The sequence below is a fragment of the Mustela erminea genome, chromosome 18 (assembly GCF_009829155.1).
Source record: "Mustela erminea isolate mMusErm1 chromosome 18, mMusErm1.Pri, whole genome shotgun sequence".
NCBI classification, from domain to species: domain Eukaryota; kingdom Metazoa; phylum Chordata; class Mammalia; order Carnivora; family Mustelidae; genus Mustela; species Mustela erminea.
In genome coordinates this window covers 4,736,655-4,807,927 of record NC_045631.1, presented here as the reverse complement: position 1 = coordinate 4,807,927, position 71,273 = coordinate 4,736,655, and the positions used below count along the sequence as shown (strand labels likewise).

The following is a 71,273-nucleotide window of genomic DNA, read 5'->3' as shown; positions in this document are numbered from 1 at the left end:
GGAGGGACACGCCTGAGTGGCTCCGCCGGTTGAGCGTCCCACTCTTAATTTCAGTCAGTTCAGATCCTGATCTCAGGGTCGTGAGATCGAGTCCTGTGTCCGGCTCCCTGCTCAGCGGGGATCCTGCTTGAGATTCTGTCTCCCTCTGCCCCTGCCCCTGCTCGCACCCTCTCTCTGTCTCTCTCTATAAAATAAATAAATAAAATATTTTTAAAAATGGGACAGGATTGGACACTTGTCTTGTGACTTTTGTAGATAGAAATGTGCACACACGTGTGCGTGTTTAAGAAAACGTTAATCATTCCTACGCCTTTTACCGTTCTGCGGTTGTGTTTTCTTTCATTTCGAGGCATATCATGAACTTCTCTCTACCCACGGCTTTGTTGTTTGGTCGTCCAGTGAATGCACGGTCTGGAAATGGGTGCCACGAATCATCTACGGTGGGACGTTTTGTTTCAAGTTTTTCTCTGTGGGCTGAACATCTGTCTTCTGTCACGGATCTGATATGCCGTTGCTGCCCCGTCCCATGTTCCCATAGATAACGGGGGCTTGTTCTAGACCCCGTTCTGGCGCGTTCATCTCTGCAGCTACTACACACTGAATAGCATTGTGCTATTTATCATAACTCTGGTACGTATCTCTTACCCCTCCGAGCCCCTGATTCTTATTTTAAAATTTCCGGGCTGTTCTCTGCATTTTCTACTTCAGATGCAATTTTTTGTTTGAGAAATTCTATGAAAAAGTCCTGTGACCTCTTACGGATGGGTTAGCTTGTACAGAATCAACGTATTAACAGTCTGGGACTACCCACCGGGAACGTGCCCCTGTTCATTCTTGTCTTCTTTTTTGTCCTTCTGGACCATTACATAGCTTTGCTTCGTATCAAAAACCTGACTTTTTCTAATCAATCCGTCCTAGAGTCTATATACTATATAGTATACAAAAGGAGCACTTTTGAATTTTTTGAATGTTGCTTTTTTGTCCTTTTTTTTTCTCCCTCTTGAGGTATTTGTCCTTTTCTTATTGGTCCAAGCATTAATTAAGCTTTCTCGGGTCTCGAGCAGTAATCACCTTTGGTGATGGGGTAAGTAGGCAGGCAGCACAAGAACAGCCAAAGGGTTAGGTCTTATGGAGGAAAGGGAATTGACAGAGAATGCAAACATCAAGGTAACTCAGAGGGTCCAAGTTATCGGAACACTCGGAGTGTCCTTCCGTCAGCCCTAGGTTCTGGTCCTTGTGGTCCCACACACCGCTGCTGGGGTCCAGGACTCTGATATCACAGTCTTTCTCTGCCCCAGGCATTTGCTAACACAGAAATAGCACTTCCTCCTTTTTCCTTCTGCCCTCAGTATCAACTCCTACATTTCTCTACGTGTTTTGGATGCATACTCTCAAAGAGAGAGAGGGCCAAGTGCTTTGTTTAATCAGGAGTGTCCCTGTCGGGGACATTAGATCCAACACTGAACTGTTATCCATCCTGCGGATCAGCTGCCCCAAAGCAATCAGCTATGACCCTCGTACAGGGTTCGCGGCGCAGAGGAGAACTCGTACAGCACACACTTATCCTCGGGACATCTTCCCAAAGTGCAGATCCTGCCTCCGTAGGTTGGAGATGGGGCCTGAGGTCCCATCATTCTTGCCAGTTCCCAAGCACACCTGCTATGCGGGTCCGCAGACCACACTTTGAGTAGCAAGGGCTTAGAGCAGGGTTTCCCAATGTCAGCAACGTTGACTTTGGGGGCCAGAGAATTCTTTGTTATAGGGAGCTGTCCTCTGCTTCGAGGATGACTAGCAGCATCCTTGGCCTCTACCCACAAGCGGCCAGTGGTGCCTCTACCCCACGTTGTAACAACTAAACTATCTGCTGGGGTTGCCAGATATCATCTGGGGAGCAACCCTTGGCAGAGAGCAAAATGGCCTGGAGGTCGAGACACCATCGAGAGGGGCCTCGGGTGTGACGGACATTCTGAAGTGAGGGCCAAGTGTCCAGCAGGCAACTTGCTTGGCCTGTCTGGAGCGATGTCAGAGAACTCTTCCCACATGGAATGTTTTTAGCTCCTGCTTATCATATACATTTCAAATACGTCCCCCTTTTTGACGATCTACCTTCCGCTTAAATAGTGCTTTCATCCAAAGGTTATTTCCTTTCCGAAGGCAAGAATAGGATCTCTGCCTAATACGATTGATTACTTTTTACCGACAGAACAATCAGCTGTTTGGGAAGGTCAAGCAGACCAGTGACCACTAACAGGGAAAAAACCCGGGATTCTTGCCATTGTCTTTATTCAAATGATTGAAAACCACATCCCTTGCAGTAGCCTGATTACAGAACAGTTTTGAATGTGGGAGAGGGGAACTCTAAGATTCGTATTTTATTTTATTTATTTTTAAAAGATTTATTTATTTATTTAAGAGAGAAAGAGAGGGCGGGGGGGGCCACAGAGGGAGAGGGAGAGAGAGAAACCCAGGGGGGGCCACGGAGAGAGAGAAACCCAAGTAGTGTCCTCACTCAGCACAGGGCCCGACTCGGGGCTTGATCCCACGACCCTGAGATCAGATCTGAGCTGAAACCAAGAGTCGGACAGCGCCACCCAGGTGCCCCCTATGTCTCCTATTTTAAATCACACGACGTGATGATCACTTGCTTCACCGACACAGATGAGTTTCTAGAATTCTGTCTCATTGTCCGTAAGATGATACCTTTCCCTATTCCTCTCCCAGAGGGGTTGGGACGATCAAATAAGCAAGTACTGCCTTAACTTGCGTTTTCCATTTAAATTCGTGAAAATGAAAGAAAATTAAGACCTCAGCACTTCGGCCACATCAGTCACCTTTCAAGGACTCCTAACCACGTGTGGCCGGTGGTGGTGTGGGACATTGAACCTAGAGGACATATCCGTTCTCAGCGGCGGGAGCTCTACCGACAGCTCTGCTTCCAAGGATAAAGCCTGGTACCCATATAAACAAGTTATGTTGCGATGACTGTAACCGGAAGTTGGAATTCTCATACACTCACAAGGAGGGGTCCCCAGCCACGCGCCAACAAGCCTCAGAGTACGGGCTGCATCTAAGATGTCACGAGAGCAATGAAAACATAATTAAACCCTTGAAAAAAATAGGAGCAGGGTCAAAACATCACGCGTGCATTGCTTTCGGCAAACATCAAGGTCCGGACCACAAGAGCAGCTTCGTGGCCCTTGTAATTACAAAGAGTGAGCCTTACTTTCCTAGGATGACTAGTTCAGACTCGCCACGTATAAACTTAAGCGTGTTATCGTCTGGATTCTAATATCCTTTACTCGTGTTCTGCGAGGCAAGGACTCCGATCCGTGAGCGGGGGAGAGTGGGGGGTAGCTCTAGGACGGCTGTCGCAGCTGGTCCCCTGCTCAGAGATGCCTGCCTGGCAGGCTCTGCTGGTACAAGGAAGGGACGGTCATGAATAACACATAGCCCCCGAGCACTTAAAAACAGCAGCCGGCAGTAACAGCAACGGGAACGGCATGTGTCATGTGTCAAGGCTCACGCTAAATGCGTTCTGTACCTTCCTGCTTTCACTCTTGCCAAAATACCAGTGAAGTCCGCATTCGGCATTCTTCCAGTGTTACAGATGCAGAGACTGGGCTCCGAGAGCTTAAATCAGTTGCCTGAGGTCACCCGTCGCTGTGTGTCAGACTCAGAGACAAAACTTAATTAAGTATGCCTAATTCCAAAGCCCGTACTCCTCATGGCTCATACCCCTTGTCCCGGATCAGGATGGCTCCAAATGGAGGAAGAAATTCCACTTGTTCCTTTAGGGAAAGAATGTTTGGGCCCTGGTCTGACCCTCTCCCCGGTTCTTCCCAAACTTGGCCCCGTCCTAAACAGCAAGGGCCTCACTCAGCGTGTGGACACCCCAACCTGTTCCTCCAACTGTCTCTTCTACTCCCCGTAAAAGACCCCATTCAGGCTCTGGAAGGTGGCTCAAGGCTGCTTGTTGTGGAATTCTGGGATCCCGAATACGGAGAGTATGTCTAGGAGCAGGGAGCACGGGCCCTTGACCCCATAGACTTCTTCCTCACTGCGGAGGGGCACGGCTGCAAGAGGGTCAAGGAAGAATCATCCAAAGACTCATTACTCAAAGTGGGGTCCCAGGACCAGCATCACCAAGGTCCCCGGGAAGCTGCTAGACATGCAAATTCTTGGAACCCACCCCAGACCTAGACCTAGAGCGAGACAAACACCGGTGGTCCCTCGCCACCTGTGTCTCAGCAAGCTCTCCAGTGATCCCAATGCTCACTACGGCTCAAGAACCACTGATCTGGGACACAGGTCTTGCTACACGAGGGTGGTCCATGGGGCAGCTGCATCAGCAGCACCTGGGAGCTCATTAGAAATGCACATTCTAGGCCTCACTACAGACCCTCATCGGAATCAATGAGGGCAGAACCCAGCCATAGGGTCGGGTGTCCTCTCCCCGTGATTTTTATGCACAGAAGTTTGCCTAGAACTGCTGTCATGTAGGGGGTCCTTCCCCTTTCTTCCTTGCTTCCCTGTTGTATTATTATTAGCAAGGGCCATGTCTACCCTAAATAACAGAAACCAAACATATCGGTTTAAAGAGGGAAAGGGGATTTCATAGATTATGCTAGTGAACAGTCCGTGAATAGACCTGGCACCACTGGCTGGGTAGCAAGTGGGAGTCTGGGGACCAAACCCACCCCCCACCAGGGCCTGTTTTCAGAGTTTAATTGGAAACAGCCACACCTATCCATTTACAGGTTGCCTAGGGCTGTCTGCGTACCTCAAGCCAGACGCACTGGTTGTGACGCCAACATTTAGGCCCCCAAAGCCTAAGATACAGAAAAAGCCTGCTGAACCTTGCTTTCAAGCATGGAGCTCAGCACCAGGACCCTTCCTGCCCAGAGAGAGGGTGGACACTCAGCCTGTGGGCTCAGTAGCCTCTTAGATCTTGTTCACTCAAGGGCCATCAAGCCCCAGGAATTTTAGTAGTCAACCACATTCTTGAGTATCATACATTTTACACAGACATACACACACACACACACACACACACTCACACACACAAGTGTGTGCATGCATAAATACATATATTGCATATGTATCTACATATAAATATAAAATATTCCTTTGTGCTCATTCAAAAAACCTTTTGGTGTAGATTTATACAGCAACATATGAAGCCCTTTACCTACCACCGCTGGGGTGTAGATTTCTAATTGGGGTGTGTGGCACAATAAGAAATGCATATTTGGTCTTTGATCATAGTTTCTGGCACACAGCTCCTCAAACTCCTGATAGCTCTGGAGGGTGAGAGTGCCTTTTTATGTCATCAAGACAGCTGATGGTTAAGAACCCTCAGAGAGGGGCACCCGGGTGGCTCAGTTGGTTGGGCGTCTGCCTTCAGCTCAGGTCATGACCTCAGGGTCCTGGGATCAAGTTCCAAGTCGGGCTCTTTGCTTGGAGGGGAGCCTGCTTCTCACTCTCCCTCTGCACCTCCCTCTGCCCATGCTCTCTCTCTCTCTTGCTCATTCTCTCTCTCAAATAAATAAATAAAATCTTAAAAAAAAAAAAAAAGAACCTCCAGATTGCTTCAGGACAGAAGAAGGGCTGGAGGTTGGGTTTAATTGCCAATGCTGGATGGTTGAATGCATCCTATCTATGTCACAGAGCTTCCTAGAAACCCTGACACAAAGCATTTCAGTGTGCTTCTGGATTGGTGAACACACTGAGGTTTGGGGAGGGTAGTGGGCCCAGAGGGAGCATGGCACCTCTGCCGTCCCCCAACCCACATGCCCACACCTTGCCCTGGGCCTCTCTTCCAACCTGCTATTCTTGAACAGCAACCTGTGTAATAAACCGATAAACGAAAGTAGAGTGTTTCCAGTCTAACAAATTTTGATCCCAAAGAGGGTGTCACGGGAACCCACCATTTATAACTGGTTGGTCAGAGGTATGAGAGGCTCCAGAGCCGTGACTGGTGTCTGAGGTGGGGAAAGTCTAGGGGGACTGGGCTCCTGAATCTATGGAATCTTACACTAACTCTAGGTACTCAGCGTCAGAATTGAATTGAATTGTCGGACACGCAGTTGGGGTGTCCAGAGAACTAGAGAATGGGCCATTGGTGTCAGAAAACATCTCAGAGGGTGCCTCAAAGGTTAACTTTAATCTGCATGATCCCAGGGGTAATTTATATACTGATTTATGTCCCACAGTTAATTCAGAAGAGTTTTGAGCTAAGTCATGGGGTGCTGTAGGGGTAGCTGAGGGATTTGTGGGCATGGTCTGGAGTTGTCAGCATTGCCATCCTGTACTATCTTGCGTGGCGGATTTGTGGACACTGGGGGGCAAGCTATGAGCATATCACTAAGCTGCATTAATTCTGCTAAAGCTACTCCAAGAGCTGGGGGTGAGGGGGGAAATGTGAGATCATAAGCCACGCCCACAGCAGAACCACAGCTAATAACAGCAGTCATAGAGAAGGCTTTGAATTTCTGCAGCATTCTAGAATAATCTCGCCTGGATTTCAAGAAGCAAGGACACCCAAGGACATTTTAGGACTTCCAGAGGAACTGGCTATCTCCATGTGTGGACGCTCCTGATCTTACATCATATTAAACTATGCCCACCCTGAACATAAGTCACATATAATGATGTAACTGTCAAGTTGTATTTTAGTAAACTCCTTGAATTTAATGTTACCTTGGCAAAGATTTAATTAATCTTTTCCTTCTGTGTTTTGGAGATTTTTTTTTTTTTTAATTCCAATGATTTCTGTAAGCCCTGGTGAACTTTGCAGGGCCCTGACCCCGGGGAAGGCCCTGGGCATGCATCTAAAATTCCGAGTCCACCCATCTGGACTGGATGAAAAGAGACTGCACAAAAGCCGCCAGCTTGGCAAATGCCGGTTCAGATTCCAAGATTGTGTCCTCTATGATACTGGGGGTGGGGGGTGGGGAACAGCGCAGCATAGCTGTTTCATTTCATACTTATTCTTAGGACAGGGGTCCGGGATGCTACAAACACTGGCTGAAATTGTGTGATCCATTTTGAGAACCTCACCAGGGAGGACAGCTTGAGTCAAACAGGCCCACAGAGAAATTAGTGGGAAAGGACAAGTGAATGTCAATTAAAATCAGCGATTGGCTTTGCAGGACAGGAGGAGACTCTATGGGATACACAGGAAATGCCCCTCCTTTGGGGGCATAATCCACTGCAAGAGTCCTCCTCAAAGACCTTGGTGAGATTCTCAGCAAAACAAATGACCTCATTAATTAAATGGGTTAATACTCTCCCCATGCTTTCCCTAATTGCTACACTGACTTTCAGGAGAAGCATTTTCAAGGCAAATTGAGCACCCAGAGCCTCCCGGAGTCAATGTCACAATAAGCCCCATATGCTCTGAAAGCGATTTACGAAGGTAACTATAGAGGCTGCAGATGCCCAGCTCGCCTCCACCTCCCGAGGGTCTCCTGTGTGAACCCAAGCCCTAAGTGCCCCACCCAACTGGCTTTGTCTTCCAGCCCAGCCAGAAACCCAAGAAGATCCTCCATCATCATCTCCCTACAGAAGGCATTTTCTTCCAATATGAAGACACGCTCTGTTTCCCTTTTATTCGTTGAATACATATTACTGGAATACCTTTGTTCCTGCTCTAAGCACAAGAGATAAAGCCGGAAACATAACAGACCAAGATCACAGCTCCGTGGGGCTTACATTCCATTTGGTGAGTTTCTATGACAACCTCGTTGGAGTGTTGTTGGTTTGTATGAGAAAGGGTCCTTTTTCTGTCCTATGCTGCCCACCATTTACTCCTGTTGAACCGGAGGACAGGGACCTTTTTCTCATTCGGATTTATTTTTCCGATGCCCAGGTCAGTAGCTGGCACACAGAAGTCGCCTCAGTTAGGAACAGTGTCTGGCTATATGTAACAGGGACTCATTCCCACATTTCCAAGTATTATTAAATCAAATAATGAGTCCTTCCCCCCCCACCATGATTTAGTCCAGAAGTAGGAAGTATAGGGATACCATAGTGAATCCACAATGTCATTCGTGTCTGAGTTCCTTTTGCACCTGTTCCCATCCCTTTAAGACTTCCTTGTTGCCTTCAGATGGCCACTAGACCGATGACAGTCATGCTCACGGTCCAGACCGTCAGAAAGAAGAAGGGGAAAGGTAAATGAGTCAAGCGTGCCCATCCTTGAAGAAGATGGGAAACAATTCATCATGGCGTGAGGACATGCAGGTGACCATAAGGAGGGGCTCACATGTCGAGGAAATGAGGTCTCCCACCAAGAACTAGCATTAACTTCCCTGGTCCTTTAGAGTGAGGAGTGGAGGCACTTTGGAAGCATATCCTCCAGCCTCGGGCCAGCCTTCAGGTGACTTGCTGACACCTTGCCACAACTTAGTCATTGCCCTGGTCAACATGTTGGCCATGACATCATGAGTAGCCCTGAGCCAGAGACGTCCAGCTAAACTGTTGCCAAATTCTTGACTCACGGAAACTTTGGGAGATAATAACTTTTTGTGGTGCCGCTCTGCTAAGCTTGGGCCTGATTTGTTACACAGCAGTTGGTAACTAATACAGAGGGAGACAATGAAATACAGATTTTGGTCAGCTCTGTGGTAGAGACTGCTGATTTTCCACCAAAGTCTACTCGAACATGGGGCCAGATGACATGTACCTTTGTCTCTTGCAGTCAGATGCAGCCATGTGCTATCCAGTGGAATATAAAAGGAGGTAATATATGTATACCGTTCTAGGTCTGGCCAACAAGCCTGCACAAGCTTTTCCAAACATTTTCCCCTTCCAAACTGACTATTCTCCTCCTGGAGACAATAATGACATGGCCCAGAAAGACAGCACGGCCACAGTTTGGAAGGAGCCTGGGTCCCTGAGTAACCACGTGGAAAAATGTTGCCTTGACAAGCTAAGTCACTGTCAAATATTTTGAGAGCATGAAATAAGCTTCGATTACATTGAGCCACTGAACTTTGGAAACTAGCTCTTATCCCAGTCCAGGCTATTCTACCAAATACAGAAAAATTTCTGCCCAAAGGCAATTGCAATTGTTACAAAGGAAGAAGGGTGAGTGGGTAGACCCTAGAAGTCTTTGCTACACGGGTATTCTGGAGACAATGTCCCTAATGGATGAATATATGGAATGTCTACTTGCCTGTGGGCAGAGGGAGGTCTGCACCTGAGGCTGCTTAAGCTACACAGAAGTAGAGAGACAGCACCATTGCCCGATCCCAGAGTCCCTAAACCCTCATCCCCACTACTGGGAACCCCTTGCTGGAAATAGAGGACACCCTGTGTCCTTCAACAAGATATCTGGGACCAGACGTGTCAAAGATATTGTGGGGCAACTCTTGACCTCATTGGACTTGGAATCCTCTTTCACCAGCTTCGTTTGAGGGTTTCCACTAGGTTGGAACCCTGACTTTGAGATCACTATCTTGGGAAAGGAAAGAGGGTACTGGACCTTTAGGGACCCACACTCACCCCGTTATCACTCCCAGAGGTGCCAAACACTGAAGTACACTTAGTCTATCTCTACCCTGGAGTATTCCCCCAAACCTGTCAAAAATCCTACAATCTACCCTTGCTTGAACCTACCTCTTCCCCAGGCTTACCTAGGAATATCTCCTACCTTCCCCTCCCAAGAACATTGCTACCACTGTACTGTTATGCTGAAACCCACACAGGGCTATCCAAGGAAGCCCATCTTTCTGACACGTCCTTCACTCATCCATGGAAGCTAGCATTTGTCAAGACTCTGTTATAGCTTTATCACAGCCTAGAAGGTGCGGCCAGGTCTGAACCAGCTCGAAATTCCAGCCTCATCATGAGTCACTGTCCCTATTTCTCTGCTCTCCCGCTAACTACCTTCCAAATGAGTCAGGCTCCTCCAGGTTAGGTCTTGGCCTATGATGTCCCCTCAGTCTGCAGGTCTCTATTAAAATGTTCCAGGTTCAGGGGAGCTTCCTTGATCCCTTAAAGTAGGACTTTTTAGTCTTTATCACAATGAAGTAATTACTGGTGTAACAACCTATCCCATGCCTACCACTCTTCTGAATGTTCACAGGGAGAAGGGGCTCCATGTCTTTCTGGTCTATCATGCAGGAGAGCCTGGACTAGATAGAGCAGGTAGTGAAGAAGCACCCTTTGAATGAATTCATGTGCTCCAGGTGAGGGAAGTGGGGACAGGATCTCTCACCACCCGTGTCCTTGAGGAGATAAACTGGCTATGGGAGGAGGAACACACGGAGACAATTAGTGCAATAAAGCATAACATTGGATGAAATACACATTCTTAGGTTGGGCTTAAAGGGAAAACAGCATTACATCTAAGATTTAACAACCCCATCTTCAGGAAGCCTTTCCTGTAGGCCACTCAGATGCAAGGGAAGTTCCCTTGTTCAGTATAATTATGTACTCCCCCCCCCCATCCTAGTCTATACTTAGAGAGACAGCAGGGATCTAATGAAGGTGCTTTATAAATTTTTGGTGATAGAACCTGCTTGTACAATCTACCAGTCCTGTTTGTTTCTGGTGGTGGAATCTGCAAGAAATCATGGTGCAGTTCCTTGTTTGAGGAAAAATCAGCAAAGAGAGACCGCTATGTGGTATTTAGAAAGATCATTGTCCTGAGAGAAGGAGTTAATAGAATATTTTGGTGGTGGTGGTGTTTGGTGGTTCAGTGAAGCCTGCCCCTTTCCTATCCTCCAGGGCTCCGGGACAGGATGGGCACATTTCTTTCCCCTGAAAATTGCAGAAATGCCCTTTTGAGTGGATTAAATAATAAGGATACAGATAATCTCGTTCAAGAAGCCCACAGGTCAATGGCTCGGGGCCAGCGTGATCTGCCACTCACTCCACTTCCCTGCACGGCTCTGGGCTCTGCCTGACACCGAGTGTCACTTCATCCCCGGCCAAACTCCTCTGTCGTCCCTGACTGGTCCTCCCACTCATGGCGCTTTGGAGGCTCCCCAAGGTCTAAGACCTTTCCATGGCTGAGGGCCTGGCCCACAGCTTTTTCAAAAGAGCTTAACACTGTTCCCTTCTGAACAAATATAATGCTGTGTTGATCTCAGAGTAACAAGAATCAGGAGTTACTGGAATATTCCCCTCTGCTGATGTGACCCATCCCATGTGGTGTGTTACTGCTGTTCTCCGCTAGAACCCACCTTGGCTGATGTTCTTGGGCCCTGCTACCAAAAAGCCAGGAGGTGCACAGACAAGAGTAAAAGGACATGCCACACAAGTGACAGAGTCAAGAAAGAAACCTCAAAAGAGAAAATCTTCTCCACCACCCCCCACTATGTGCATTACCCCATCGTCCCACACCCAACCGTGGGAATGGATTCCCCGAATGGAGAGGCAGAGGTTCACTGGTGTCCTCCGGCTACCATAACCAGGTACCATGACTGGGGGGCTTAAACAATAGAAGTTCACTTTCTCCCAGCTCTGAAGGATGCAGTCCAAGATCAAGGTGTTGCCAGGAGTGGTTTCTTCTGGAAACTTCTCTCCTTGACTAGCAGATGGCCACCTTCTCTCCGTGTCCTCACATGGTCTTTCCCCCGTGTGCAGGCGCTTCTGGGTCTCTTCCTCTTCTCACGAGTCCTACTGAGTTGGGTTCCCACCCTTAGGACCAAATTTAACCCTCACCACCTTAATGGCTCTATCTCTGATGCAATCACATTGGAGGTTAGGGGTTCAACCTATGAATTTGGGGTTGGGGGAGCGGGGCAAGGAGATGCAATTCAGCCCATAACAGGGGATAAGGGGAGAAAATATAGATGTGATTTCCAGAGACAGGGACCCTGCACCCCATTGCCTGGCATGAGGCCCATACTGAGGAAGACCTCAGCCCTATTTGGGAGGAAATACAGCAGGAGAGACTGAAGTCTGTCCACCACATGGAGCTCCAGGAAAGATGCAGGATGGAGACCGGATGCTCACGAGAGACAGCCATTCATCGATCCAGAGAAATACCACCTCAGATGGCTGTTGGGCAATTTTTGGCCCCTGTCCCCAAGCACTGGGGAAGCAAGAGGATTTCTGAGGACTCAAGAGTCAAGAAGTAGAGGTGAGTTTTCACATCCAACAAGGCCATGAAGGTTAAAGCAGCAGAGGCTTAGCAGTGCCTAGCTCAGAAGCAGCGTCTAGAGATGACTTGAAGATCAGATGCCCCTTTCCAGGCTCTGGCATCCCACAAACTCAGAACTACACCCCAAAAAGTAGAAAGCAAAATTGGATCTACCCATACTAAGTTTCTGTCCCTCAGGCACAATGGTGGCTCAAGACAGAAGTCACGTTGTTATTTAAAAACAAAGGAGAGGCTGGTGATGGTTCTGGCTTCCATGGGTGGATGGAGGTCCAAGCCCACATTAGTGGATTAGGTGCAGGATGAAGATGGCCCTCCGTGCCCTGCTGAGGGAGGTGCACATTAGCTGGTGGTCGATGGAAAACAGTGCAGGGCAGGTCCATCATCCATGACCTCCTTGCTCGAGAGAAGGAGAAGATTGGCTACACACTGGGAGAAAATACTTGCAAATCACATATCCCCTAATGAAGGACTTGTATCCAGAGTGTATCAAGACATCTCAAAACTCAACAGCGGGAAGCCAGACGACCCAATTTAGAAACGGGCAAAGGACATCAGCGGGTACTTCACCGGTGAGGGCATAAGGATGACAAACAAGCATAGGAAGAGAAATTCAGCATCATTCGTCAGGAGGGGGTGTGGAATAGAGATGAGATAACACTACACATCTGTTTGGTTGGCTAAAGTAAAAGGGGAAAAAAAAAAACACCCTGGCAATGTCAAGCTGATGAGCATGCAGAGAAATGGGAGCTCTCATACATTGCTGGTGGGAATCCAAATGGTGTGACTCCCCTGGAAAACCGCCTAGCATCTATAACTTTAATTGTGCATTTACACTATGACCCAGAAGGCCCATTCCTGGAGAAAGGAAAACTTACGTTAACCAAAAAACCAACCAACCAAACAAACAAAACAAAAAACTAGAAACGAGTGTTTCTAGCAGCTATAGTGGAAACTGTCAAACACGGAAACAACTCAGACAACCTTTGCAGGTGGATGGGTGAACAGTTGGACCCATTGGACCAAAGCGATCCTCCTTGGCCCTAAGAGGGACAAAGCAGAAAAAACAACAGCCCCAGTGAAAGCTGAAGTCATGACGCTGAAGGAAAGAAGCCAGTCCCAGAGGTTTCCACGGTGCACGACTACATTTACCTGCCATTGTTGGGAAAGACAAGTTTGCAGAGACGAGCAACGCATCAACAACTGCCAGCGGAAAGAGAGGTGCTACCCAGGGATAGCCTGCAGGAACACCTTGGGATCTTTATCCTGATTACAGTGGTGCTTACCCGAAACCCTCCATGTGTTAAAAGTCATAAACGTGTATGCCCGCCGGAAGAAAAGAGCCAGTCTTATCGTGGAATCCTGTAGTGCAGGTATCCCTGGGAAGGGTTTAACCTTCTGTGTCAGCCCAGCTGTGCTCAAGGAAAGTGTTCTGAGTCAGAAAAAGAAATAATTAAGTGGTTCCCCGCCTGAAAATCCTCTGCTCTCTCTCTCAGATTTGGAGTAGGGATCGGTACCGTGCACGTGCCCTGGGGTGGTGGAGCTTTCTGGTGGTGGCGGCATGCAGAGGACTGAGGGAGACTAGGACAAAGGTAGGCATGGCCAGACAGCAGCCAAGAGCGAAGGTACACAAAGGACTGGCCGACTCAGGAGCCCCTCTCTCCAAATAGCCAACAGCGAGGGGACCCCTGAAAGAGGAGGGCAAGGACCAGACCCTCCCATTGCCTGGATATGGGTTATCTGTTGACCGTTGTCTACACCTATCTACCTGTCTGTCTCTCCTACTGGACTGTCAGGCCCCTGAGGGCTGGGCCAGAATCTTACACACCTTTGAGTCACCAATATGCCTAGCCTGGCACATAGCAGCTAGTTAAAGCCGTTTGTTGAATTTAAAAGGAAAGAAGGAAGGAAGGGGGGAAGGAAGAAAGGAGATAAAGGAACAAATACATCTGATTCTTCCTGTGGGGATGAGGTCAGAAGAGGGAGCCAGCTAAGACGGGGAGCCCCTTGGGCAGGCTGTTATACACGCCCCTGTCAGACTTGGTCAAGATGCCATCCCAATCCCCCAAGGCACAGGAAGGTACCACTATTTTAGCAGAGAAACCAGGATGCAGTATAAATATTAACAGAAGTATTGCTTAAACATACCAGATATCATTTGTTTGATATCCTTTCCAGCTCCAAAATTCCATAATAATAGTATTACGAATGGAATACTCTGTTAAATAACGTACTATAAGATTTTGACTGGATTCCTGGCGTTCACAGCAGAATGCTGGAGAACTCATAGAAGAAGGACCTGAAACGTGGACGCTGTGCCATGGTCTGTCCCCTCTGTCTCCCAATCCATGCCACAGTCACCAGCTTTGCCTCCTGAATCAGGATCCTCTCCAGCACGACCTTCTCCACCGACAACTGCCACACCCCACATCCTCCACCAGAACCTACATCCCCTCCATCATTCTTATCTCTGACTCCTGTAGTGTATGTGCTTCAAGACTCATCTTAGCCATCTTCCCCTTCAAGAAGCCTCTCCCCCCGTCTCAGTTACCACCCCAGACCAGTCTGTGCTAAGAGGAGCTCCCAATGTGTTCTCAAAGCACAGCACAGACTCTCCTGCATCGAAGGGTTTCTCCTTCTGGATCAGAACTGTTGGCCGAGTTGCCTGTCTTTTGCACAGTGCACCGAGGCAGTCTCTTTATTTGCAGGGCCCAGCCTGATATATGCCTGGCATCTAAGAAACACACGGTAAGTATTTGATGACGTGATGAATACATGAATCTTCTAAATTATTCAATTGGGGCGCCTGGGTGGCTCAGTGGGTTAAGCCGCTGCCTTCGGCTCAGGTCATGATCTCAGGGTCCTGGGATCGAGTCCCGCATCGGGCTCTCTGCTCAGCAGGGAGCCTGCTTCCTCCTCTCTCTCTGCCTGCCTCTCTGCCTACTGTGATCTCTCTATGTCAAATAAATAAATAAAATCTTTTAAAAAAAAAATAAATAAATTATTCAAGAGCCAGCAAGCCTGAACCCTCTGACATGTTGTGATGGTGATGACTATTTTTGTGAAGCCGCTTTTATCAGCAAGCGTCGGGAAGCCGATCTCCAGCTTCAGGTCCCGGGTTAAACGCAGACCACTGACAGATTGCCAGGGACCAAGGAGAGCCAAGAAGTCCTTGAACTTCGGACAGCGACACTACCTAGGCTCGCCACTAGATGGCAGCCGCACTCAAGAAGCAAGTGGCTTCTGGCCTCTGACCACGCCCCCGCCCCAGGTCTGCCCCCCCCCCCCCCCCCGGGGCAGATGACCACAGGCCTTGGAGCCACTGGGACTGGACCTCCTGGTGGCTCTTGATGCCACTGATCCATCTCCCTGAAGATATGTCTTCCTCCTTGGCTCCACTCCCACTGGCTTCGGGTCCCCACCCCCCAGACCCTACCTCACATTATAAAATTCCCGCTGCGGAGGCCGTGCCCGATTTCCCGCACAGAACCTGGCGGGGCTGCTGCGTTAACAGGTGCAGACAAAGAAAAGGCGGTAGTGTCTCCTTGGGTGTACCCCCCCCCCCCGCCCAGCCCCCACCACCAACTTCCCCCAGGAAGTAAGGACGTCTTGAGAACTGTTACACAGGAGGAAACGGATAGGTAGACACAAGGGAAAAGTATGAGAAGAGACAAGAAGCAAGAGAGAAGCTGAGATGGGAGTAGCTGGAGGAGAAGGCCTGAGTCTCAGCCCCAGGCTCTGGACCGGCACCTGACCTGGCAGGAGGGACCAGGAGACAGCTTTACATAACTGAGTCGCTCAAGAGGACAGAGGGGCCAGACCAGGAGAGACTCGGGGCCATCGAGTCCCATCTCCTTGGCCATGGTGCCCTTGATGGGAAAGGCGGCAAAGACGGGCCGGGGAGTTGGGGCCGGTGGAAGGGGGCGGCTCTTCCCGGGCGTGCCTGACTTTGAGTAGTTGCTTTGCATGATTTTCCCGGGCCCCGGAAAGCAAAAGGCCTCTCGACTGTCTTAGAAAGAGCTGAGGGTCCCGCAGAGCATGGGGGCAGGGGGGCCCTGGGTGGGGGGGCAGGGGGTCCCTCGCCTGGTATCTATATCACCCCACAGGCAAGGTCTGGGTCAGAAACATCACTGCTGTACAAACTTACTCTCCCAAAGTGATGGTGTTTTGGTTTATTTTCTCCTTTTTTGGTTGTTGGGTTTTCTTAAGCTAGGAAGCCGCCATGAAAGGTTCTTAAGATACGGCAAAAAGACACTGAAGCAAAGAGCGTGAAAGATGGGTGTCAACACAGACACCCCTTTACTAGACTTGTGGCCCCGCAGCCCATCGTGGGACCAGCCCCAGGAGTGGCTCCCACGGAGTGGCTCCACGGAGATGGGCAGAAGGAACATTCCAGAAGAGGACAGCCTGTGTGCAGAGGCACAGAGGCTCCAAATGCCTTTATCAGGGTAGCCAGCTCTTCCTGCTTGGCTTGGCACTGGCTTGGTTGAGCCCCAGGAGTCCCGCGCTGTGTCCCAGAGACCCCTCCGTTCCGGGCAGACCTGGGTGGTCAGTCACCCCATTAGTCATATCCTGGAACACGGGACTAGCAGGCAAGGGGGAGCAGAGATGAACTGCAGCGGCTGGCAGCTCCAGGATGGAGGTTGGAGGGCTAAGAGCCGTCCCCCAGGCAACGCTGGACTTTCACTCTGCCCCTTCTGCTGCCCAAATCTCTCAGTAGCCCTTCCTCCTGGGGCGGCTGGAATCAGCTGCCCAGGGACCATGCTGGCTTCCCACCCCCCCTCTTCTGTCCCACGAGGGCCGAGCTTGAACACAGCGCAGCTTCCACCCCAGACATTTTCCCCTGGACCCAATCCCCCCATCTGCATATATGGTAACCTATGTACATTGCTTCTATGTGTACCTACATACACACATGCGTGTACATATATGTGTATCCCACACACGCATACACTCTGTATATCACAGAGCAGTCCTTGCTGTGTCTGTTTGCTTATTCAACCCCCACACAAGCTTTCCAAGGTCCTAGTGATCACGTCCACTCGCCAAGTGGAGAAGTCAAGGCTCAGAGAAGTCCTTTGTGCAAAGCCAAGTACCAGGATAGCAGCACGCCTCACAGAGCTACGTCTGAGGGCTCCATGGGGCAGTCAGTGGATTATGACACAGGCCAAGAACGTGGACTAGCGCGGACGTGGACAAAGTCCTCTGCAAGGGCCGGTCTCCCCCACGGCCATGCCGACGCCACCTGCACCTGCCACACCCCGCGGCCCGCAGAGCAAGCATGGGAGCCTGAACAGAGGGGAAAACAGGACTGATTTGATTATGTGCATGGCAGGGTAATTCACTCCAGGGTTTCTTCCCGGATTGGAGAGCGCAGACGCAGAGGCGGTGACGGCAAAGCAGAACGTCCTGGAAAGCCTCCGCTGGGGCTCCCATGGACACCCTCCCCCGTCCCCCCGAGCAGAGAGCGCGCGCCGTTCCCGCCACCCCTCCTGCCATCTCTCCCGGTCAGATTCTCCAGACTCTTCGCAGTCTGGGAAGTTCCCATTCGTTCGTAGTTCAGAGATCCACAGAGATGGAAGATTCCCTTGCCTGTTTTGGTCTTCCACATCCCTGGGAGTCTCCCTGATAGACCACGGAGGAAGCCCCCCCGCTCCGTGGACTGGGACCAGTGGCAAGGACTGTCCCCCACGCCGTGGCCAGTCTGGCTGGCAGGGTTCCAGGCAGTTTTGTTGGCTTCCGGGTACCCCTTGGGGCACCTTGGGGCCAGACAACCCCAATGTCTTACAAGCAGCTTGTGAGAGAGGTAGAGACCCTTCCCCACCGGATGGTCCATTCCAGTGGGCCATCATTCCATTCTCATTATAGTCAGACACAAAGCCACAGGGGCATAACAGGGGAAGCCAGGCAGGGCAAGGGTGAACATCTGCCTCCTGTCCAGAGACACCTGGGCGTGGGGTGGGGCAGGCCCCCGCTGTGCTCCTGCCCTTTTGTCACCCGAGATGCCCACCCACAGGCTCCGGGAAGTTCCCAGAGGCACCCCCACCACCTCAGAACAGAGGACGTTAAGTAAGCCTCCACCTGCTCTCTCCATCCACCCAGAAGGACCACGGCCCCTGGATCTCATTGTCATGGCCTGCGCTGGACAGAGCCTGCAGAGCCTCTGGGAAAGCCAGCCTTTGGCCATCCATCTCCAGCACCACCATCACTCACTCCACCAACCCACAAAGCCCAGCGTGCCTGATGTCTGAGCCGGGGCCAGGAGAATCAGCCCTGCCAAGACACCAGCCTAATGCAGGTCTCCACTCAAACTCGGTGACAGACTGCAGAGAAGCCTCATTAATTTTTCACAAGGTTTATCCAACAGTGGCGGAGCCGAGCTGAGACAAAGCCACATCACGATAGTGCCTGTGCCAGCAGCCCGCAAAGGGTTAACCCATTAGCCCACATCCTGGTGAGCTCATCCCCACTGGAGCCCGCGCAGTGGCTGGGATCAGAGGCACATCAGCTCCTCCATGGGGCCAGGGAGGCTTTCTCTGGCTGGGATGCAGAACTTGAACAGAAACTCGTTGCCGGGTTCCGCCTCCCATGCAAGCTGCGTGTGGTCCCCAGGTTCGCCATCCTGTCCCCTGGGACACTGAGGACAGTAAGTAAGGAGGGGATCGGTCCCCTCTGCCCTCCCACTTCCCTGGAGAAACGGGCTGATTTTTAACTTTGCTTCGCGGCGTGCTGAGTCTCGAACTGGAATTGGAACGCGAATATGCCGGACCGAGCCTCGGGATGGGGAGAACCGGCCACCAGCAGGCTGGAGGGCACTGCCCAGGGAGAACGGTGACAGCTCAGTGGCAGGGGAGGAGGGGGCTGCCCTGCTGAGGGCCCGGTAGAGGGGAAGCTGTATGCAGACGGGGGCTTCAGCCCTAGGTGTAGACCATCTAGACTTCACCCTTGGCCACTGGGAGGGGTGGGAAGGGCCGGGCAGGGACCTCAGTCTCAAACCTGGGCAGAGGTAGGAACAAAAAGACTAGACAGCAAAGCACCAGGCAGCCCTCCCGTTCCCAGTGTTGCATGGGCGGCGGCAGGGGTGGGGGTGGGGGGTGGGGACTCACACCCAGAATGTCCTCCTGGGAATCCCGGATCAGACCTCAGCGTCTGCTGCTCCCGGCAGCAGGCAGGCGTGGCAGGTGCCGAGGGCAGGTGCCAGGGAAACAAGGGACAGCGGGCTGGCTGGGGCAGGCTTCATCTCAGCAAGGGGAAACGGGGCAGGCACGGAGCTCGGGCTGAAACACGTAGGGCAGACCAATCGTCTGTGGAAAAGCAGGCGCCATCACCTGAGCTGGGCAGGGTCTGGGTGCTAGCTGGGTGATGGGAAGAGGGGGGTGCATGGCACGGTCTGGGTGGAGCGTGGCCTCTGGGGAACTTCCCTTCCTAGAAGTGCCGTGAGCGGGTGACAGACGGGGTGGCCGAGTGGCAGTGGCAGTGGCAGCGTATTCAGAAATGCTCTGGCCTCTGCTTTATCAGCTCAGGCACTGGGCCCCACTCACCTTATCAGAGGAATGGGGTCACCCGCTGCATGTCTTGTTCAAGGGAGGGCAGTGTCTGGAACCGGTGGCCGCGTGGGGTGGTAAGGGGACAACTCCAGGGGAGAGAGAGAGAGAGAGAGAGAGCAAGACCTTCCAGGGCTCGGGAATGTCATAAAAAACCCGTGCACGAGGGTCTTTCTCAGAAATAACCCATCGTGTTATTTCCGATGCTTGTATTGCCAGCCCTCCGTCCCCGAGGCTCCCACGGGATGACCTGGCTCTCTAGGCCCAGCCTCCTGCAAGGCAGTGTGAGGCCCCTCCCGTCCCCGAGTTCTGCTTTGGGTCCCTTGCAATTCCCAGAATAGCCCACCTCCTATCAGGGAGGAGACACTTGGGAACCGACAGATAACTCTAGGCCCCAGCACGGAGGGGTCTGTTGTGGAGCTTGCTGGAGAGCGCAGAGGCTGCCTGCCCAGCTTAAACTGAAATCGAATCTCTCATAACAACAAATATTTTGGGTGTATGTCCTGTGTATGCAGTCGTTGGCACATTCCTGCACCAAAAAAAAAAAAGCATTTGTTGCAATTTCCCTGGGCACCCTGTCATTTTATTGGTTACGTCTCGAACCTGCTAACAGTGACCAAGTTTGGCACATTCGGAGAACGCCACCAGCAAAGCCCCATAGGAGCGCCGATGTGAAGATGAGCAGGAAGTTGGTGGGGGGAGGGCAGGGAACACAGCACCGGGGAGAGGCGGGTGCCACGCCGGAGAAAGCCCCGTGCTGTGTATGACAGGCCAGGGTTTGGGGCCAGGCAGCTCTGGACCTCAGTTTCCTTATCTGTAAAATGGGAGTGAGGACAACAGGGGCCACCAGCAGGAAGAGGGGTGCTCTGGGCGAAGAAAGTGGCCCTAAGTGGTGTATTTCAGACGCCGGAGGGGAAGCGTTTGGTCTTTATCGTCTTGGACCCTCACTGCCGCCCCGGCACCTTGCATAATCCACACGCACGGGGCCCCAAACCATTTCTACACTGGGGTATGAATATGTGATAGCGTGAGAAAATGCCCAGGTCTTCTGGCAGCTTCTCTCCCCTGGCGTCTGAGACATCTCCTCGCCTGATTTGTCAGAGACGCCACTGAGCAAGCCACGACGGGCAGGGAGGGAGGAAACACGCGTCCCCCTGAGCTCCTCTGCAGAGCAGGAGACTGGCTTTCTTGTACCCTGGGTGCGGAGGCTGGCGCACAGGAGTGGTTTGGAAAGTGGGGCCGTGCTGGTGAGCACTGTTTGCTGAGCACTACGTAGCCCCCCCCGGGGCGTGGGGGCGGAATGCAAGGTCAGGAGCCAAGCTCTGAAATGACGCGCTGTAGGCAGCGTCTCCAAATAAGGGTGCGAAGGCAAACACGCGGCCGGTGAGCGGACCAGCACTAACAAGATTAAGGGACGGTCCTGGGGGTCTGTCCCTTCTGGAGGGGATCATTCGGGCCACCAGACCCAGTCTTTGCTCCGTCCAGCCCCACCTCCCATCCCCCAGCTTGCGGGACGTCTGTGTTTACCTTCACAGGGCGGGAGGTTTCCAGAGACGAGGCGGGCAAGGTGAAATTCCTGTCTCTCTCCATCGCTCACCTGCATTTCCTGTCCCCATCCCAGTTTCTCCCCAAAACTCCTTCTCCTTCTCTTCCTTCCCAAACTTCCTCCTCATCTCGGAATCAGCTCCACGGTCTTTCCCGGGTGACTCCCTCACTTTGCCAATCTCCCTGTGACAACACGTCCACCCTGTCCTGGGGTCACTTCGCCCCGGCCCGCACCTCTGATTTTCCAGGTAACGTGGAAAATCTGCCCACGCCCTGACGACGGATCCCCATGATCCACTAGCGACATCCTGCCTTTCTGGTGGGAGCCGTCTTTCCGCCAGCTCTTCACCCAACCCACCAATCATTAGGGTTTTTTCAGTCACTTTCCTGTGGCATATAGTTTGCACACAGGGAAATGCACAAGTCTTAGCGGGCTGTATGGACAGACAGACAATCCCCCCTCCCATGTAACCCACAGCAAAAATACCACGATGGAACACTTCCATGCACCCCAGAGAAAGCCCTTAGTTCTGTCCCATAATTCCCTTCCCTACAAAACTGTTTCGAGTTCTGTCCCCTTAGATTACTTCTTAGAAGCTTCTAGGAGGCCCTATAAATGGAAATAGATAATACCGTTACTCTGATACATTCACCTGGTGTGTCTGGGAGACCTCCAGGCTGTGTGTCCATGTATACATGTGGCCATGTATCCTCTTACGTCGTTCAGTCCTTTTCATGGCTTTAGTATTCTGTTGCGTGAATCTACAATCTGTCGCTGGGTGAGTTTCTGGCCTGGGCTGTTATCAGGAGAGCTGCTAGATGCATATTCTTAAATAAGCCACTAGTGGACACAGGCTTTCATGTCTCCAGGACAAATAAGTAGCTAGGAGCGCGACTCCGGGGACGAAGGGTGGGCACGTGCTTAATTTTGTAAGAAACTACCAAGCCTGTTCCCAAAATGTTTGTGCCATTTTATATTCTGCCAGTAGTGTATGGGTCACCATTTGTCTTGTGAGATTTTTTTTTTTTTTTAAGATTTTATTTATTTGAGAGAGAGAGAGAGCATGAGGCGGGTAGGAGGGGCCGAAGGAGAAGGAGAAGCGGACGCCCCGCTGAGCAGGGAGCCTGACACGAGACGCAATCTCAGGACCCTGAGATCATGACCTGAGCCGAAGGCAGACATTTCACCGACTGACCACCCAGGCGCCCTGTTTTGTGAGATTTGTAAACATTGCGCATTCTAGTGGGCGTCCAACTACGTTTCCTTGTGGTCTTGATTTGCATCTCCCTGTTGAGTATCCCTGTCAAGCATCTTGTCCGTGCTTTCATCTTCCTTTGGGATGGTCTGTCTAAGCCTCTTGCGCATTTTAAAAAATTAGGCTGGCGAATGGTTTTACCCATCAGATGTAGTTCTTCCTGTGTTCCAGATACAAATCCTTTGACAAATACCTATTTTTGCAAAATCTTTTCTCCCAGCCTGTAGTTTGCCTGTTCATCTCTTCTTAGGAGACTTTAATGAGCCAGGAGTTTCCAATGAAGACGAAATCTTACTTAATTGTTTTTGTTTGCACGTTTGCTTACTGCCTACTCTGTCCTGAGGGAGTTCGCCTGCCTGTGGGTCACAACGGTATTTCTCTCTATTTCCTCCTAAAATCATCCTCGTTCTCGCTTTTATGTCCAGGTTATGCCTGTGATCCGTCTGAATTAATTCTTGGGTGGATGCCGTGAGGCGGGGGTCAGGTTTCACTTTTTTCCAATAGAACATCAGTCGCCCCATCGACACTTGTCAAAAGGACTTTCTTTTCCCCCATGGAATTGCTTCGTCAAAAGGCAGCTGTCCTTGGTGTCTAGCCTGGTTTTGGGAGACAGTGGTCTGATTTCCTAAAAGTTAGACTTATACATAGCAGTCTGGCTTCCTGGGCTGGTTCCTGCAGACTGGGGTGTGTGTGTGTGTGTGTGTGTGTGTGTGTGTGTGTGTGTCCGAGTTCTGTTTTTTTAAGTAGTCTCCACTCCCCACATGGGGCTCGAACCTTCAACCTGGGGTTCATCAGCCACTAGCTGAGCCCGCCAGGTGCCCTTCAGAGTTCTGGCTTTAGACATGGTCTGGCCATTGTCTGTATATTCCGTTTCCCATTATTAGAAGCATTTGCAGACGTACATAGAAGTCGAGATCGTAATCACAGTGAACGTCCGTGTTTCCACCACCCGGCTTTACTGTCACTGAGCATCGTGTCAACCTGCCTCTGGCCGGAGTCGGAGGTTTTCATGTGAATCACAGCTTCACGGCATTTCTTCCCTGTATGTTGTTTCAAGCCTTAGCTCCGTGTCGTGAAGACATTTTCTTTGGTGTCCCCGGGATCGTTATCATTCCAAATACAAATGTTAAATTCTTGGTGTCATCTAATCCCCAATCCAAATTCTGACTTCCTTAAAATTATGCCCAGGTGTCTTTGTCCAGTCGGTCTGTTCTAGTCAGAATCCAGAAAAAGGGACGGTGTTGCGTTTAGTTAGACCTTTCAATTACCTTTGTTTACACATTTGATTGCCGTTTAACCTCCACCCAGAAAGGCAGTCATCCGGCGAGTCTCCGGCTCGAACGGGACACGCCCATGGAAGCGGCTGTAGCAGATCGAGAAACAGAACGTTAGAGCCCCCCAGAAGTGTCCAACGTGTCCCCACCCACGCCCCCACCAAAGGCAACTGCTCTCCTCATTGAAAGAGCACAGATTTTGAATTTGATGTAAATGGAATCTCATTTTATGTAAATGGAGGTTTTATGTAAATGGCAGTTTGCCTGGCCGCTCGCGGTCGGTGTCCTGTTTGGACATCGGTGCCCGTTCAGGCTCAGGGCTGTCCCCCTTTCCTTCTCGTGGCTGTGGGGTCCCAGACCAGGGCGCCATCTTGGCCTGCCCAACCCCAGCTGTGAGCTACAGTCTCCGTCCACTCAGTCCGCCTCCGGACCCTCCAAACGTGGCCTCTGGGAGAGAGGGATTCATCTCTCTCTTCTCAAATGGCTGCCCCGAGGGCTGAGCCCCTATTCAAATCTTGGGGAGTCCAGGAGGCCCGACCTCCGGCTTTCCTTCCTTCCTTCCGCCTTCTCCCCCACAGGCCCAGCCCCCGGGCCTCAGTACCTGTCCACCACTGAGGTGTCCGGGACGTTAAAAAGAGTCGGGTGTGTTCGGTTTCGCTGTAACAGATTCCCACAGATGCAGTCACTGAAGACAAAGAAGTTTATTCTCTTATGGTTTGGGAAGGCAGAGTCCAAAAATTGAGGAATCCTTAGAGCTGGTTCCTTCTAGAAGCTCTGAGGGAGAACCGGGCCGTGCCGCCCTCCTAGCTTCTGGCAGCGGCTGGAAATCCTCGGCTCTCCTTGGCTCGTAGGGGCATCGGTTCAGCCTCTGTCTCCATCTTCAGCAGGGTTTCCCCTCTGTATGTCATATTCTCCTCTCCTTTCTCTTATAAGGACACGGTCATTGGACCGGTCTACTTGAGGATGACCTGGGCTGGAGACCCCTGCCTTCCTTCTACTTGCCAACGCCTCTATCCGAATAAGGTCACATTCTGACGTGCGGGGTGGACCAGTCAACCCACTGCTGGGAGTGAGGGAGCCTCTGAGATGTACGGATCAAGCCCCCAGGAACTTAATCCAAACCTGGAAATTGTTCTCACCGGGCTGGCTCAGTTCCCCAGATGTCCCCTGGTCCCTCACGCAGCTACAGCAGGGGGCCAGGCCCTTGGAGAGCCTGCCAAGGACCAGAAGGGAGGCCCCCCATGAAGGATGAGTCAGCTTGGCCTTGGCCCTCGGGCAGCTGCAAGCTAGGCAGGAAGGACAAGCTGGTGTGGAGCTGCGGTCCACACCAGATTGATTTCCCCCTCCCCCACCACACACAGGGGACATCTGGCAATTGCCGGAGACATTTTTTGATTATCATGACCGGAGGAGGTGGTGGTGTTACTGGCATCTGGTGGGCAAAGGTCAAAGCCATTAACACACTCTCCTACAATGCACAGGACAGCCTCCCTACAACAGAATGACCCCGCCCCAATAGTACTGCTGCTGAGAAACCCTGATACTGAAAAAAATAGAGAATATTTTAGGACTTGAATAAAGTGTTATATAACTCGTAGCACCCTGACTTGGGGATTGTCAGGCAGCCCAGAGTCTCAGAATTGAGGTCTGGGTCACCACCGGTGGACTGATCTAAGAGGATTTTAGAAGTCCCTTACCCCAAATTCCTCATTTTACAGATGAGAAAACAGGGACAAAAATAACAACAATAATAATAATATTTATTATTATTATTGTATTATTTATATATAATATACAATATTATATATTAATAATGTTGTAATATGTTATATTATAATATTAATAATATATATTATTAATATTTGTATTATAATATTATCATTATCATCATCATCATCATCATCATCATCATGGCCCTGTCTGGAACACCTATGTTACACAAGGCTGCAGTGCTTATGGAATGTGACGGTCCTCACAGTCCAGTGGGGCAGATGTTGTATTCTCTTATTTTCGTTGGGGGCTAGTAAGCCTCCGGTGTTCACAGAGCGGCCCAGGGCCCCACAGCTCAGGTAAACTCGCTTCACGCTGCGGTCCCTCTGATGTCAGGAACTTAGATCTTCCCGTCATCACACACAGACACCGCAGATAAGCCCGCGGACTTGCCGGCTTCACGAAGGAGTGATTTTTCTCGGAAGCCCTGCCTGTCCCGTGACTGTGCCAAGACCCACATCGCCTCCTAAGTAAGTCAACTAAATGAAAGGTTCCCGTTCATTGGAGATTTCATGAGCCATGACAGTTTAGATAGACAGATGAGAGACAGACAGACGTCTACATCAGGTGACCAACTTCTGCCTTGCCAGGGACAGATACTAACAAAACTGACCATCTTCTTCCCATCACGGTCATTTCATAAAATCAGGAATATTTCAAAGCCAAAAAAGAAAAAAGAAAGACAGACAGACAGACCAGTGTCTCAGAATGAGATTGTCCTTTAAATTGAGTCGTTGAAAAACTGAGTATGAAAAACCGACCACCGTGCTCGTGTTTCTCTATCGCACAGGGAATCCCTGTAGAACTACTTCCTGACATGCCTCCATATTCCGTGAGAAGTTACACGTCGGGCGGGCGGGTGAAGCCCCAGAGTGAAAAATTCAGAGTCTCCTTGTTGAAGGGCGCTCAGGCCACATTCAGACCAGCGCGATCTGGTGTGCAGAGCTTTTAAGTCCAAAGACCTTGGTGTGAACCCCAGCACAGCTACATGGGACATTCGGCGAGGCCCTGGCCATGCTCCTCACTCTCACGGTGCCTGTCTTTGCCCTTAGAAAATGGGAATAGACAAGTGACTTCCCTGCAGGGCCAAAGAGCATGTGCTTGGTGCTTCCACCCCGTGAGCTCCCCAACCTCCCCCCACCCCCGCCTCCAGATGTGCTTGGTGCTGTGAGCTCCCCGCCCCACTCCAGGACCCCTGGCCATGACCCGTGCCTCCAGCAGCATAGCTCCTGCAGGGGAGGCAGAGGACACCTCCCACCCAGACAGGACCTCTCGTGGGAACAGGTCCTTCTCCGTCCAAGCCACCTCCGACAAGACTGAGAATCTCTGAATTCCTACTTCTCCCTGCCAACACCCCCAGCATCGCAAGACAACAAGTCCTTCTGCCCTGGGTCTCCACTGCCAAGTGGTAGAAAGGGCCACCCAGAGGTTGCGGGGTGGGGGGGGGGGGGGGTGCTGGGCGGGGATCCTACTGGAGATGTCAGAACATCCACAGAAAACACTAGGTGGCAAAAACCAGTGTAAGTCCCCCACCCCCAGGACCTCACATTAGGCTCCGTGATCCCTCCTTTGCCGCCAGCTCACAGTAGCAGTAGGGCGGGCAAGGGGAGAGATCACTTTACAAAGGGCCTTTGGCTTATGCAAATGGGCCACAGGATCCCAGGGGCAGCAGCAGACACCTGTGTCCCTGTACTCACAAAAGCCCATCGGTTTTTCGAAGTCTTTGGAAGCCGAGACCCAAATATCTTCTCTCTAGATGAGTGTCCAGGAGCATGAGTATTCACCTTCTGAAGGCACGGCCCTGTTACGATTCCCATTTCCTCCATGTCAAAGGGGACGGGTCTGTAACTGCTTGTTCTGGAAAGGGGCGGCGGGGGGGGGGGCATTACGGCTGGAGGAAGTGGTTCAAGCCTGAGCTGTTGCGGGGTGGAGGAGGGCGGGAGTGAGCGATCAAGTTTAGAATGAACATGGTGGGAAATGTTGGGGGAGAAACCATTCACTCCGGGACCCAGCTTTCCATGGGAGAGCCTTGGAAAAGAAGAACCAGCAGGTTCCAGGGTGCTCCGGGAGCCATCTCCTCCATCCCAGGCTACCCTTCACCCAGGGGCCAGACTTGCACCCTCCTCTCCATATTTGGGTCTGACTCACTCCATTTGGGGCATTGGGGGAGCCCACTGTGACTGGGATGAGTTGCCCCCCTTCCCCGATACACTTCTGGCTCTTGGAAAGCAATCTGATTTGGGTGGGGCCCGAAGAGAGACGGTCAGAGGAAGAGCCTCGGGGTTCCTGGAGGACGGAAGGACCAGAAGCCGAGGACACAAGGCAGTTCATGAGAGGAGGGAGACAGAGCAGAGGCTGGAGAGAGTGTTGCTTGAGGATAGTCATTCTGGGCAGGCAGGCAGGGTCCTGCAGAGAACAGTGGGAGAGTCTGTGGCCTGGGGACACAGGAGGAGAGTGTGGCCAGCAGGGTCCCAGAGCTTAACCCAGGGAGGCACCAGCCTCCGCCAGGAAGAACCCGTCCAAACAGTGTTGTAAAAAATGCTGAATTCATGCTCGGGACCACCGGGAGGGAGGAGGCAGAAAGGATAGTCCGTTGTTCGTTCACTTGCTCGCTCACTGAAAGGCAGGCAGCATCTCTGGGGTGCACCAGGCCAGACCTTCTGGAGACAAGTCAAGGATGATGCCTCGGGCCCGGGAGTCGGTGAGGACCTCTGCGAAGCGGACCGGGGCTTCTCTACAGCCTCGCCTTCCTCCCACATGCAGAAAGTACCAGGGGAAGAGAGGGCTCTGGTGACTGAGAGGTACACGGACGGGCTCAGATGAGAAGTCGGAGGAGGTCACCGGCTAGAATCCGTACCTTTACAGGCCTGAGATTGACCTGATGTCATCGCCACGGAGGACGGGGCAAGGGGGCACTTAGATATTCAAAGGTCACACTCTGAACCTGGGGCATGCCCCTGGCTGAAAAGCACATAAAATCCTGGGCTGGGCTGAAGGATGTCCTCCACACGGTAAGGAAGAGAGCAAGAACAGAACGGGTTCAAATCCAGCCTCTGGCAGCTGGACATGGGTAGTACTGTTATCCCCATTTTATAGATAAGAAAGCTGAGGCATAGAGACGTTAAGTAACTCATTCAAGTCATACAGCTAGAAAGTCGTTGAGTCTGAAAATAAGGTGCTATTCGCAAAAACACAGCTTTTGCTTTTTTTTTAAAGAGGTGCCCCTGTTCCCTGTTTTAAATACTAAAAGCAGTTGATTTGAATGCTATAATATTTATCTCTCACAAGAAAAAACAAAGAAACGTGCCAGTGAGTGGTTTCTTAGTTATGTGGATCTCATCTGACTTTCTGTTTGGCTTCAGCACAAAACCCAGTGTCGCCCTCCACTGAGAGCCAGACCAGAGACGGATGCTGAGAACAGGAAGGGCGTGTGGGGACTCCTTGGGCTTCACCCTTGTTTCTAAGTGTTGCGGGTACCAGGTGCCCAGTCCCGTGGAGCCATGACGATGGAGGCTCTCCCCAAGGCCCCGGAGGTCGATGAGAAGTCTCCAGAGTCCAAGGACCTGCTGCCCAGCCAGACGGCCAGCTCCCTGTGCATCAGCTCCAGAAGCGAGTCGGTGTGGACCGCCACCCCCCGGAGTAAGTGGGAAATCTACCGCAAACCCATCATTATCATGTCGGTGGGCGGCGCCATCCTCCTCTTCGGTGTGGTCATCACCTGCTTGGCCTACACCCTGAAGCTGGGTGTCAACAGCCTTAAGGTCCTTAAGATGATAGGGCCTGCTTTCCTGTCTCTGGGACTCATGATGCTGGTGTGCGGGCTGGTGTGGGTGCCCATCATCAAGAAGAAACAGAAGCAGAAACAGAAGTCAGTTTTCTTCCAGACTCTCAAGTCCTTCTTCCTGAATCGCTGATGGTGGCCTCACTTTCTCTTCTCCTCGTCACCCTGCTGCCTCGCCCGGGAGGAGATCTGCAACGTCCAACATTCCCCATCTTCTTGGTGGAGGTGGTGGTGGTGGAGGGGGTTTAGCCATAAGACAGACAGGCAAAGCCTTTTCCTGGCCCTCTGGGAAAGAGCTCAGGGCTCCACATGCAGCTGGGGAGCGCTGCAGGCTCCATCTCATTTCGTCTTTCTCATATTGCTATGCCTCCCTTGACGCTGGCCACAGCCGTCCCCTTTCGTGGCTCATTCCCCACTCCTGCATCTAGGTGCCACTCATCGAACTCTCTCTGCCAAGTGCTATGCATGCTGGGAAATTCCTGGGGCGAAGTTGTGTCCCAAGGTGAACCTCATGTTTACACACATCAGAGTGTCCGAGCTAGACTCCCCGTCTACATCCTTCTAGAACCCAAACTGAACCATGGAGGCCCTTCACAGAAGAGAGGGAAGACTGGCTTCTGGCTCCCTGGGGTGGCCAGCCCCAGCTCCCTCGGTGGGCAAGATACTGATCTGCATCTCGAGGGACAAGTCAACAGTGTGAAACATTCCAAAGAGGGAACAGTGGAGGGTGTCCGGGGAGAAACCCTTTCCAAGAAGGCGCATCCCCCACTGGAGAAAGCTCTGGGAGTCAACCAGCGGGGGACATTTAACTCCGAGTTACACAGTATTTATGCCAGAGACCATCGGGGTGGGCTGGGGTGCCAGAGTTTGACCTTCTAACATCTTCTCGTTGACTGTTCTCCCCTCTGAACTTGACAATTAGCCATGGACAAGTGCATGTTGCCCTAACTTCTTCCTGCCCCCTACCTGCACCTCCACCCCCAATTCTAGAGCAGCAAGAGGAAGACTGCAGCGGGTTCTGCAAGAGTTTTCTCTCTTCACCTGCATGGAGAACCAAAGCCAAGATCGCATGCCACATTTGAATGGTCTGTGGGTTCCCAGAGATAGGATTTGTTTCGGAAAACCTTATCTGCTTCCCTCATCCCTACCCATCAAACAGCAAACATTGATGGGGGGCCTGACTCGGGGCCAGGCCCTGGGAGGGAAACGGGCCAAACAAGGTCTGTGCTCTCGTCTTTTTTCCAAAGTGAGACATAAAGGCCGAGGGGCCATTGGACGACCCGCTGAGCGCTCTATGGGGGAAAGGCAGCCGGTGTGGAAACGCAGCGGGACATCTCACCCAGACTGGGGAGAGGACAGAGGGGTTGCCAGAGACCGTGTCCTCTGAACTGAGAAACAGAAGGAAAGATAAGAGCTAGCAAAGGGGATAAAGGTGGAAGGATTTGGGGCAGCAGGAATTGCCATACAGAAGTTTGGGGGGGGGCACGTAACACAATTAGGAAACTGCATAACGACTTCCCCTCTCCTTCCTGCTTCCCACTTGCCAGAGTGCAGCCTCTCCCTGTCTCTGGGGACCACACTGAGGTCATGGACTGGAAGGGAGTTTCCAGGGGACTCCCCCCACAAGCAGAGAGCACCCATGGGGTAAGTGCTCCCAGAACCTGGCGCTTCCAGTAGCAACCAGAGGCTCTGGGGTGACAGACCCAGAGGCTGCCCTAGGCCATGCCAGAGGCCCAGTGGAGTGCACTGATAGATAATGAGGTGTGAACGGAGGGCATCCTGCTCTAGAATCACCCTGGGCTTGAGCTGCCTTCCTTCCCTGGTGCTTCTGGGCCCGCCTCCCCTGTCACCATGGCAACCTCTCGTTCTCTCTAACAAGCCACCAGGAATCTCCATCCTTCCTGGTGGTTCCCTATGCAGAGTCAGAACCTCACCTAGTTCCCTCTGCATCATGGGAAATTCCATGGAGGCAGGTACCTATGACAGGACACACCCCCGACCCATCCCCTCTAAGAAGCCAGCGTTTGGGGGAACCTGTGGCTTTTGAACTTCACACAAAATGACCATGTCTGTCATCCAAACAGTTGTAGCCGGGTCTTCGAGCTAAACTGTCTCCCGTGCAAAGGTGGTCAAGACCAATCCAGGGGGTGGGTGTTGCAAGGCCTTCGTCACTAACTGTAGCTCTGATGCCTCAAGAGGTTGGGCTTATAGATCATTCCCCTTTCCCTGACATGAACACTGATTCCTTATTGGTCCTATAATATCACTCTTACATTCCTGGTGCTTTCTGGGACGGGAGCAAACCGGGTGGGCTCCCAGCGAGCTCCCTGGGAACGCATGACCCCTGGGTCTCATGTCATCTGCCCACAAGTTTGTGGTCCAAGCGCAGCTGTGGTAGAAGGGCCCATGGATATCTTGCTGGAAGGAAGTTTGGGGACAGACATGACTCTAGAAGGTACCCAAGGTCTAGATTCCCCTTGTGGTTTCCACCAACGCTTGCCCATACACCCTGCCCCCTGCAGCTAGTGTCTCAGGAAGAAAGATGATTTTGGAAAGCTCTCCAAGACTCATTCATCCCCACTGGGATCCCCCATATGCGTGTGGACCAAGGAGCATGCCAGCATCACGCAGAGGGACTTTTGCCAAAGACCGTTGCCACACAGGAGACTGGGGTACGGATGGGCCTGCCCTGTAAATTTAGCCCAGACCATATGCCTCATTTCTGGGAGAAAAAAAACAAAACAAAACTTCACCACCACGACTCCTTTGGCACCTGTGGATTGGAGGACAGGACCAGCATCCCCGTGTTCTGCGAAGTGGACTGTATTATTCTGCCCCGTAGCTATTCTGTTTGGGAGACTGTGATTTACTCTGAGTCCCAAAGATGGATGTAATGTTGAATTGTATTCTATTCCCCGGTGTCTGCTGTGTTTTTTTTCTGTTCCGTCCACCAGAAGTTCCAAGATCATATACACTAATTCTTTCCTCTAAGATGCACCCCCTTACCACATGCCCTTCCAAGCAGTGTGGGCGGGGGAGGTGGGGGAGAAAGGGAATGGTGGGGGTTTCCCACGAGGGTCCTTGGGTGCCTGGCAGAAGCTGAGAGCCCCACACTGAGAGGCTAACACAGCAGGCAGAGCAGAAAAGCTCCCGACTCTTCCTTTCCCCACAAGCCCAATATTGAGACCAAAAAGAGACAGGGAAAAGAACCTTCCAGAATGAGTCAGCGGGCAGAGCTAAGGCAGGCGGCTACTTGGAGGTCAGCCTGTCGATGTCCCCATGAACGTAGGAGACCAAGCATGGGGGGCAGTGAAGCTCCCACGAACCCCGTGGCCACCTTCTGCCTCGTCAGCCTTTCTTCTCTGGCTCCTGGTCCAGCCTCTTCTGCTTCTCCAGGCCTTAAAGCCTGACCCTCTTCTACTGTCCCCCTGCCCCCACCAGGCTCACCATGTCCTTGACTTTCTGCCTGCCCTGGCTCGCTCTGTCCTTAGAGGGGAAAAGAAAGGACAGCTCTGGGTCTGCACAAACACGCAGTGTTTTATTGCTTCTTCGGTTCCAGCAGCTTTGACCGACTCATGACGCCCCATAGCCCTCCGTCCCCTACATCCATCACTTTACCTCTGTCTCCAGCCCTCGGGGATCAGGGTCCCTAGAAAATGACATCCTAGACCCTGGAATGTGTCTGATATGAGATGCACACAAGGGGGTGGCCTGAGCACGTACCTGGTGGAGTTTCTGGGCCCTACCAGCTGCAGGCCATGGGGGCTGGGGTGGGGGAAGGCTCTGAGAAGGGGCAGGAGGAGAGCAGGAGAGCAGCTGGCAAGGACACTCAGGTGTCTGGAGAGCACAGGAAGGGCCTGGGCTGAAAAGGATGGACATTTCTCGGGTGCTCACTGCATGCCGGGAACTGACCTCAGCACTCAATCATTAACTCAGTCCTTTCCCAAATCTGTTCTCAGGTGCTACTGTTACCATCATCCCCACCTTACAGACGGCATAAGTGAGGCACAGAGACACCAAGCTATAGGACAATATCTAGCCAGGATTGAAATCCAGATGGTCCAGCTCCTGCGGCCACACCCATTACTCCCACCCCATCCAGCTCTCCAGAGGCCCCAGGGTCACGTTCATGGGTGGGGAAATAAAGCAGGAGTGCAGCTGGGGTCGGGAGACTGGCGGGGAGACAAACCAAGCAGGGGCCCAGAACGCCCCAGAACCAGGAAGGTGGCCAGGGGCCAAGAGGAGAGACAAAAGGGCCAGGAAAGGACCCAGCAGGCTGAGCACCTCCTGAGAGCCAGGCGGCATGCTAGGGGCAGTCACAGGGTAGGGTCAGAGGCAGGAGTGGGGGCCCTCGAATGGCCAGAGCGGGGTGGCCTTGGTACCTCCGGTCTTTGTCCCGCCGGCAGGCTCCTCTGCTCCCCGCTGGAAGATCTGGAACCAGCTGACACTTTGGCTGTTATGTCCTCACAGCACATCACAGGACAACTTTGTATCCCCCCAAAGTTTAAGACCACCTTCCACAGGGGTGCTTAGAATCAAAGGATCGAAGTCAAGATCCAACGTCACTATTCTAGGAAGCCAAGTGGCTGAGCACCAAGGCTTTCTGCAGGGAAAGGGGCTGGGGCTTGTCCCCTTTTCTCAAAAGACCCTTCTTGCCTCTTTTAAGACTAGAAACAAGTCCCTGATGAGCTGTGGGCCTTGTCCCTCTTTGACCCCATCCAGGTCCCACCTCCTGCCCCGACCCGGATCCCTCAGCTTGTGCTCTCAGCACCCACGGGGCGTGGCCGGTTGCCATCTGAGCTTTCTGTCTGTGCAGACTGCTGCCCACAGCTCTGGGAGCTACGCACACTGAGCCAGGCCCTGGTCTTAGGCCGTCCACCTGCTCCGTTCTCCGGTGGGGACCTGCTGTATCTGAGGGACTCTGCTCTCTTCCCCCTGGAGCTGCAGGCGCAGGAAGGTGGGGCTCTCCAGGTCAGGTCTCCTTCCTCAAGGAGAAAGAAGGCTCAGCAATCATCACCCCCTCTCCCGAAGGAAGAGCATCTCCCACTGCCCAGCAGGGCCCTCCGGCAAAGGCACCCAAGTGAGTGTTTGCCAAGAGTAGAAGAAGCAGCTGCCCACGGTCCCTCTGATAATCTTGCGGACCAAGTTGGGCTCATCTTCCAGGACTAAAGAGGTGTGGATATAAATAATGGGCATTTTCCTGCAGGGCTGCCGGTGGTGGGGGGAGGCCCGGAAGGGGAGGGACCAAGGAGTCTACTCTGGCCTGGCACCCAGGCCCTCCCTTGCTCCGATCCCTTCTCAGACACAGTTTCTGGATCTGGCCCTCGGGAGTAGCCCTTAACCCAGCATTTCAGTCCCCCGAGCACGGACCGTGCATCAGACATCAGATGTGGGGCCGAGGGATTCATGCTTGGACACGGCTAGCAAGCAGGCCTGTCCTCGGAGGAAGGGGCTGAGCGGTCACTGATTGTGGGGGAGTATGACAGGGCCGGAGGGAAGCAGAGGCGCAGTGGGAGGACAGAGGGTGCGCCCCCAGGTCAGCCCGGCCCCTGTCAAACTTTCCAGGCTCTGGGATGGTGGTGCACCAGGTGATCACATCCAGGGTGGGAAGGAGGAGACTGGACCCTGGGGACGGCAGGGCAGGGGGAGTACCTGGCTGGTTAGTGGGGTTGGGGGAGCACATAAAAAGCCAATCCCCCGCGATGATATGTGTTACTCTGTTTCACGGTCTTGGTGTCCACTGCTCCTTCCAAAACCATTCCCTCATAGTCTCTGAATGTGTCCCAAAGGTGCGGCTCTTGAAGAACATGCTCAGAGTTGGGGGGCGGGGATCCCTTCCTCCTCTTCTGTCCTGGGACCCTCCCATCCAAGGAACAGTGGTGTGAGTTGCCCTGTCCTGCAGCAATGATCTCTCCGTGGGTTCTGCCCTAGACATCACCTGTCCTCATTCAAACACATCTCTGGGCCCTTTCTTCTTGACAATGGCTTCAATTATCCTGTGTGCTCTGAGTCTCCAAATCCATGCCCATACTGGCAATGTGTTCGCTCCCTATTGCTGCTGTTTAAAAAAAAATTAAATACTTAGTAGCTTAAGACAAGCAAATTTATTACCTTAAACATTCTGGAAGTCACAAGTCCATGACAGGTCTCACAGGGCTAAAGTCAAGAGGTCAGTGGGGCTGTGTGCCTTCTGAGGGCTCTCGGGGAAGACTTGCTCCTGCTTTAGCCAGCTTCCAGAAGCTACCACACCCCTTGGCTTGCTGCCCCTTCCTCCATCTTCAGAGCCGGTAATCACATCAGCCTGACCTCAACTGCTACTGCCTCTTCTCCTTCTTGGACTCTCTTGTTTCCTTCTTTCACGGGTAAAGATCCTTGGGGTTACATTGGGCCCACCCGGAAAACACAAGATAGTCTCCCCAGTTGGAGAGATCCTTGGATGAACTTGCTAGGATCGCCATAACAAAGTACCACTGGCTTAGGGGGCTGACACAACAGACATTTATTTTCGCTCAGTTCTGGGGGCCAAGATCAAGGTGCCCGTGGGGCTGGGTTCTCCTGAGGGCTCTCTCCTTGGCGTGCAGAAAGCCACCTCCCACCAGTGTCTTCATGAAGTCTTCCGGCTGGGTGTGTCTGCATCCGGATGTTCTTTTCTTATAAAGACATCGGTCATAGCTGAACCAAGCCCACACTCACGACCTCATGTAAATTCAATTCCCTCTTAAAGACCCTGTCTCTAAATTCAGTCACATCTTGAGGGGACTGGGGTCAGGGCATCACCATGAATTTGTGGGGACCACAACTCTCTCCTTAATTCCATCACAATTTCAAATTCCTGTATGCCATGGAAGGTGACCTCCTGGCAAGTTTCAGGGATTCGGACGCAGACATCTCTGGGATTCTGCCCACCACAAAATCCTTCATCTAATACCACCAGCAGCTTAAACTCAACCTCAAATGGAATTCATCTTGCTCCCCCTTTGACACCACCATTCGCCACCACGCAGCCAGTTTCCCAGACCAGAAATTTGGTGTTCCGGAGAAAATATCAGAAACGACTATCTGCCTAGCCAATATTCTTTTCCCGTCTTCCTTTGTAATAAAACCTCTTGGAGGTAGCAACATGCCCAGCTAAAAAACACGACACTGCCCTGCCTCCCTCATGACAAAGGCTGAGCACTGACGTATAAGGGAGATCGTTAGCAAGAAAAGCTCTTCATCGGCCGGAAGCGCTTTTCCCTTCACCCTTCCTCCTTCGAAGGCAAACGTGGTGGTTGGAGCTGCAACTGCCGTCTTGGGGCCATGAAATGAGGTTGAGAATGGAAGCCACCACCAAGGGTAGCAGAGCAGGAAGTGAGAACAGTCCTGCAACACCGATGACCTCCAGGGAGCTGTCGGAATCCTAAGCCCATCTCCCACAGGAGGTGACCATCGCACCTTACCCCCACTTCAGACATCATCATTCTGGATCTGCTACCTGTGGCCAAATGCAGTTCCTGTCTCTGTAGGTGACAAGGCTGAGACGAGCGTGCTTTTCTTCCTCTGAAGTCCAAATTCTATGTGATGAGATCCGGGATGGATAGACTCAGAACAAAGGCTATCATAAAGAAACAGCTCAGTGCAATGTTCCTGGTTCTCCCCCTCCAAGCATTCTCTAAGTCTTCAAGGAGAGAGGAAAGGGAGGGCAAAGTAGGACCATGGTGCTCCCGACTTCTCGCCCTCCTGCCTCTGAGGCAGGAGGGACCCTCCCCAGACTGGGCATCTGGGTGGCAGCCCGGGAAAAGAGCAGGCTTCACCCAGGGCACCCCCCCTTACCCTTTAACCTATCAAGCTAGCCCACCTATTATGAGAGCAGAGGCAGGGGTGGGAGGGAAAGGGTGGTAGGAAAGGACTGAGCTTGCGAAACTAACATTAATTGGACAATCTACGTAAGGTTCCTGTATGGTCAGCCCTGAATATTACGAATTATTAATATAACAGATGGCACGAGGCTGTGACGGCAAGATTTGGATGTTCTCCTAAATGAGGTTATGTAAGGAAAGAACGTGAGTTTATATAACTAAGCTTGAGCCGCCTAGGAAAGAAAAGGTCCAGCTTGAGACAAAGAGACGACTTCTTTGGTACGGAGCAGTTATGCTCGTGGGAAATTCGGAGCTTTGGCAATCGACGGGCGTGAGTTCAAAACCCGACTCCACAAACTAATTCCTACATGGCGTGCCTTCTGCATTACTAGCTCAGATTTCCAGTTATGGGTGAGGATGGTAAGGACCCTCCAAGGGCCTCATCAGGGTTAAATAATAATAGTAATAGGAGGGTCCAACCACAAGCAGGTGTTCGGTGAAAGGCAGATGTTGTTGCCATGCTTTACAGAAAGAGAGAATTCTAGGCTACAGATGCAATGCAGGAATTCCCAAACCCTTGGTTAGAAGCGATTTATGCCTGAGCTTGGGAAGCCATAAGGAGACTCCCAGCCAAGACGTCGATATCTGATTGTACACGAAGAAAGGCAGCCGTTTCGCAACCGAGTGCTGGGCTCTCCCAGCAGCGTCCGTGTAGTTGTTAGGGAGTCTCGTCCCAGACTAATTCACAAGGTGCACATTTGCACTTAGAATCTGGGTAAGAGCCTCATAAAACTCAGGTAAGAACCCCGAGTGAATAATTCTGAGCACGATCGCCAAGCCATCGCCTGGTGCCCATTCACTGGGAGAGGAAGTGAAGCTCCCGTGTAATAAGCCCGCTGTAACTGCCGGTCCTGGGGCGAGGGTGTGTTCACTTTCAGGGGACGATGCAGAGTAACCAGACTAATGAGAGGCGCCGAGTGTGCAAGCCCCAGCCAAGGCCAGGACAGCTGCAGTCAGGTTCAGCCCAGCAAAAGGTTGGAAGGGAGGGAGGCAGGCTCCCCGGAAAGCGGGCGCTGAGGAGCAGAAAGTGTGGGGCGGGTGTGGCCGCCTCTTGGCCAGACAGGTAGCTGCAGAGGAGGCCTGCCTGGTCCAGATGGAAGACGCCACCTGGGAAGGGCCTGGGAGGGCTTACAAAAGCCCTTTCACATGCTGTGGGTGAAAGACAACATTGTTGCCTTCATCCATTCCACCCTGAGCTGTGAGCACCTTGCACCTTGGGAATGCCGGGGGCTGGGGGCGGTGGGCAGGGAGAAGGAGTGAACCCGACAGAACCCCCCACCCCGGAGGGCCACGAACAAGGACATGAGCAACAAACGGGCTGTCAGAGAGCGAGGCGGACCACGGAGTCAGGGGGCAGGGAGAGGGTGGGGAACAGGGAGGGGGGTGGGGAGACCTGAAGGAGGAGGAGGAGGTCTCGGGGAAGGTGTGGGGAGAACATTCCAGCAGAGGGAGCCCCCCTGAGGAGGGAAGCCCAGTGGGTGTTGGAGACGCCATCTCTCCCCTCCTCCTCGCCTCCCCGCTCTCCTCCCCACGGTGGTGTGAATCCCACCCCAACTCCTTCCCAAGGGGACCTGGTGTGGAGGGGGCGCCGTGCTGTTGGCCTGTGGCCTCTCCTTCCGCTCATCCCTCTCCTGCTCTGGCTTCTCCTTCACGACCCACGCCTGTCCAGGATCCTCTTCCTCGTGCCTGTTCAGCCCTCCATCCCGCTGTGCCGGTCACCCCCAGCTGCCCCTCCGCCTGCACCCGAGCCCCGACTTCGGTAAATGCCACCCAAGCCGGCCGCTGCTGTTGACACCTGTGCCGAGCCCCAGACAGCACGTCCCACCCTGGATGGCCCCTGGACTCAGGCTGACCGGTGTCAGAAGAATTCACCGTGTGTCCCCACGCTGCGTCCTCCAGACCCACATGTGTGTCACTGCCACACCCCTACACCCAATCGGTCTCCTAAACCCTCCCAGTCCTCTCTTTCTCCAGCACCAGTGCCCCTAGGTTTGGTCACTAGTGTCCTCATTCAGGCCTCTCCTGCTCCAATCTGTTCTCTTAGGGCCGAGGAAGAGGTATTCCACAATCTTTTGTGGGTTTGAGAGAGCAGGTCCCAAAGACCCCAGTGCAAGGCCAAGGAGGCCAAGTGTTCTGAGCCCTGGGCCTCCTGCCCTGGAAGGACCCACCCCTGGCTGTGTGGACAGCAGCCCGCTCTGTAGATGTCCCTACAGATAGGTCTGAGCAAAGACATTGATCCCATCAGTTTCCTAGTCTTCCCTCCTTCTGCTTCCCCATCTTCTACCTCCAGGAACCATCTGCCTGCCCACAGACATCATCCCTGGGGAAGAGCCCTGGAGCTTCTCAGAGCCCATGGGTTCCAGTGCAGTGTGTAAGTGCAGGGCTAGACTGGTCCCGTGGCTAAAGGGGGCAGAATCAACCTTGAAGCTGGGTCTCTTGATCCTAAGGCCACAGCACCCTCTTTGGAGGTCCAGGGAGCTCAAGAGGCTCTTTGGGACCTGCCAAATGGGTAATATCCAAGTCTCTGAAGAAATGAATGGCGCTCTCCAATACGGTAGCCACATCTGGATATTTACATTTAAATTTAGGTTAACTACAATAAATACTGGAGTGTTTTGTTTGTTTGTTTTTGTTTTTGTTTTTTTGCAAATCCACCAAGTTATGGCATTAGCCCACAGCTCCCCAGGGACCTTCCCTCCAGGCCAGCACCAGCCCCCCATGAGCCATGCTTCACAAGGTCTTTGGGTTTCAGTTCTCGCTGTAGACTTCGCACCATTTGGGTCCTCGTTCTCATGCATCCTACAGGTAAAAGCTTCCCATGCCAGCTTCCTCTGGCCAAACTTAGTAGAGTCAAAGCCCGGGCGGAGTCCACGTGCCTGCAGTGCCAGCAGCCATGGGCTCAAGAGGACAACCAGCAGGTGCACTGCAGAAGAGAGGGGAAGGCAAGGCCATTTTCGTGGATCAGCCCCGCTGGTTGAACCCTGGGAAGATACATTAGCCGACTTGATCTTTCAACAGCATTCAACACAACGGACCAATCTAACCCCTTTGAGACATTTTTTCTCCCGTTGGATTCAAGACAGAATGAGCCCGTGGTTTCCCCCTATCTCTGTAGTGTTCTTTTCCGGTCTCCTTGGCTGGCTGACTCTACTCCATCCAGCCATTCAACGGGGAGATGCTCTGGACCCGTCCCAGGGCTTCTTCTCTTATCGTGCTCTATCTCAAGAAGACAACACTTGCGTCTCCGTCACCAACTTGCTGTGAGCCTGCAAATCCCTGTCCCTGACCAGAGCTAGAGCTCCCAGCCCATCTATCATGATTGCTGAGCCCCGCCAGGCCCCCTTCCAGTGTATCCCATCTCAGGAGGCACCACGGGCATCCAGTTTGATGAAAGAGAAATCTGGTATCCAGCCATGACCCCCTCGTGTTCCCGCACCCCCCCCCCAAATTGAATCCGTCACCGTGTCCTGTTGGTTTTGCTCCCTGGTTATGTCTCAGGTGGATCCACTTGTTTCCATCCTCACTGTCACCAGCCCCACCTCTTCCTTGGTCTCCCGCAACCCACTTACTGCTTGCCAGGTGCCCATTCTTGGTCCCTTCCATACGGCTCTCCCCACAGCAGCAAGAACGCTCTTCCAAAAATATGGACGCCTGGGGGGCTTCATGGGTTAACCGACTGCCTTCGGCCCACATCATGATGTCAGGGTCCTGAGATTGAGACCCACATCGGGCTTCTGCTCCGTGGGGAGACTGCTTCTCCCTCTCACTCTCCCTCTGTGCTTGCTCGCTCTCTCAAATAAATAAATAAAACCTTTTAAAAAATATGGATCGTTTTGCCTTGTGCTTAGGACTCTCCAACAGCTCCTGACGCTCTTGGGAGGAAGACATTAATGTGGTTTTTAACCGCCTCTCCTCCTCCTGTCCCAGCCCCACCAGGTGCCACCTGCCACTAGACTGCTAGTGTAGATGCTCCTGCCTCTCCTGGAATGCTGTCACCTCCTCTTCACCCCTCCTCAGTGACCCTCACTTATTCATCCTTTGGCTCTCAGCTCAAACATCAGTTCCTCAATGAAGCCTTGGTCCACGTCTTCTTTCTCACGCTCTCATAGGAAGGGGGTCCTTGACCTTGGACCACGGATCTCTGCCTTATTTATACATTAATTGACAGGACTGATGGGCATCAGCTTCCCCACACCCCTCTCCCTTCCACCCTGCTCTCCACCTTAAGCTCCTCGAAGGCGGGCACTCTCTTTCTCTTGGTCACTTAGAGCCGACTCTGCACCTAAAGTTTCTTCAGCAGCCCAAGAGTGCTGAGCTTGGCTCTCAGCAGAGCCCATGAGTGGAGGGGCAGGTCCAAAGTTGTTGGAGGACCTGGGCACGGACCCACCCAAGCAGAGACCCCGGAGCTTGGTCCGTGGCTGGGAGAGGAAGGGTTCCTGGGCAGCCGAGCCCTGTGCAGCTTAACCCTAGCACCCAGGCTTTGCCCCTGACTGTTCCCAAGGCAGGCAAGTCATGGCAAGAAGAATTGAGACAGAAAGTTAGGATTCTAGCACCAAACCCAGCAGATATCCCGGTGGTGACGTCTTGGGACTCACAGCTCTGACATCTCTGAGTGCCCAGCAATCCACTCAGAGCTGAGTGCTGGTGGAAATGGAGAGCAAAACCAAATGGATGCAGGGCACAAACCAGGGAGAAGTGCAGGAGATCGTTTTCCCTGGGTGATACTGTGGAGGGAGGCATTTTGCTTTGGAAAGGGAGAGCTGTGGGAGCATTGCTTCCTCAGACACAGGGAGGAGGGGGAGGAAAGAGACACGAGAACTTGGAATGGATCATAGCAGAGCTGGAGAAACTCTGGTAAGACACTGAGCTTTTCCGAGTCCCAGTGTTATGACATGAGTCTAGCCAATAAACACTGGGGGTTAGTTACAAACGTGAGTTACAAAGAGAGGGCAGAGCGGCTCCCGGGCTGGAAGGGATGCCCAGCTGAGTGAGGACGATGGGGAACTTGACAAGTGACCTCCATAAATGTGCCAGGTACTATTATAAAAGCCACTAGCAAGCCAAATAGGAACGCACCCCCTTGTAGCCATTAGGATGGCTATTATCAAAAACCCAAAACCCAGACAAAATGGAAACAAGCATAGGGAGACGATGTAGAGATCAGAGTCCTTGTGTGCCATTGGTGGGAACGGAAGACAGGACAGCTGCCAGCGATAGCAGTATGGCAGGTCCTCAAATAGTTCAACACAGTCACATGTTACCCAGTAACTTCACTTTGAGGTATATACGTGAAAGAACTGAAAGCAAGGATTCATTGTATGGGTATTCGTACGCCCATGTTCACAGCAGCATTATTCACAACAGCCGAAAGGTGAAGGCAACCCTAGCATCCAAAGACAGGTGGACGGAAAAAGAAAACGTGATGTATATATACATAATGTCCAGTCTTCAAAAAGAAGGAGCTTCTGGCACACGCTGCAATATGGACGAAACTTGAGGATGCCATGTAGAGTGAAATAAGCCAGAGCCAAGAGGGTTAAACAGGGCCTGACCCCACACATAACACATACTCAGAGGAAGCAAATTGATAGAGACAGAAAGTACAATGGTGGTGACCAGGGGCTAGGGCCACAGGGGAACAGAAAGTTAGTGTTTCACGGGGACAGAGTTGCATCTGGGGACATGAGAAAGTTCCGGAGATGCACAATAGTATGAAAGTACCGAATGCCACCAGATTATAAAAAGTTAAAATAGGGGAACCTGGATGGCTCAGTCAGTTAAGCATCTACCTTCTGCTCAGGTCATGATTCTGGGGTCCTGGGATTGAGCCCCGCATTGGGCTCCCTGCCCAGTGGGAAGCCGGCTTCTGCCTCTCCCACTCCCCTTGCTTGTGTTCCCTCTCTCGCCGTCTCTCTCTGTCATTTTATTTTTAAGAAAAATAAAATAAAATAAAATAAAATGCAGGGTGACTGGGTGGCTTAGTCGCTTAAGTGTCCGGCTCGGTTTCAGCCCACGTCATGATCTCAGGGTCTTGAGACTGAGTCTTGAATCAGGCTCACACTCAGCATGGAGTCTGCTTGTCCCTCTCCCTCTGCCCCCAGCTCTCTCTCTCTCTCTCTCAAATACATAAATAAAAATCTTTTTAAAAATAGTTAAAATGCTAAATGTATGCTGTGTATATTTTGCCACAATGAAATTCTTAAAAATAAATTATAAAATTTGAATGGGAGTAAGAAAGCAACGAACTTGGATCTCGCAGGTGCTGGGGAGAGAGCTGGCACCGGGACGGGAAAGAGGGATTTCATGTATCCCAGCCGACAGGACCGGGTTGTGCCTATAGCTGTTCCTTACTTATCAGGTGAATGCAGGTGACTCTCCTGACCGCTCTCAACATTGAGGCAGGCACAGGGCTGCTGAGGAGACAAGCAGATCCTGAATGTGGACATGGGTCCACCCGATGTACACAAAAGTACCACACAAAGGCATGGAAATACGATTCTCTGCTAAACAGGGAGCTACATCATCGGCCTGCCGAGAGTGAAGGTCATGAGCAAGGGGGAGGTGGCAGAAGGGTGGCGCTCTTGAGCTCTGTATGGGAATGATGAGGGTTTAGGCCAGCCTGCTGGGGAATAAGACAGGAAGACCAGGGGAGAGAGCTGAGCCTGTGGGTAGCAGGTGGATGGATTCTAGAAGTCCAGGCAGTACACTCCGGGGAAGTCTCTAAAGTCCAAGTTTATAGCCCAACAGAGGAAGAATGAAGAGCTGTGAGTAGTGTCAGACACGCCGAAGGCAAGCGGGAATATAGTTCTGAAAACACTGACCCTAGGCTCCAGCCTGAGAAAACACTGCATTTATCCCCTCTAAAACATGTGACTCTCAGGACTTAATCTGACCAAAAAAAGTACAGGTGTCCGGTTTCAGCAACCTCAGTTGTGCAGGAGTTGATAAGTTTGACCCACTGCCTCGTTTTGTAAATAAAGTTTTATTAGAACACAGCCCCACCATTCATTTATATATTGTTTATGGCTCTTCTGCTACGACGGCAGAACTGAGTGGTTGTAACAGAGACCTTATGGCCCACAAAGTCTAAAATGTTTGAGGATCTCTGGTCTAGTTTAATTACATTGTTTTGTTTTCAGTGTATGCATTCTAGAATACCTTCTGTCTGTTGTGAGTGACAGTTTCCTACTGAGGCTGACAGTAATGAATTGAAGTTAAAAAAAAAAAAAGAATCCAAAAAATTCAACAAGTTGCTGTAACAACACATTAACAAATTAACATAATCTATAATAGAAGCAGACCCCAGCTGTGGCCAAATCCTGGACATGGTGCATGAATGATAGATACCGGATTCTGGGAGTAGGAGAAGTCGACAGAATTGAGAACGGTGCAGATAAAGATGAGAGTCTGGGGACTGGAAGGGCATTTCATGAGAAGAAGGGACCCACCACCGCTGGCTCTGTGCCCATCAAAGCTGGAGAAAGGGCTCGGCATGTCCACACTGGACTCAGTGGGTGTCAGGGGACTCAGGAGGGCAGGGAGCTGCAACCAGGCGAAGCCAAGATCGATAAAAGGAAGAGATGCTCGTGAAGAGGGTCGATGTGGATCCCTTCCAATCTGGGGTTTCCCCCACGAATGCATCAGGGCAGAAAGAACGTAAGGACACCAGTGACAACCACAACAGTAACACTTCCTGTTACAGTGTGCTGGTGCTAAGCTCTTTACATCTACAAACTCATGCAATCTTTCCAGTAACCCTGAGAAATAGGGATTATTTTGCAATGAGGAGATGAAGGCACAGAGAGGGCAAGTGACTTGCCCAAGGTCACACAGCTGGTGAGTAGCACAGGCTGGTGTGAGGCTACACCCGCCCAACATCCGAGCCCTGACAGCTCAGCCGGTGACTGGGCCTTGGTCAGTCACAGAGTTGGGCCCGGGAACTGTGACTCTGGGTCAGCTGAGCACCTGGCTAGCCTGTCCCCGGTCTCTCGATCTCAGACCGCCCTTTAGAATCCAGGTCACAGAGACACTGTCTGTCATCCTGGTGACATCACAGGCAGATGACAGATGGTGGCTTTCCATGGGAGTGACAAGATGCCAGCCGCCAAGATGAAGCCAATCTGTGAGGCAGCAGCAGGAAGACTCACCCCTCTAAGCCCCAGGGGCAGCGGCAGCCCTGGCAGCATGAGAAGTCTTAGAAGTAGAGGCACCAAGGGGCTGGGTTTCCAGCTGTGCCCTCCACACTGTGCTCATGGTTTGGAAGGCATCACACATGCCAGCTGTCCTACGTTTCCCCATCTTTGTAATTCTTGTTAAGATTTTATTTATTTTATTTTGGGGGGGAGGGGCCAAGGAGACGGAGAGAAGCAGACTCCCCACAGAGCATGGAGCGCCATACGGGGCTTGATCTCAAGACGCTGAGATCGTGACCTGAGCCAAGACCAAAAGTCCAACACTTAGCCGAGTGTTAACCCATGTTCTTGTAATTCTTTCCATTGTCGGTATCACCTCCAGACATTAAAGCACTTATGTATTCTTTAATTATTATTCATCATGACTCCCCCCTTCGACTGTTAGCTCCGTGGTGTCAGGTTCTGTACCAGGTCCTATCCCCAGCTGCCTGACACAGAGTCGCACTGGTCTAATCTAAATCCCTCTTTGGTTGAGGCTTCTAAGGGTGTTGGGGTCACTCAGGGTTACCCAATTGCGGAGGACGAGCTCCTTGCTTTAGTGGACAAGGGGGGCAGCCAGCCAGAGCCTAGCAGGGCCTCCTCAGCTTCTCTCCCAATGACATAGGAATAGTCAGGACCATCTCTTTCCTTAAGGTTGCCTGGCGGCATGGTGGGCCACCGCTAATAGGGTGCCGACTTTGTAATTATGTCCGTTCCGGAAAGCCCTGTTTTCAAGTCTCAGTTGTTATCTACACTACAGCTAAAGTCAAGGGATGTCCAAAAACAAATAAACAAGCTTATTAGCTATTGTCAATGATTGAATTATGTCCCGCCTGAATTCCTGTGTTGACATCCTAACCCCTAATACCCCAGAATGTGACCTAGTTTGAAAACAGGGTTGTCACTGATGCAATTAGCTAAAGGGGGGACAAACTGCAGTAGAATGCACCCTTCATCCTATATAATTGGGGCCCTTACAGAAAGGGGACATTTGGACACAGAGATAGGCACACAGGAGAGTGATGCTCGAAAGGGAAGGCAATGTACCTACCAGGCAAGGGATTCCCGAAATTGCCAGGAAACCCCTCCAGAAGCAAGCGGGAGGGCAAGGAATGGAGTCTCCCTCCCAACCCTCAGAAAGAACCCACCCTGATCTCACCAAGATCTCAGACTTCTGGCCACCGTTTCTGGGGCTGGAGCTCCCAGTTTGGGGTTCTCTGTCGGAGCAGCCCCAGGAATGCCACAAGGTGATTCCCCACAGTGGCTGCTCCCCGCTGATGAGGGGAGAGGTCAGGAAAGCTCTGTGTGGGAGAAGAAGGGGCTGGTGTCCTTGTTGCAACTGAGCCCCCCAAGCTGTGCCGTGTCCAGTCAACTGAGGGTTCCTGCTCACCACCTGCCCCTGGCCTGGGCTCTCCCTGGCACTCTCTGTGTCCCCTCGGCCAGCCACGCCCTGCCGGCTCCTCCCGTCCCCACCCCCTTTTCCAGTGGTCCCACTCCAGGGCTCTGGTCTCACCTGGCTTTCCACCCACCCCCCCCCCGCGTCTATCCCAGCTGTGTAAACATCAGAGGGCCTCACGCGCAGGAAATGGGGCACTGGGAAACAGGAGCAGGAGGGACCATGGGCTGGGGGGCATCAGGGTTCTTCCGGGGCCCACGTTCACCCCACGGAAGAACGGCCACACGGTGCAAGGAGAGAAGGCAGGCTGCAGAACTGGGTGTGCAATGTGGCCCGTTTCCAGAAGACAGGAAAGGGGTATTTGTGGCTCTGGAGGATGAGAGCCAAGTGGGTGGTGAGGAGCTCTGGATCCGAAGGTGTGAGTGGTTTGGATTTCGTCCCTTTTGCTGGTGAATGTGTCGGAGTTTCTTCAGCTGGAAGCATGTGCACACACGTGTGTGTGTGTGTGTGTGTGCGCATGTGCATGTGAAAATAGTAGAAATAAAAAGGAGGCCTAGTACCCAAAGAACACGTGTTTTTCTGGGATGCAGAGTGGGGTCCGGGCCAAGTGAGGCCGGCCTGGCTTCTCTTGGACCTGTCCTCTGACGTCGGAGGGGAGTGCGGTGACCAACCGCTCCGAGTTTCCCAGTCAGATTGTTCACAGGCACGCAGCACTCTGCAAAGGCACTGGGGAGCCCGCTGGCAGTCAGGCCTGGACACGTCCCGCCACCCTCCCCCCAGCACTACACAGCCACTGTGGGGCCACGGCTGTCCACCAGCTCTTCTTCCCAGACGCTCTTTTCATCAAAGCAGGCGGCAGGGGATGGAGGGGGAGGGGGGGTGTTAGCTTCTCCAGCACTGGCAGGTGCTCCTGTATCGATAGCTAACTGCTTCGGAGGATATACCCAGGAAAGGAAGCCAACACTGTCTGGGACACTGGCCTCGGCTGCTTCTCACTTGGCGATGTTCCAGAATGGCTCCTTGGCTTGAGTCAAGTCTCTGGGTATTTCAGATCCTGAAGTCTATAACACATGGGCACCTGGGTGACTCAGTCCATGGAGCATCCGACTCTTGGTTTTGGCTCAGGTCATGATCTCAGGATCATGGGATCGAGCCCTTCATCGGGATCTGCGCTGAACGTGGAGTCTGATTGAGAATTCTCCCTCTCCCTCCCCCCACCCCCCACTCACATGCTCTCTCTCTCTCTCTCTCTCTCTCTCTAACAAATAAGTAAAACCTATTACACATAATGCTCTCACCCATTCTGGCCTCTATTTTGCACTAGGAAACAAAGTTGGAGCCACTTGTTTATTCTCACCTACCCGGAAAGGTGAAAGAGTGGAAACTGCTCCTCTCACTTGTGTGGGGAAACTGAGTCCCAGAGAGGCTCGGTGCGCAGGTCAAGATCCCACAGCGAACTGGGGACATACCCTGTGAGTGGCCACAGGGACAAGACCACCGTGGTATACATAAGCCCTCAGGGATGTGAGCAGAGTCCCTGAGACACGAGGCAGACGTCAAGGCCGAGGGTCTGGAAAAGAGAAGAGAACCAGGTAGACCTTCCTTGACTTGTGCCTGAAGTAAGTAGGCTGTCGGTCCACGCCCAGTCCTCCGCAGCCAGAGGCCAGAGCGCCAAACCCCTTCTCCCCGAGTCTGTCTTCTCAGATACTTTAATCTCTGGGGTGAACCACCCCGTGCAGGAAACTGGGTCCCCGGGACTTCAGAGTGCAAAAATCCGCAAGACCCCACCTGCCCCAGCTGCCTGTTCAGTCTCTAACATTGACCAATTCTCATGGCACAATTTCAAAATCTATTTATGTCAACAAACTCCCTTCCCTATTCTTTACTTTAAAACCTCCCTTCTGCACCAGGAAGAGCTGGGCAGAGCAGTGAGGGGGACGAAAACCCCACCCCAGCCCAGGAGATGGAGAAACCTACAGGGACGTGCCCAGGACTCGGGAGTCCGAGGACAAGGTACCAGACCGCCCCTCGATGGCACCGAAAATCCCTTGGGGGGCGCCCGACTCCTCCCCTGCCACGTCGTAACTAAGTGGGCCCAGCCATGACCAGTCCCATTACCAGTGATGTCAGGCTGTTTGGGTCGACCATTCCTGAGTCATGAAGCAGTTAAGGAACACCCTGCCCCAGGGCCGCAGGGCTCATAAGGGCAGACCCACGTGGACTTCCTTGTGTATCCAGACAGCCTGACGGCTCCCTCGTTCGCTCACACCCAGCCACGAGCCAGCCAGCGAGGGCAGCGGGAGGCAGAACCACAGCCCGCCCATGCAAATCAGCCCTGGGAGTGCAGCGGGGCTCCTCCTGCAGCTCCCGGGCAATGCTCCTGGGGAGGCGATGGGCAAGATGCAACCCCGGGCGCTGTGCCTTCCTCCTTGTCCTGGCCCTCCTGCTCGACGCGGTGGGTCTGGTCCTTCTGCTGCTGGGTATCTTCGCCTCCCTCGACTACTGGGACTTTTTGGTCTACACAGGGGCGCTGATCCTGGCTTTCAGCCTCGTGTTCTGGATCAGCTGGTACTCCTTCAACATCGAGGAACCTCTTGAGAAACTGAGCTTGTAGTTTGGCCGTGGCAGAGGAGGAGGGACACGGGCTCTACAGGCTACCTCAACGGCTACCTGACTCTGTACCTGGGCTGTCGGAGGCGCGGGGACACGCTGCCACTCCCACACGGAGCGCCCCAGCGGGGACGAGGTGAGTGCCCCGAGGCCTGCCCGGTGGAGTGGGGGTTCTGTCCATCTGGGTTTCGGCTGCACCTGTGCTGGCCACAGGTGTCCCCTCCCCGGGGGCCCTTCAAACTTATGGAGACTAGAAAGAGGGTCTCCACGGCCCCCTCCACGTCCAGTATGCCAGGAGTTGTCCTGCCAGGCAGAACGGGAAGTTGCCCGTTCCGCTCAGAACGTGGGGAGAAAGGAGCCCATCCTGATTCTCTGTTGGCAAGAATCCCGCTCGGGAGTGAGGGGGAAGACTTGAGCCCTGGGAGAGGATGGACAGCTCCCCGATGGTGGGCTGTGCCCTTGCGAGGAGGGAGGTCGTGCAGGCGAGACTGTGGCGGAGAACCGTCCAGAGCAGCCCTTCTCCCTTGCTTCCTCCCTGCACCTGCGGAGGGGACGTGCACCACAAAGGGGCGACCTGCCTCCACATCCCCTCCCAGTGCCACCTGACTCCTCTCCAGCACTGCCCCCACCCCACCCTCCTCACACACACTGCACGCCACCACCCCCCTCCTCAGCACCCCAGCCACGGCCGGCCTAGGAGTCAAAAGACCATGAAGTCAGGAGACCATGGCGGACCTTTCCCTCGGCCCGCTGCCCCTCCCAGCCAGGCCAGCAGCTTGGTTGACTGCATGCACCCGAGGACACAGATAATTGTAAGATTTTTCACAGGGACATGAAGCACCCAGGATAGAGCTGATCTGGGCCCCACAGCCCTGCATTATGAGCAGCTCTCCCCAGGAGACTGAGACCGGAGCCCCGCAGGGGCTGACGATTGTCATCTCCTCCCCCCTCCCCCATGGTGGCCAGGAACCTGGCAGAGCCGGGCACTCCCTTTCCAGCACTGGCTGAGAGGATAAAGGTCATGGCTGGGTTGGAAGGAGGAGGTAGTGATCCCCGTGTCTCTTCTGGGGGATTCCATCTGACCCTTGGAATGAAGAGATCGGAGCAGCAGTTTGACGAGGTTTCTGGAGGTGGGGGGTAAAATCTGGTCCCGGCAGATGAAAGGAAAGGCGTTGGGAAGTCTGAGGGCCTGGGTCCTGCTCCAAGTGGCACCACTGGTTCACTGGGTGACACTGGCCGGATTGCAACCTGCTCCAAGCCTCAGTCTTCTCATCTGTGAAACAGGGATAATAGTACCTGCCTTTGTTGTTGCCATGGCCAAAAAAGAAGGAATGGCAGGAGAAGGCTCTTGGCACACAATGTGGTTTTTACAAAGGTCACGTGTCCTTACCAAACAGATAATAGAGGATGCGTAAACTGACCCAGAGTCCCCACTGAGAGTACTTGGTACTTGGTGCACCTGAAACTGGTGGTGAAGGCTTATACCTCAAATCAAGAAGGAACACCTAATTTATTGGCTCATTCCAAAGGCACATCAGGCACCAGGCAAGGCACTAGGGATGCGGTGAAGGGTAAGGTGCACAGGTCTCTATCTTCAAGGGATTTCCCGTCTAGTGAGACACAGAGAGTAATCAAATAGTCTCACTCATGGAGGCACGAGAAGAGTCAGGTGAGGACTAGGAAGCAGAGGACCATCACTTCCTGGGAACAGTCAACTGAGAAGCTGACCCAGAAAGTGGAGTCTTTCAGGAAGAGGCAATGGCTTGAGCAAAGGTCCTGGGGCAGGACAGTAAGAAGACAGAACAGTAAGAAGTTATTAAAGAGACCTAAGCAAGGGTGAGAGCTTACCAAGGTTCTGGATCTATGTTTCCAAAAGACTACTCTGGCCATGGCACGGATGATGGTGATGATAAGATGATGGTCACGAGGGTGATGATGACCAGGTCAAGCTCGGGGAGCTAAGCCACTTACCCAAACAACAGGGGGTCCCTCGTGTGAGGCTTCTTGGCCTTTATATCCTTCTCTCACTGAATAGAAAGAAGTTCAATAGCCCAATGGCGACGAGCATGGGCCAAGACCCAGACTGGTTTGAATCCAGCTTTGTTCCTTGCTAACTATGCGCCCCGGAGTGAGCTACCTCCCATCCCCGTGCCCTACTTTCCAAACCTGTAAAATGGAGATCGTGCTAATGACCATCTACTTCACCTACTTCAGAGATGATGATCAGATTAGCTCCTACCTCGTAAAGATGTTGCACAGATCAAGTGGGTTAATGTGTGTACGGAATCCAAGACTGACAATTAAATGAGACAAGGGACACTCCACCGACACTGTCTCACGGTGCAGGTGGTTGGCGCCTTGCAGAGGGGTAAGACCTTCCTCCAAGACAGATATCCTTAAAGCGTTATGATCACATCTTAATACAGGGTAGGGCATTAAAAATTTTCAGTAGGTGTGAGAGAAAGGAGGCTCCCCCCAGAACCCAGCGTTTTGTCCAAGGGGGGCTTCAGAAGCTCGAGATCCACTGTCTTCTCTGCTAAATACAGTCATGCAAATGTCATTTTCATTTTTCTAGTTCCCAAACTCTATGTTCAATGGGACTCTCAGAGCCAGCCTCCCTGAGTCCCTCTGTCTCCTGCAATGCCTGAGTCTGACCCAGAGTAACAAATCAGTGTGGGCTGGGACCTACCCACCTTTTGGGGGGGCTCCCCACCACCCCCAGATGACCTTGGGCAAGTCACCTTACTTCTCTGTAGAGCAGGAGATTTGGTCTCCTCGGAAGGTTCTAGCCAGGCTCTGGGAAGGGCCCCTCAGCGGCTGGGGTGGGAGATGGCAAGCAGGTAGGAATCCAGCAGCCCTACCCAGCCCACGACACACACATACCCTCCCAGAATAGTGGGGTTTCCCGCAGTTTGGTCATCTGAACTTTCACGGAAGGCTTCCTGTGAACACAACTTCTGATCCTCACCTGTATTTCTGAAAATGACTCGTCTCGGTCCCCTTACATTTTATGACCTTTGGCCTGGGCGTATCTCCAACCACATCTATGATTTGTGGGCAGCTTTAACTGGCTCTGCCAGTTCTCCCATTCTCGGAGCGGAGTCAAAAGAAAGAGCATGGACCCCCACTCCCCTTAATGCAGGGCCTGAACCTATCCTTCCAAGCTCATCCTTCATTCTCAGGACGGTGAGTTTGCTAGAACACCCCCGCCCCTCCCCAAGTTAAGTGGGTAGCATCCCTGGCATGAGGTCAGGTACAGAACTTGGGTCAGGCCCCTCCCCAGGAGTTTCAGAATGAGTGCCTTGTGTACCAAGCGAGACAACCCACCATCTGATTTTATCACTCGGTCACTATATTTTCGCAAGATCTGTTTGCTCTTTGTTCCCCCTGTGGGGCCTTTCTTGTAGATAGAGATAAGCCTCCAGGCAAAGTCAGGTGAGGACTCTGATCCTTTTACTAGAGGGTGTCTGGCTACAGCCCCCTCCCAAACACACACATGGACACACACGCACACACACATCCTCACACTTGTCACGCCCCTACCAGAAATACACACTCACAGAAACACACACCCATTTCACCCCTTCTGCAGCGAACAAAGTCCCAAAGGCAGAGAAGGCTCACACCCCCAAGCCCGGGAAAGTGAAACCTGTTTCTCACCATCGACTTTCTCCCCACGTGCAGACATCCCCTGTGCCCACAGAGGGGCCGGTGGGCTTAGCAGGTCAGCTCAGGGTAAGCACGCCAGCTCGGCTGAGCCAGGCCACGTGCAGACGCGGTGCTGGGGCTATGTGGAGGGCCCAGCATTTCTCGAATCCCTAGAGGAACGTTTAATCTAGAGGGAGCGATAAAGCAAGTACACAACACTCCGGGAAAGTACACGGAAAATGTGCGCCGGAGATAAGCGCCGAATCGCACTGGGCTCTCAGGGCCCAGTGGAGGAAGAAGAGATCCTACTGATGGGGAGGGGAGGGGGGCCGCGTGTGGCTTCAGACATCTGGCCTGGGTCCCAAAGTGCAGGAAGGAACGTGACAGGCAGAGATGGCACTGGGGAGAGCGGGAGGGAAGGACTGACAAAAGAAAACAGACGAAAGAATATTCTGGAAAGAGCAGGTGGGCACCTGCGACTGGGTCGGGGGGGTGTTCACCGGCGGACACTGGAAGCAAGATGAGCACTGAGATGTTTGGAAATCGGGGAGGAGACTTCAGGGACTGCAGAGGGACGTGGTCGGGCTCTGCCTGTGGTAGCAGGTGCGGGGGTGGGGCAGGCGGGGAGACCATTCGGGAAGCTCAGCAGGAGGGTAGGGAGACAGGGACAGGGACAGGAACGGAGGGCCATGGAAAGCAGAGGAGACAGAGACAGCACAAGCAGACGGTCCCTCCTGGTCTCCTGCAGTCGAGAGAGTTGTCAGAGGTTTGAGAGAGCCCTGCCATGAGTGCCGGGGAGGGGGTGAGGGAGGTCGGGGGTCAGCACAGGTTTGCACATGATTGTGATGATGCGTCTTCCTTTGCACACATGCAGGGGTTGAAGCAGACTGTCCAGTTGGCGTGGAATGTGCAGATTTTAAACTCAGAAGGGAGATCAGGGATGGAGGTGGAGGCAGGGGTGGGAGACGGAGTGTGGCTGGGACTGTACAGACTGTGGGGACAGTCTGTAAAAAGGGGAGGAAAACAGGGCGTGGGGGAGTGGGGACTAGAAGGAGAGGAGGAGGACCAGAGCCCAAGCTTCTCTGAAGGAGGCACCACACGGGACCCCACGCCCCCACCAACAGCACCACCGAAAGCATCAGGATTATTATCAATTGACACTGATTATCAATTATCAATGATTAATCCCCCTTACAGATGAGGATATCAATGGCCACAGAGTCTAAGTAACTTGTCCGACATAATGGAACCAGTGAGGGGGGCACGCGGATTGTGAAACAGGGTCTACCTGCCCATATGGTCCATACACTTTCCACCAGGTTGGGGAGGGCACACGCCAGCTTCCAGCCAAATCTGGCCCTTCTCCCTCTTTGTAAGCTGAGCTGCCCTGCAACACAGCCAGGCACAGTCACTCGTGTGCTGTGATGACAGAGCCCAGTCATTCCAGCAAAGGCCATATAGCCTGCAATGCCTAGTCTTTCCTCTCCAGCATCTTACAGAATGGCCTGCTGACCTCTGACCTGGCCATGGTTACTTCCCACAGGAGCCAAACTCAGAACCCCGAGCCATGCCCGTTTTGGGGGGAGCGGGAGAAGGAAGGCGGGTTGGGAAGCCCACAGAGTAGTTCCCAGTAGTAATAAGAGAGTGACACCTTGCCAGTGACAGGAAGAATGAAGGATGACAGGTTGCCAAGAGTAGGAGACTGACCGTGGAATGCCTGAGACCCGTCAAGATGGCTGTAGCCTGAGGAGAGTTGATTGGACTTGGCCACGAGCTTTTGCCACTACATGGTGGGGACAAAATGGGACCAGTGGCGGCTGAGATGTACGAAGGGACCAGCGCAGATCCATCTTCAGTGTATCTGGGGCAGATATGACAGGAGTAAGGCTGTGCTGGCCTCCCTGGCCGGCAGTAAGATTTCTCTCAGAGATGGGGATCCAGAACATCGAGCAGGATGGTAAGGGGAGGCTAGGAGTCAGAGGAGATGGAGTCTGTCCACTCCAGGTGGACGTGGGGGTGGACATCCGGAGCCCCGGGACAGCTGTTAGCTCTGCCTGCAGGGAAGGGTGAGGAGAGGGATGCGTGTCTCGGAATTTACCGGCCAATCACTGATGCGATGCTCACGCCTCAGGGATTCAAGCGCCCATTTCATAGATGGAGCAAACTGAGTCTCAGAGCAGTTCACAACTAGCCCAAAAAGACAGTGCTATCAAGAGATAGGGCTAGGGGCGCCTGGGTGGCTCGGTGGGTTGAGCCTCTGCCTTCGGCTCAGGTCACGATCCCAGGGTCCTGGGATCAAGCCCCGCTTCGGGCTCTCTTCTCAGCAGGGAGCCTGCTTCCTCCTCTCTCTCTGCCTGCCTCTCTGCCTACTTGTGACCTCTGTCTGTCAAATAAATTAAAAAAAAGAGAGAGAGAGAGAGATAGGGCTAGAATTCACACCGAAGTCCCATGGGCTCCAAGCAGCGCATACAGGTTTTAAATGCCATATTCAAATCTCGGGCTGACCCATTCCATCCTCATTTATTCATCGCAGATCCCGTTGGATGGAGGAGCATCAAAGCGGGAAGATGCCTCTCTTGGCCACACATCCTTTTCTCGTATCCAGGAGGAAGCAGAGGCTGTGAGGCAGAGGCTTCCAAAGCACCCGCTAGGATGCCCACGAGTGGCAGGAAGGCCGGGCTTCTGGAAGGTTCCGGTCTCCGTCAAGGGCCCAGCGCCCCTGCACCATCCCTGCACCATTCCAGCTGCTCTAGGACAGCCTGAGAAGTCCTTGCCCTGGGCATTCTGATGGAAGCAAGCTTGTCGGGGACTTCGATGCCCGAGAAGTCCCGTCCCCTGCTGCTCCTCTTGTCAATGTCCCATTAAAGACTAACAGTTGGGGAAGTCCAAATGGGGTCTCCTGCAGGCACGCACCATGGTGTGTTATTGCTGCTTTCCCTCTCTGGCTCTGGGGACAGGCCATGCGAGTCCCTGCAGGGCTCTGCCTCACCCATCTCTCGGTGCGGTCTGGAGTGCCCACAGGGCGTACTGCAACATGCTAGTTGCAAAAGCAAAGCACAAGGGAAGCCGTGGGCCGGCCGCTGCCCTCCTCGGGGCTGGACACTATTTATGATTCGTGCGGCCCCGCCCGTTTGCACGGCCACACTGCCTGCGGCTCCTATCGAGCTTTTAGTCAATGGAAGCCCTCCTCCGGGTGGTTTTCTGGAGGTGAGTGAGCTCCTGTGTGCTGTCCACGTGTTATGCACTTCTTGATCCCACGAGCGGGACCCTATGTTTATCTTAGCTCGACTGCATCCAGTCAGACGCAGCCCAGCCCTGGTTACCTGTGACGGTCACCTTTCAGCTTGCTTCCAGAGGCTAAGCAGACGTGCCTGCACTTGTCCCCAGTGCTTGGCCTGCCTCGATAACTTATATTTCCCCTGGTCTAATTTTGTACTTTTTATTTATATTTAACCTCAAAAAAAAAAAGTTTAAGTGTTCTCTATAAGCTGCCTCAGATGTTCTGGGGTGCTAGGTAGTTCTCTAGATATAGAAGTAGATTTGGCCTCTGGCTTCACCATGACACGACGTATTTCTGAACCTACATGGTCTCTAGGAATTCTCAAAGTCCCAGCTTTACAGCATCGTCTCAAGAGCTGAACCTGCTTTCGTGCAAGTCCTGGAACTCAATGCTGGGCACAGCACCTCCTTGAAAGGACCACACAGAGACCAGTGGATGGAGACAAGACGGAGCCTATGCTGACACCATGGAATCTTCCGGAAGTTTCCTGCTCAGCCTCCATCCCGGCCTCTCAGAGCTTAGGCTGGGCTCAGAAACTGGACAGATATCATGGACAAACATTCCAGATAAGCCATGAAGAAGGAAGATCCCCCTCCTACTCCAGAAGGCTTCTTGACCACCCGCACGTGTAATACTATTGACTTTTCCGAACTGGACACCTCTTGGCGGTTCCAACACCGTGAGGAAACCTTCCTCTTCCTTGAGGCGTGAACATTAGCATAGAAAGAAGGGTCCCATGTTACTGATGTGGGACAGGAGCCCTGGCGTCCAGGGGTCTGGACTGCCAGTCAAGCCCTCTTCCCCCTCCGTAAACCTCTGACTGGCTTCCCCAGGGCCCTGCTGAGCCTTGGGCAGGGCAAGCAAGCAAGCAGGCAAGCCAGCTGGGCAGTGGCCGGAGGAGGTGAGACACACTCGTGTGAGTGTGAGTCATGAGCCATTACGCCTGGGGCCTCGACATGATTGTTCTGCGTGCCCAGGAATGTGATCCCGACCTCCCAGGCCTCCATCCTGCTCCATGTCTCCTCAGATGCCAGAGCTCTGAGTGCCCATCCCGCAGGGCAAGGTTGGGCAGAGAGGGAGGAGGAAGCAGGAGGAGCCGAGTTTTAGTGGGCGAGGCCACCTGGAGCTGAGCTCATCTTCCCAAAAGATCTCCTGCAGGGCTCTCCAGAACCATCTCTGTGGCCCCTCCTCTTGTCTGTCCCCAGGGGCCACCTGGAGCTGGGCTCATCTTCCCAAAAGTTCTCCTGCAAGGCTCTCCAGAACCATCTCCGTGGCCCCTCCTTCTGTCTGTCCCCTGAAGGCAGCTGGGCTTTTTCCATGACCTGGACTCAGTTGGCTCAGCTGCCGATGGGCTGAGTGACCTTCTAGGTCATCCTCACCTGTGAGGCCTTAATGATAATGACATCCTAGTCACAAGGATCAAAGGAGATGCGGCACTGGCCTTTGGAGAATCCCACATCCTCCCAAATGGGCATATACCTTTGAGAGCCTCACTTCTCCTTGGTAGAAATCAAGACGCAGAGCTGTCCATTTTGGACTCCTGATGATTCGAGAACCTTAGACAAGCAGCCTCAGCCTGGTAACAGATGATAATTATACGTATGCTGGCTCGTTCTGCTTTAACCTCTGCTTGTTCTTGAGAAAAACCCGTCGTAAGACAGCTGAGGCAAGGTTGGGGGAGGGCCAGGGAAGAGGGGAGGCCGTGTGTGATGTCGGGAACCATGTCTTATCACTTGGAAGCATCTGGTGTAGACTTGGGTTGTGTGAGTACAGAGTCCCACAGGCTTAGCAGCTTGGATGCACCTTGGGCCTCAGGCTGCTCCCCAAATACAAGCACCCAGGTGACAAGCATCTCTGTGTCTCTGCTTCCTTGCTTCTCCTCCTTCTCCAAGCCGACTGCTCCCATGTTAGCACCAGCCACTAGGCGGCCATTTTCCTTTTCACCAGCTTCCATTCTAGCCCAAGGCCTAGGGCAGAGGCCCTCTGGAGGGTATACCCAGGGTCACGTGCTCAGCACACACAGCCTCAGCCCGATGTCCTCTCATCCTGAGTCCGCCTTTCTGGCCGGCCCTCCGGGCCCCCATCCATATCAGACTCGGGGCCCCAGTTCCCAAGAGCACATCTACCTCCCTGACAAGAGCCCACCAGCGTCTGAGCTCTGGTCCCTGCTCAGTGCCTCTCATGGTCTGGGATGCCAGGCCCACGTCTCCACGGCCACCTGGGATGACGATGACACAGCCATTCTCCAAGTGCAGCCCTGGGACTAGTAGGGTCCGCATCGCCTGGGAAATTGTGAGAAGAGCAAAGTGTCCGGCCCTGGTTGGGGGACGACCTCATCCCAGTTCACCTGCCTCGAGCCAGGGGTTCCTGTTCCAGACCTACAGAGTGAGAGCAACCACGTTCACCAAGCCCTCCCAGGGGGATTCTGATGCACCTGTGCTCAAGTCTGAGAACTGTCACGGGGAAGATCCCTGATACTGGAGGCTCCCCTCCAGTTGTCCCCAGTTGTCCCCATCTCCTCCATCTCCCGTGGGTACTGGAGAGCAGACCTTGCCCCATCGCACAGTGTCCTGGCCCCAGGCTGTGCCAGCCCCAGGCAGCTCTATCAGCTGTGGGGAACTTCGTGTCCTGGCCAGCCCATCCTGTCCCCAGTCACCTATGACTAGTGTCCCTTACTAGCCAGGGGGATGGACTGGTTGTTCCTCTGGCCTCGCACCCATTTTGGTTTTCAAGAGACTCAAGTTCCCCACGGCTCAGGAAGAAAGTCGGGTGGGGGAGGCTGCGGGGTGCTGGTGTAGGACCAAAGGAGGGAGGAGGCAGGAGAAGAGTCCAGGGGAAGAGGGGAGAGGCCTGGAGGGAGTGAGACAGTGGGAGAAAGGCTGGGGTGAGGAAGGTGACAGGAAAGAAGAGCCGTGGAAGAGAGAGCAAGTCGGGGGAGAGCATTTCTCAAAGTGGGGTCCTGGGACCCCCGGCGGCAGCAGCACCTGAGACCTGCTTTGACATTGGGTCTCACCCCAGACCTTCTGAACCAGGAACTCTGGGGATTGGGCCCATTTTGTCTGCGTTGCAAAAAGTCCTCCCTGGGACTCTGATGCAAACCGCAACTGGAGTCCCGCTGGGCTGAACGGCAGTATTCTGTGAAGCCTCTGGATCCTGGGTTTTTTCCAGTGTTTTTGAATATCTGCCTCGGGCATAGCAGCCTCAGAAAAAAGATCAGGGTCTCCCTCGGGCGACTCACACACATACCAAATCTTGCTCTTGACCTACTAACTCCCTGAATGGGCAGGGACTGTCTCCCCCAACCCCTGTCCTCCATCACTCCCCGTACACCACTGGAACCCCCAGTCTCTCTGGCAGCTCTACACCAGGCAGCCTTTTCCCGGAAGGTCTGTGGGCTTGGAAAGAACCCCAAGGAGCCTCTGATCTGTTCCTTCTCAACCTACTCAACATCAAGACCCTTCTTTATTATTATCTACCACCCCCCCATCTCTCTTGTCTTGAAATCTGCTGTCTGCCAAGGAGACTGATCATTAAGGAATAATTAATTCATTTCCCCATGATTTATTAATCAAACACATCCACAACTGGGCATGCAAAAAGCAGAAAACAGATGTATTATGATTTCCATTAGAGTTTTGAAACATTTAAAAACACTCCATTACAACTGCCAGGAGCCCCTAAGGACCTGGGGAGGGACAAATGAAACCAGAGTTTGCAGACCTCAAGTGCCTGTGTGGACAAAAGGTAGAACGAGAAGAGTAAAGTGGCTTTGAGTCTCCTGCCAGTCTCCCCCCATACTCAGCCCACTTTGTTCCTTCCACAAACTGCACATTACCCCCTCTTTCTGGGGGTCTCCAAAGGACATCTGCTGGACTCACAAACAAGGCCAGTACAAAACCAGGTGAGGTCTGTGAGCAGGGTACCTACTCATCTGCCCTGTCTTGTACCCTGACTTTCCCAGCATGACTGGCCTTCCCACACCAGACCTCCACCTCCTGCAAACACTGGAGTTGGTCCTGACTCTTCACCATGAAACAGGACACCAGGCCAACAGTGGTCCCTGGCAGAGTGGGGGTGGGCAGGCCGCTGTTCCCTTCTGTCACAGCAATATCAAAGCCAAGCTGTTTGGGCCACAGGGCAGTGCAAGGTCCTAGAAAAGGGGTTTCTCTCAGTTCCTCTGCCCTGCTCAGAGGCAGATCCATGGGACAGTGGGGCTGGAGGCAGATTGAGGGAAGCACCCCCTTCTCCCTGGATGTCAAAGGTTTGCTAGTGCTTCCCTGGGTGGGCGTGGCTCCCTCGTTGTCGGGGACTCTTGTCAACCCAGGCATCACGTGGCAGGGAAGAGAAGGAGCCAGGTGCCAGACCTGGGGAGCCGCGGCGGGGTGGGGGTGGGGGGCCGCTGCCCTAAACAAGGAATTCTTTAAAACTTCTCTTGCTCTTTAAAATTTGTACAAAGTTGTCTTTTGCTTCACAATACGTTTGTGCTCAGTCACCACGTTTTAAAATGTCCCTGAGTCTTCAAATAAAACTGGTTTCATTTTACCTGCAGGTTTACTGCACGATGGTATGGACCCCAAGAGGGTCGCGTGGCACAGGTGAGAAGCAATTCCCTCCCCAGAGGCTCCTCAGCCCTATTGCACGTGGATCTGTGCCAAGTTCAATGGGCAGGTAGCCAGGCGGGTCCAGCCATGCCTAGCACCTGTGCTCACGATCAGGAAGTACCTCTCTTGCCCCAGCCCCACATTTCCACGTGAGAAAGCCCAGTTCCCAGCACGTGAAACCGACTCACCCAAGGCCACACAGGCCGTCACTAACACAGCCTTGAAGGGGATCTACGTTTTCTGACTCCTGACCCACTACTCCTGCTGCCGTCCCATCCTCCCTCCTCTCCTGGTGACACAGGTGCGCTGGGGACACGGGGACTCTCTCAAGCACAGCTCAGAGAAACTTCCTGAGCCCCTCCTAGAGAATGGGACTATTAGGGCCAGGAGTATGCACTCCAGAGGGCTGTTTGAGACGCATGCTGGGTGACATACATCAGGGGCTTTGGAAAGGTACAAACCTATGACAAGAGAGGGGTTGCTCTTGATCCCGTGCTGGGAAGGCTTGGGTATAGCTTTGCTCACTCAGTCCTGTCCTTTCTCTTGCTCTGTGCACAGTGCTGGGACGCTGATTCCAATGGTGATGGCAAACCTGGTCCCTCCACGCCCCAATGGAAGGCATCAATCGGGGTCACATAATTATGCCCCGAGACCCGGACTGCAGGGGCCATGGAAACTGGCTCCCGAGGGGAAATCCATTTATCATCCCCTATCATTTACAGTTGGTCTATGCCAATTGGCAGGGGCCAACTATTCAGTCACCACAATGGACAGACGCCTATAAATCACAGCCCCCTCCACGCCCTGGGCCACAAGTGATTCAAACCGAAAAGAACCTTGCTAATCAACACTTGCTAATCAACGTGGTTCTACCTTAAACCTATAATACTAGTATTGCCACCATGCTTCATTCCTAAATTTCTCTTGGCTTCCTTGACTCAGTGAAAGTCTGGGCCTTTTATGGGTCAGCTTTTCAAATGGGTTTGATAGGCTCGGTACACCGAACACACACCCCAACATGCCCTGCTTCCCCATAAACCAAGGCAGCTTGCAAAGAGACCTCAAAGGAGGCCTGGGATGGAATCAGAGTGTGAACGCAAGAAAGGGTCATCGTAGCAGAGGATTGCTTGGAGCCTGCTGTTAAGTGCTTCAAGCCTGAACCCAACAAGCTAGCCCCGTGGCCTGAGGTTGTACACTTGTTAGTTACCTTATCCATAAATAGACCCTACTCTGTATTATAAATAGCTTTACACTTGAAGGGTTTCTGAATGTGCTGTACTACAGCAGATGGGAGGGGGTGGAGAGGAGGGAGGGGTGGAGAGGAGGAAGAGAGCAAACGAACCAGATCATAAACCCAGAGCCCTGCCCTCCCTCCACCGTAAGCACACTTCCAATTCCCTGAATCTTGGAGGTCTGGTAAGAGTCACCCAAGAGACATCCACACATGCTATCCTATCAATGGGGGCTTTTATCTGGAGTGTAGTCCAGGACTTCAAATAATAGGAAACACCACCATCTGGGGAATCCCCACAAAGTAGAAAGCTTACAGCTGATTTGGCCCTCACGCCAAGTGAAATGAAGTTTCCCCTCATTATTGCAAATACACAAACACACACACTCACCTGTGGTCCCTCTCCCCTTGGTGGTGGCTCTCTATCCATCTTTCAGACAAAGCTGAGGTAGAAAGAGCTTTGGATTAGCGGTCAGACCTGCGACTCACCGCCAAATGACGCTATCACCAAGTCTCTCGTGGGGGCTGGAACTTCATCTGTGAAGTGGGATCTTATCACCATCAAATGAGATAACACATATGATAGTAACTAACATTAGGGACGCCTGGGTGGCTCAGTGGGTTAAAGCCTCTGCCTTCTGCTCAGGTCATGATCTCATTGACTTGGGATCGAGCCCCACGTCGGGCTCTCTGCTCAGCGGGGAGCCTGCCTCCCCCTCTCTCTCTGCCTGCCTCTCTGCCTACTTGTGATCTCTGTCAAATAAATAAAATCTTTTTAAAAAAATTGTTCACCAGATGCTAGCACTTTACACGGTTTAATCTCTTACTGAACAATGCTATCAACCAACTTGACTTAATTGGCATTTATGGAACATTTCACCCAATGGCAATGGGATATACATTCTTCTCAAGGGAACCCAGAACATTTACCAAGACAAACCATATTCTGGGCCATAAAACGAGTGTCAATACATCTTAAATCATTCAAATCATACAAAGCATATTCTTTCACCACAATAGAATTCAGTTAGGAACTAATTACAGAAAGATAGCTAGAAAAATCTCCCAAATATTTGGGAAGTTCTTCAAGTAGTCCATCATTCAAAGGTGAAATGAGAACATGTTTTGCATTGGATAAAAATTATACATAACATGTCCAAACGTGTGAGATTCAGCTAAAGAAGTGCTTAGAAGGAAAGTATCGTTTTAAATTCTTGTATTAGAAAAGGAGTTCTCAAATTAACAACCTAAACTTCCATCTTTAAAATAAACCAACAAAATAAATGCAAATCAAGCAGAATGGTAGAAAACATAAAGATGAGAGTAGGACTCAATGAAATAGTACAGTTAATTAAAAAAGAGAAGAGAGAGAGAAGAAAGCAATGAAAGCAAAAGCTAATTATTTGATAAATAAAATTCATAAACCTCTTGGCAGACAGATCAGGAAAAAAAGAGACACAATTATCAATGTCCTAAGTGAGGAGAGTGACATGATTAGATTTTATGGATATTTTAAAAATATTAAATGAATAATATAAACAACTTTATGCCAGTAAGTTGGAAAGACAGAATGAAATGGACAAATTTCCTGAAAGACACAAACTATAAATGCCTACTCAACGAAAAAATCAATAGCCATATATCTATTAAAGAAATTGAATATGTAATTAAAAACCTTCAGAGAGAGAACATTTCTTCACATTGAAAACTATAAAACACTGCTGAGAGAAATTAGAGAAAGCCTAAGTAAATGGAAAGATACACCTTATCCACGGGTCAAAGATCTATTATTCTTAAGATGTCAGTTTTCCCCAAATTGACCTATAGAGTTAAACAACCCTAGAAAAAATCCCAACACACTATTCTTTTAATGGACAAATTCATTTTAGTATTCACATGGAAATGGAAAGGACTTATTAGCATTACCTGATTTCATGAATTGTTACAAAGCTAGAATAATCAAGGTCATATGCTGTTGGCATCAAATAAGATAATTTGATCGACATAACAGTATAGAGTCCAAAAATAGGTCCCAAAATTTTTAAATTTATTTTATTTTATTTATTTATCATTATTATTATTTTTTTTTTTACAAAGGCACAAAGACAGTTCAGTCAGGAAAGGCTCATCATTTCAACAAGTCATGTTGGAATAACCAGAGAGCCACATGCAAAAAATGTTCCATATCTAGCACTTTATACAAAAAATTACTCAAAATAGATCACAGACATAAATGGGATACCAAAAACAAGAAGACTTACTAAAAAAAAAAAAAAGCTTGAAATCAGGTAACGTGATGCCCCCCGTTTTATTTTTGTTTTTCAACATTTCCTTAGCGATTCGGGGTCTCTTCTGATTCCATACAAATTTGGGGGTTATTTGCTCCAGCTCTTTGAAGAATACCAGTGGAATTTTGATCGGAATAGCATTAAAAGTATAGATTGCTCTAGGCAGTATAGACATTTTAACAATGTTTATTCTTCCAATCCAAGAGCATGGAATGGTCTTCCATCTTTTCGTGTCTTCTTCAATTTCTTTTATGAGTGTTCTGTAGTTCCTCGAGTACAGACCCTTTACCTCTTTGGTTAGGTTTATTCCCAGGTATCTTATGGTTCTTGGTGCCATAGTAAATGGAATCAATTCTCTAATTTCCCTTTCTGAATTTTCATTGTTAGTGTATAAGAAAGCCACTGGTTTCTGTACATTGGCTTTGTATCCTGCCACGTTGCTGAATTGTTGTATGAGTTCTAGTAGTTTGGGGGTGGAGTCTTTTGGGTTTTCCATATAAAGAATCATGTCATCTGCAAAGAGAGAGAGTTTGACTTCTTCATTACCAATTTGGATACCTTTTATTTCTCTTTGTTGTCTGACTGCTGTTGCTAGGACTTCTAATACTATGTTGAACAAGAGTGGTGAGAGTGGGCATCCTTGTCATGTTCCTGATCTCAACGGGAAGGCTGTAAGCTTTTTCCCATTGAGGATAATATTTGCTGTGGGCCTTTCATAGATAGATTTGATGAAGTTCAGGAATGTTCCCTCTATCCCTATACTTTGAAGTGTTTTAATAAGGAATGGATGCTGGATTTTGTCAAATGCTTTTTCTGCATCAATTGAGAGGACCATGTGGTTCTTCTCTCTTCTCTTATTAATTTGTTCTATCACATTGATTGATTTGCGAATGTTGAACCATCCTTGTAGCCCAAGGATGAACCCCGAATCGCTAAGGAAATGTTGAAAAACAAAAATAAAACGGGGGCATCACGTTACCTGATTTCAAGCTTTACTACAAAGCTGTGATCACCAAGACAGCATGGTACTGGCATAAAAACAGACACATAGACTAGTGGAACAGAGTAGAGAGCCCAGATATGGGCCCTCAACTCTATGGTCAAATAATCTTTGACAAAACAGGAAAAAAAATACAGTGGAAAAAAGACAGTCTCTTCAATAAATGGTGCTGGGAGAACTGGGCAGTTATATGTAGAAGAATGAAACTGGACCATTCTCTTATACCATACACAAAGATAAACTCGAAATGGATAAAAGACCTCAATGTGAGACAGGGATCCATCAGAATCCTAGAGGAGAACATAGGCAGTAATCTCTTCGATATCAGCCACAGCAACTTCTTTCAAGATATGTCTCCAAAGGCAAAGGAAACAAAAGTGAAAATGAACTTTTGGGACTTCATCAAAATCAAAAGCTTCTGCACAGCCAAGGAAACAGTCAAGAAAACAAAGAGGCAACCCACAGAATGGGAGAAGATATTTGCAAATGACAGTACAGACAAAAGGTTGATATCCAGGATCTATAAAGAACTCCTCAAACTCAACACACACAAAACAGACAATCATATCAAAAAATGGGCAGAAGATATGAACAAACACTTCTTCAATGAAGACATACAAATGGCTATCAGACACATGAAAAAATGTTCATCATCACTACCCATCAGGGAGATTCAAATTAAAACCACATTGAGATATCACCTTACACCAGTTAGAATGGCCAAAATTAGCAATCAGGAAACAACATGTGTTGGAGGGGATGTGGAGAAAGGGGAACCCTCTTCCACTGTTGGTGGGAATGCAAGTTGGTGCAGCCTCTTTGGAGAATAGTGTGGAGATTCCTCAAGAAATTAAAAATAGAACTTCCCTATGACCCTGCAATTGCACTCCTGGGTATTTACCCCAAAGATACAGATGTCGTGAAAAGAAGGGCCATCTGTACCCCAATGTTTATAGCAGCAATGGCCACGGTCACCAAACTGTGGAAAGAACCAAGATGCCCTTCAACAGACGAATGGATAAGGAAGATATGGTCCATATACACTATGGAGTATTATGCCTCCATCAGAAAGGACGAATACCCAACTTTTGTAGCAACATGGATGTGACTGGAAGAGATTATGCTGAGTGAAATAAGTCAAGCAGAGAGAGTCAATTATCATATGGTTTCACTTATTTGTGGAGCATAACAAATAGCATGGAGGACATGGGGAGTTAGAGAGGAGAAGAGAGTTGGGGGAAATTGGAAGGGGAGGTGAATCCTGAGAGACTATGGACTCTGAAAAACAATCTGAGGGTTTTAAAGGGGCAGGGAGTGGGAGGTCAGGGTACCAGGTGGTGGGTATTAGAGAGGGTACGGATTGCATGGAGCACTGGGTGTGGTGCAAAAATAATGAATACTGTTATGCTGAAAATAAATAAAAATATTTTAAAAATGTAACATAAATAAATAAATAAATAAATTTTTTTAAAGGAGAAAATCTTTGTGAACTTGGGGGAGACAAAAGGTTGCAAGTTGTCTGAAATATCAAAAGAAAAAAACTAAGGAATTTGACTTCTTAAAAATTAAAAATGTGTGTTCTGCAAAAGACACTGTTAAGAGAATTAGAAAACTTTCCAAATCACATATCACATAAAGAACCTGTATCTAAAATAAATAAAATACTCTCAGGGGTGTATGGGTGGCCCAGTCAGTAAGCATCCGACTCTTGATTTCGGCTCAGATCATGATCTTGGTGTTGTAAGATCGAGCCCTGCATCGGGCTCTGTCCTCAACGTGGAATCTGTATGTCCCTCTCCTGTTCCTCCCCTGTTTCATACTTTCTCTCTCTCAAATAAACAAATAAAATCTCTAAAAAATAAAATATATAAAATACTCTCCAAACTGAACAAGAAGCAAACAAACAATACAAAATGGGCAAAAGACACTTCAGCGAAGAGGAAGGCAAAAAAGCATGTGAAAAGATGCTCAACATTATTTACCCATTAATAGGTAAATCAAACCCACAACGAAATATCCTTATACATGTTTTAGGATAACTAAAACGCAAAATACTGATTTGCCAAGTGTTGGCAAGGATGTGAACTCACTGGTGTTCTCCTGCATTGCTGATGGGAATGTAAAATAAAATGGTACAGTCACTCTGGACAAGAGCTCAGCACCTTCTTACCTTGAACAAACACCTCCCCAATGATTGGATGATTGAGCCGTTCCAGCCCTAGCTGTTTACCCAAGAGAAAACAAAGTATACATCCAGACAAAGACTGGCACACAGATGTTTGTAGCAGCTTTATTTACAATGGCCAAAAATTGGAAACAACTCAAATATCCATCAACACTTCAACAGGTGAATAGATACACAAATTGCTGTGTGTCCATACATACTCAGCAATAAAACAGAATGAATTATTGATACAGGCAACAAAGAGGATACATCTCTGAATAATACTGCTGAGTGAGAGAACTCAGGTGTAAAAGAGTACACAGTACACATTGTATCATTCTCTCTATATAAAACTCAAGAAGTGGAGGCTATGCTATAGTAACAGAAAGCAGATCCCTGGAGGGAGGTGGGAGGGAGAAGTTGGACAGGGAGAGACAGATTTCAAAATTTAGTGTAGGGATTAAGGGATTACCTCCCTATTTTACTCCCAATTCAAGACTCCATAGCCGATGTTGCCAACTGAATGTGATGCCTTCCTGCACATCTGGGCATGCATGATGCCCATCACATTGTCCCACATCCTTCTCCTTGGGTCTTCCATCATGCAGCTGAGCACCTGGGTCTATCTATGCTCTTGGCACTCATCTCATCCTCCGTGCAAAAAGGTCAAATGGCTCAGACACCTACCCACATCCAGCTTGTGTGATTTGAGAAGGGTCTGGGAAATTTACCACATTTACCATGTAAATGATATTTACATGAAATATAATGTAAATGTAAATATCATTTATAACATGATATTTAAGATTTGTTTAAAAATGATCCAGCACAAAAAAAGGGGCTGGAGGGGGACAGGATACATGAAACAGGATTGAAGAAATGTTGGCAGTTGTTGGAGCTGGATGACGGAGCTTCATTCTACAATTCTCTCTATTTTATGTATGTTCAAAAATTACCTCCATAAAAAGATGTGTGGGGAAGCTTCTCCAGCACAGCTAGGGGAGTACAGACCACACTCAAGGATACCTGGGAAGAGCGATGTCTTAGTTACTAGACACCTACTTTTATACTTTTGCACCTCCCCTAATCAAAAAGTTCTTATTTGAATAATTCTCAATGATCCACTCATTCTGTCTAAATATCTACCCTTCTATCCACCTATCTACCTATCTACCTATCTACCTATCTTACCCATCTACATCTATTTATCATCTACCTATCCATCTACCTATCTATCCAAACCATCCATCCATCCATCCATCCATCCATCCAACCATCCATCTAGCTATCTTACTGATGTTTTACGTATCTATCCATCCACATGTCCATCCACCCACCTATCTTCTTATCTATCATCTCTCACTCTTGGATCAATGGAATCAGAACCTCCAAGGGAGGGGCCTGAACATATTTTAAGAAATCCGGGTGACTTTAACGTGCAGCCAGGACTGAGAACCACCAGTAAGGGAAAGTTTCTGAGGGCTTCTGAGGGTGAACCTCAGGTCAATCTTTTTTTTTAATAAACCAGGCTGCTTTTGCATGTCTGTGAGAGCACAGACTATACAAAAAGAGGCCTGAGTGGCAGTAAGAACCACCACCATTTATGAAGTACCTCATATGTGCCACTGGCAGGTTCCCTTATGCACATAAACTCCTATCACCTAACAGCTGTCTTATGGAGAAATTACAGCTGGAAGAGAAGAGGTAACTCACGCAGGGCCAAATGGCTTCTGAGTAACTGAGCTGGGATTCAACCCCAAGCATCCAAGTCTTTCTGCTCCAACAGAAAAATTAAGAGGTCTGTGGCTCTTGAACAATCTTTCCTCCTCAGCCCATCCTGTGTCTTCATCTCCCCATCTCGCCTGGATATTTAATTTCCTCACTCTTGTGACCTACATTTCAGCTGAAGCAACATCTTCCCTACCTCTCCAAGCTTCCCCCATTTCTGCCTGTAGGTGTTCAAAACCAGTTGCAGAATGGTAGCGCTCTCCTGACAACAGCCACTTTGTGTATATCTATAAAAATCTGTCCTAGGGGCGCCTGGGTGGCTCAGCGGGTTAAGCCGCTGCCTTCGGCTCAGGTCATGAACTCCGAGTCCTCGGATCGAGCCCCGCATCGGGCTCTCTGCTCAGCGGGGAGCCTGCTTCCTCCTCTCTCTCTGCCTGCCTCTCTGCCTGCTTGTGATCTCTCTCAATAAAAATCTCTCTCAAATAAATAAATAAAATCTTTAAAAAAAAATCTGTCCTAGAAATGTTTTTCCTGTATTTAAAAAACATGTTCACTGCTTTCCATATGTCGTTTATAGCCTTACATTTGGTCAGGTTTCAGAGTGGTGTGACAACAAATGGGCAGAGCTAAGTAACCAAAATTAATTCCAAAATTACATTAAGTTCCTGATGGCAAGTTTCATGTGTAAGATGTACGGTAACTACGACGTAAGGGGAAGGGCAGAGGCATCTATGTTGTGAGAAGGTCTTCACATTCTATGAGAAGCAGCGCGATACTGGTTCTATGTATGCTGAGAGCAGGGAAACCCGGTATCTCCATTGTAATCCCTAGAGCAACCATTTAAAATACGACTTAAAAAAAAAAAAATAGAATCAAAAACACAAAAGAAAAATTGAAGTGGCATTTGAAGAAGTCAGGAAAGTGGAAACCAGGGAACAATTTTTTTTTTCAGGGAACAAATTTTTAAAAGAGATAGGGAAAACAAATAATCAAATGGTAGACCTAAGCCCAATATATAAACAAAAAGGTATTGTACAATAGATTTGTCTTTAATTATCCAATTATGTGTTATCCACAAGAAACTCACTTTGAATATGATACTGGTATGTTAAAAGTAAATGGATGGGGAAAAGATACCACATGCAAATCTGCCCTCCCAAAAGCTGCAGCGGCTATATATATATTATAAAGTTATATTAAATTAAAACAAGCAGACTTCAGAGCAAAGAATTTCACCAGGGATGAAGAGAGATGTTACATAATTATTAAAGGGTCAATTCACCAGAAGGCAGAGCAATCATAAATATATATGTACCTAATAACAGAGCTTCAAAATATATAAAGCAATAACTTACAGAAGGGAAAGGAGAAAGAGAGTACATTCAGAATTTGTTAGGAGACTTCACCTCCTCTCTCAGTAATTAAAAGAACGAGTAGAGAGAAATTCGGCAAGGCGTCAACCATAAAATTGAAACTTTCTGTCAGCTCAGAACTGGTAGAATGGAACAACCATAAACCAACGGAATATAATTAACATTGATAGCGTGCCCCACCCAACAATGGCAGAACAGACATTCTTTTCAAGTGCTTGTGGAACACTCACGAAGACAGACCCTATGCTGGGTCATAAAACAAATCTTAACAAATTCAAATGAGCTGAAACCATACAATGTATGTTCTCTGATCATAATGGAACTAAACATAATGGAACCAAATCAAGACCAGTGTCTTGCTTTGGTCCATGCTCCATGCTCTGAAGCTGGGGGGCGGGGGTGGTGAGCACTCAGCAGCTATCAACACCCCTTGTTACCCCTGGTCTACAGTTTGCTCACCTTGACACCCTGCCCATCTTTTCACTTGTTTCCAGGTGAAACATGCCTTTCATATCCAAGGCAACCCTACAGGGACCCTCACTCTGAGAAGGAACACTCAGGGTGGCTGAAATCATGTGAGACAGGGGGATAGAAGAAAATTGG

The 71,273-nt window shown here is 51.1% G+C and overlaps 1 protein-coding gene and 1 long non-coding RNA gene across 2 annotated transcripts; one reads left to right on the top strand and one right to left on the bottom strand.

Moving 5' to 3' along the window:
- Positions 1-18,594: 18,594 nt before the first annotated feature.
- Positions 18,595-29,971, top strand: PIRT (phosphoinositide interacting regulator of transient receptor potential channels). The gene is made up of 2 exons (XM_032322371.1): positions 18,595-18,758; positions 28,864-29,971. Exon 2 carries the CDS (start codon positions 29,002-29,004, stop codon positions 29,413-29,415), a length of 414 nt encoding a protein of 137 aa, XP_032178262.1. The 5' UTR covers positions 18,595-18,758; positions 28,864-29,001; the 3' UTR covers positions 29,416-29,971.
- A 4,030-nt stretch (positions 29,972-34,001) lies between these two features.
- Positions 34,002-62,688, bottom strand: LOC116578235. The gene is made up of 3 exons (XR_004280785.1): positions 62,509-62,688; positions 36,757-36,835; positions 34,002-35,340 (listed from the first exon to the last, which is right to left on the bottom strand). It is a non-coding gene; the product is annotated as an uncharacterized LOC116578235 (long non-coding RNA).
- Positions 62,689-71,273: the final 8,585 nt, after the last annotated feature.

Coding starts and splice junctions, on each gene's coding strand:
- PIRT (XM_032322371.1), top strand. CDS start 29,002: ATGACGATGGAGGCTCTCCCCAAGGCCCCGGAGGTCGATGAGAAGTCT.